Source organism: Zea mays, chromosome 4 (assembly GCF_902167145.1).
Source record: "Zea mays cultivar B73 chromosome 4, Zm-B73-REFERENCE-NAM-5.0, whole genome shotgun sequence".
In the NCBI taxonomy this organism is placed as follows: Eukaryota; Viridiplantae; Streptophyta; class Magnoliopsida; order Poales; family Poaceae; genus Zea; species Zea mays.
The window spans coordinates 41830256-41901150 of NC_050099.1; the positions used below are offsets into that span (position 1 = coordinate 41830256).

At 45.2% G+C, this 70895-nt stretch overlaps 4 protein-coding genes and 1 long non-coding RNA gene across 11 annotated transcripts; 2 read left to right on the top strand and 3 right to left on the bottom strand.

The window, feature by feature from the left end:
• The first annotated feature begins 21889 nt into the window (after positions 1–21889).
• LOC103650834 (pectinesterase inhibitor 28) lies at positions 21890–22960 on the top strand. Its single transcript, XM_008676420.4, has one exon. The coding sequence runs from the start codon at positions 22109–22111 to the stop codon at positions 22775–22777; it is 669 nt and encodes a 222-aa protein (XP_008674642.1). The 5' UTR covers positions 21890–22108; the 3' UTR covers positions 22778–22960.
• Positions 22961–24294: 1334 nt separating this feature from the next.
• Positions 24295–26471, bottom strand: LOC100280575 (uncharacterized). The gene is given in 3 exon segments (NM_001153494.1): positions 24295–24565; positions 25758–25934; positions 26074–26471. Coding segments are annotated over 3 exon segments (486 nt in total). The 5' UTR covers positions 26317–26471; the 3' UTR covers positions 24295–24499.
• Positions 26472–29576: 3105 nt separating this feature from the next.
• Positions 29577–34841, bottom strand: LOC100192932 (GDP-mannose transporter GONST1). The gene is made up of 10 exons (NM_001138114.1): positions 34634–34841; positions 33110–33274; positions 32595–32820; positions 32359–32498; positions 31572–31701; positions 31261–31359; positions 30908–31062; positions 30600–30716; positions 30315–30412; positions 29577–30214 (listed from the first exon to the last, which is right to left on the bottom strand). The coding sequence occupies exons 1-10, from the start codon at positions 34642–34644 to the stop codon at positions 30153–30155; spliced, it is 1203 nt and encodes a 400-aa protein (NP_001131586.1). The 5' UTR covers positions 34645–34841; the 3' UTR covers positions 29577–30152.
• A 1105-nt stretch (positions 34842–35946) lies between these two features.
• On the top strand, positions 35947–41928 carry LOC103653162 (uncharacterized). 7 transcript variants are annotated; one of them, XR_004857722.1, is made up of 8 exons: positions 35947–36541; positions 37211–37331; positions 37543–37842; positions 37934–38681; positions 39409–40293; positions 40362–40533; positions 40929–41134; positions 41211–41928. It is a non-coding gene; the product is annotated as an uncharacterized lncRNA (long non-coding RNA). The 7 variants fall into 7 exon arrangements; XR_002269066.3 differs by having other exon boundaries at positions 39409–40533; positions 41211–41500; XR_002269067.3 differs by having other exon boundaries at positions 39409–40533; positions 40941–41134; positions 41211–41500.
• On the bottom strand, positions 40998–43820 carry LOC103653161 (protein SUPPRESSOR OF NPR1-1 CONSTITUTIVE 4). Its single transcript, XM_008680126.4, has 3 exons — positions 42618–43820; positions 42400–42525; positions 40998–42306 (listed from the first exon to the last, which is right to left on the bottom strand). The coding sequence occupies exons 1-3, from the start codon at positions 43678–43680 to the stop codon at positions 41192–41194; spliced, it is 2304 nt and encodes a 767-aa protein (XP_008678348.1). The 5' UTR covers positions 43681–43820; the 3' UTR covers positions 40998–41191.
• Between the last annotated feature and the right edge of the window lie 27075 nt (positions 43821–70895).

Here is a 70895-nt window from a genome sequence, read left to right on the forward strand (position 1 = left end):
TGACATTAGTATCGGTTGCAACCGCTACTAAAGCTCCAGTCATTTAAATTATGTTAAGGTCTAGTTTGGTTACTAGAGTATTGACTCCAATCCACATGTATTAAAGTGAATTGGAATGTAATTTAGTTTAAATTACACTCTAATCCATTTTGGATTGGAGCAATACTAGAGTACCCAAACAAAGTCTAGAAGGGTTCCTTTCCTTAAATTCAGTACTGAATTTTTAAGAGATGGAAGCCTTACTGCCGGCCATACTTAGTGTTGGGACCATGCTTCATCGCCGAAGGTCCTGCAGGAAGAAACAGCTTCGGCTGAAGCTGTCTGTACGTGATGCCGAAGGGTGCCGTTCATGAGGCTTCGGAATTACAAACCGACTTAAAGATAGAATGACCTTTTAGACCATAAGAGTTTGAGTCGTTGTTGTAAACTTTTATGAGGGGTATGATTGTAATTGCTCACAGGCTGTGTCAAACAGTATTCCTTTACTGTTCACGCATTCCTGTAATTGCAATCACATCACTCGGAAATTATTCTTTGTCAAGGCAGAGGTATAAATGTATCTAAACATTATATTTGAATACATCAAACTTATATAATGTATAAATGATGTTGTTTACTTCTAATTTACTTGTCTTTAATGCTTTATGTCTTCGTGTTATTTTATATTACCTCTGAGAGTTCAATTACGAAAATACAACCTTCGTAATTGTGTCATTATAATCTTCGTTCGAAGTTCATTAAATCCTTGGGGAAATAATGCTTCAGCGGACGAAGAACATTAATATTTAACATTTTATGTTGCCTTGTTCTTAATTCATAGCATTTGAGAACAAGTCCCCAACATTGGCGCCCACCTCCGGTGAACTCACTTCCACTTTTCTGAGCTGATGGCTTCGTTCAACATTCAAGATGGAGCTGCTTCGGCTCCAAAGCTGGTACTCCCGATAACAGGCGGTTCATGCTCAGAGCCAGCCAACAAGAAGCAGAAGAAGGAGGCACAGAGAAGGGTACAACATGTCGGGGTGCAAGGACCCTTCATCAAGTCAAGATGGTCTCATATTCCTATTACCTTCTCCCAAGAGGATCTTCAACTCAAGGATTACCCACACAACGATGCTATGGTTATCTCTTGTGTTATCAAAGGATTTCTGGTCCACAATGTTTTGGTTGATACAGGCAGTGCAGCTGATATCATATTTGCTAAGGCCTTCAGACAGATGCAAGAGCCCGAAGATAAAATTCTTGATGCCACACATCCCCTTTGCGGCTTCGGAGGAAGGCAGATTGTAGCACTCGGCAAAATCTCAATGTCAGTGACCTTCGGATTTATCAACAACACAAGGACTGAACAAGTTGTGTTTGATATTGTTGACATGGAATACCCTTACAATGCAATCATTGGTCGTGGTACTCTTAATGCCTTCGAAGCAATTCTGCATCCAGCTTACCTTTGCATGAAGATTCATTCGGACCAAGGGCCCATTGCTATTCATGGAAGTCAAGAAGCTGCCAGAAGGGCCGAAGGAAATTGGACAGACTCAAAAGCAATCCATAATATAGATGGAACTAAAGCTTGTGAGTAATACAAGTTCAGAAGGGAAAAAGCTGCTTCGGCTGATCAGCCGAAGCCCATGCTCTTATGTGAGGATATAGCAGATCAGAAGGTGCTATTGGGATCTCAATTGTCTGAAGAGCAGGAGAAAACCTTGATAAGGTTTCTGTTCAACAATAAAGATGTTTTTGCTTGGTCAGCTAATGATCTTTGTGGAGTTAACAGGGATGTTATTGAGCACTCGCTCAATGTTGATCCATCCTTCAGACCCAGAAAGCAGAGGCTTCGGAAGATGTCTGATGACAAGGCCGAAGGTGCTCGGAATGAAGTGAAAAGACTCCTCAGTGCCGGAGTTATTAGAGAGGTAAAATACCCAGAATGGTTGGCTAACATTGTTATGGTGAAGAAGGTCAATGGTAAATGGAGAATGTGTATCGATTTTACTGATCTCAATAAGGCCTGTCCGAAGGACGAGTTTCCATTGCCAAGGATAGATTCCTTAGTCGATGCCGCAGCTTCATCAGAGCTTATGAGTCTGCTGGATTGCTATTCAGGCAATCATCAAATCTGGATGAAGAAGGAGGATGAACCAAAAACCAGCTTCATAACCCCTAGTGGGACATATTGTTACCTTCGGATGCCTGAGGGGCTCAAGAATGCCGGAGGAAGTTTCAGTAGAATGACAGCGAAGGTCCTCCACTCTTAGATAGGCAGGAATGTGCTAACTTATGTTGATGATATCATTGTAAAAAGCACGAAGCAAGATAACCACATTGCTGATTTACAGGAGACCTTCGCTAATTTTAGACAGGCTGGTCTAAAGCTGAATCCAGAAAAATGTGTCTTCGGAGTAAAGAAGGGGAAATTTCTTGGTTGCCTAGTTTCAACAAAGGGAATTGAGGCTAACCCAAGCAAAATCGAAACTATACTTCGAATGGAACCACCAAGTACAAAAAAGGGGGCTCAAAGATTGACAGGAAGGCTGGCATCTCTCAACAGATTCATATCCAGATCAGCAGAGAGAAACTTACCATTCTTCGAAGTGCTGAAGTCAGCCGAAGTCTTTCAATGGGGACCAATCCAGCAGAAAGCCTTCGAAGAGCTGAAGTAATATTTGATAGATCTAACAACATTAACTCCACCTACGCCAGGGGCTCCTTTGTTATTATATGTGGCAGCTTCGCACTCAGCGGTAAGTGCAGCACTTGTCCAGGAGAAGCTTGAAGGCCAAGTTAAGAGGCAGGCCCCAATATATTTTGTATCCGAGGTTCTTAGTTTATCAAAGAAAAATTATACAGAATTGGAGAAGGTACTGTATGTTGTTTTGATGGCCTCCAGGAAGCTTCGGCATTATTTTCAAGCTTACAACATAATTGTTCCTTCTTCACAACCTCTGAAGGATATTATGAGAAACCGAGAAGCTACTGGAAGGATTGGAAAATGGGCTGCAGAGCTCAATGAATTTTGTATTGATTATGTTCATAGATCTTCGATTCAGTCCCAGGCGTTAGCAGACTTCATTGCTGACTAGACGCCAGGGGCTCAGGAGGAAGAAACAAATAAAGATGTCGAAGCATGGACAGTGTTTTGCGATGGATCTTGGGGAACCTTCGGAGCAGGAGCGGCTGCTGTGTTGGTTTCACCTTCCAAAGTTAAAACTTGTTATGCAGCAAGACTTGATTTTAGTTGCACAAATAACATCGCTGAGTATGAAGCTCTGCTCTTGGGTCTTCGGAAGTTAAAGGCAATGGGAATCAGAAGGGCCATTCTTAAAACTGATTTTCAAGTTATTTCTGGTCATGTTGACAAGAGCTATAAAGCAAGAGACCCGAAGCTTGAAAAGTATCTAGATACAGTCCGAATGATTGAGGCTTCCTTCGAAGGTTTCTCTGTCAAAAAATATTCCTCGTGGAGAAAATGAATACGCTGATCTATTGGCCAAATCGGCAGCCCAGAGGCTGCCTATACCTTCGGAAGTATTTTTCGAAACAATAAAAGCACCTTCGGTCGAGCTTCTTGAAAGAGCAATCCTTAACATATCCCCTGTTTATAGCGAAGATTGGAGAACTGAGATCGTCTCTTTCCTCCAGGGTAATTTTCTTTCAGACGACGAAGCTTATAACAGGAGAATAGAAGCAAGAGCTCGACCATATGTCATGATAGAAGGGGAGTTATACAAGCGGTGGGGTCTGTTCCCCATTGCTCAAGTGTTTATCCAGATCCGAAGGTATAGAATTAATGAAGAAAATACATGCAGGCCTGTGTGGATCTCACATTGGATCTAGGCCCTTGCTTGGGAAAGTTTTTCGCCAAGGATTTTATTGGCCAAAGGCAGCTTCGGATGCAGCGGATTTAGTCCAAAAGTGCGAAGGTTGTCAGAAATGTGCAAGAGATCAAAAACAACCTTCGTCTTTAACTCAATTAATACAACCCACTTGGCCGTTGCAAAGGTGGGGCCTCGATTTGCTAGGCCCATTACCACCAGCACAGGGGAACTTAAGATATGTGGTAGTGGCAGTGGAATATTTTTCCAAATGGATTGAGGCAAAGCCCTTAGCCACAATAACTTCATTTACTATTCAGAAGTTTTTCTGGCAAAACATTGTTTGTCGCTTCGGAGTGCCGAAGGCTATTACTGTGGATAATGGGACACAGTTTGATTCTGAAGCCTTCAGAGAATTTTGTAATCAAATTGGCACGAAGATCCATTTTGCATCAGTCCGACACCCAGAGTCAAATGGACTTGTCGAAAGAGCTAATGGGATCATAATGACAGGCATAATGAAGTCAATCTTCAATCAGCCCAGGGGAAAGTGGCCAGACGAGTTAATCAAAGTGGTGTGGAGCCATAACACAACCATGTCAAGGTCAACAGGCTTTACGCCCTTTAAATTATTGTTCGGTGACGAAGCAATAACCCCAGAAGAGGCCAAAGCAGGATCAATAAGGACAGTAGCTTCGGCAGAAGGCGAAGACGAAGTTGATTGCTCTGTAGAAAAAGATGCTATTGAAGGGATCAGACTTCAAGCTGTGGAAAACATCAATAAATATCAAGCTGAAACAATAAAATGGCGTGACAGAAAGGTCAAGCTGAAGAACATTGAACCAGGACACTTGGTACTTCGAAGAGTAGCCAACCCTGAGACAGTAGGCAAATTACAGCTGAAGTGGGAAGGTCCCTTTTTGGTAGTATCTTCGTCAAGACCCGGTTCCTACAGATTGAAGGATATGGACGGCAACGACATTCCTAGATCATGGAATGCGGATGAGCTTCGACGATATTATGTTTAGCTTGATGTAATTTTTTATATTCCTTTTTGTGGCAACCTTTTCCTTTCCAAAGGGGGAAAAAGGTTTTTAATGGGGCCACAACATCTAATTTTTGAAAGGGAAATGTGCCCTTGGGCCATTTCTAAGTATTTTGGTGATTGAGTGCCAACACAAGTGCTTAAATGTGGATCTATGCCCATGGATGAACAAAGTGCAAATCAAGAGCAAAGGTATGTTTCTAAGTCTCAGTACATTGGTTTTGTGTACTAATATACTTGTCTAAGTATGAGAAACAGAAAGTAGAAGAGAAGAAAAGAGTTGGCTGTGTACAACCAAGAGGCTGTTTCGGTCTGGGGCACCGGACTGTCCGGTGGTGCACCGGACAGTGTCCGGTGCGCCAGGTTGCCTCGGGCGAAGTGGCCGCTCTCGGGAATTTGCCGACGGCGTACGGCTAAAATTCACCGGACTGTCCGGTGTGCACCGGACTGTCCGGTGAGCCAACGGTCGGCCGGGCCAACGGTCGGCCGCGCGATCTGCGCAGGACACGTGGCCGAGCCAACGGTCGGAAGGGGGCACCGGACTGTCCGGTGTGCACCGGACATGTCCGGTGCGCCAACGGCTCCCAGATCTGCAACGGTCGACTGCGCTGTTTAAGGAAGGAAATCGGGCACCGGACAGTGTCCGGTGTGCACCGGACTGTCCGGTGCGCCCGACGACAGAAGGCAAGGACAGCCTTCCTGGTTTGTTCTCAACGACTCCTAGCTGCCTTGGGGCTATAAAAGGGACCCCTAGGCGCATGGAGGAGTACACCAAGCATTCCTACAACATTCCTAAGCACCAAGACATCGATCTCGCGCATTCGTTTCATTGTGATAGCATATAGAGCTCTTGTGGAGTTGTGAACTCTTTGAGTTGTGTTGCGAGCTCTTGTTGCGACTTGTGTGCGTGTTGTTGCTCTGATCTTTTGAAGTCTTGTGTGCGTTGCTCATTCCCCCTTACTCCGTATTTCTTTGTGAATCTCAAGTGTAAGGGCGAGAGGCTCCAAGTTGTGGAGATTCCTCGCAAACGGGATATTGAAAGGCAAAGCAAAACACCGTGGTATTCAAGCTGGTCTTTGGACCGCTTGAGAGGGGTTGATTGCAACCCTCGTCCGTTGGGACGCCACAACGTGGAGTAGGCAAGCGTTTGTCTTGGCCGAACCACGGGATAAACCACTGTGTCATCTCTGTGTTTGATCTCTTGTGGTATTGTGTTTTGTTGAGACTCCTCTCTAGCCACTTGGCAATTATTGTGCTAACACTTAACAAGGTTTTTGTGGCTATAAGTTTAAGTTTTCACAGGATCACCTATTCACCCCCCCCCCCCTCTAGGTGCTCTCAATTGGTATCAGAGCAGTTCTCTTCAAGAAGGGACTAATCGCCCGAAGAGATGGATCCTAAGGGGAAAGGAATCGTGATCAACGACAAGGAGAAGGAGTCCTTCGTCAACGAGCCAAGGGATGACAAGTCCAACGACTCGGGCTCGGGCCACAGACGCAAAGATGGGAAGAAGAAGAAGACAAGACGCATCAAGGAAATTGTCTACTACGACAGCGATGAGTCTACTTCCTCCCAAAAGGACGACGACAACGACTACAGGAAGACGGTCAATTCGAACTTTTCATTTGATTATTCTCGTATTCCACATAGTTCGAATTCGCATTTGCTCTCCATTCCTCTTGGCAAACCTCCACACTTCGATGGGGAAGACTACGGATTTTGGAGTCACAAAATGCGTAGTCACTTATTCTCTCTCCATCCAAGCATATGGAAGATTGTAGAGAATGGAATGAAATTTGATAGCTCGGATAGCCCTATTCTTATAAATGAACAAATCCATAGAAATGCACAAGCTACTACTGTTCTATTAGCATCTTTGTGCAGGGAAGAATACAATAAGGTGAGCGGCTTGGACAACGCAAAGCAGATATGGGACACCCTCAAGATCTCTCACGAGGGGAACGACATCACCATGCTCACTAAAATGGAGTTGGTGGAGGGCGAGCTTGGACGGTTCGCGATGATAAGGGGAGAGGAGCCGACGCAAACATACAATTGGCTCAAGACCCTTATCAACAAAATAAGGAGCTACGGGAGCACGCGATGGACGGACCACGACGTCGTCCACCTAATGCTAAGGTCATTTACCGTTCTTGATCCTCATTTGGTGAACAATATACGTGAAAATCCCAGGTACACCAAGATGTCGCCCGAAGAAGTTCTTGGGAAATTCGTTAGTGGGCGAATGATGATCAAGGAGGCAAAGTACGTGGACGACGCCTTGAATGGTCCGATCAACGAGCCTCAACCCATTGCTCTCAAGGCAACAAGGAGCAAGGAGGCGCTACCCAGCAAGGTGGCACAAATTGAGGCTGCCGGTCTTAATGATGAAGAGATGGCCCTCATCATCAAAAGATTCAAGACGGCGCTAAAAGGTCGAAAGGGACAGCCAAGCAAGACTAAGACCAAGGGAAAGCGATCATGCTTCAAATGCGGTAAGCTTGGTCATTTTATTGCTAACTGTCCCGACAATGATAGTGACCAGGAACACGGGAGCAAGAGGGAAAAGAAGAAGCATTACAGGAAGGCCAAGGGCGAGGCACATATCGGAAAGGAGTGGGATTCGGATTGCTCCTCCTCCGACTCTGACAATGAAGGACTCGCCGCCACTGCCTTCAACAAGTCATCCCTCTTCCCCAATGAACGTCACACATGCCTTATGGCAAGGGAGAAGAAGGTAAGTAATCAAAACAATGTCACTTATGATTCTTCTAGTGATGATGAGTCTAGTGATGAAGAAATAGATTACTCTAGTTTGTTCAAGGGAATGGATAGAACTAAAGTAGATAAGATTAATGAATTGATTGATGCCTTGAATGAAAAGGATAGACTCTTAGAAAAACAAGAGGATCTTTTATATGAAGAGCATGACAAATTTGTAGAGGCTCAAAAATCTTATGCTTTAGAAGTTAAAAGAAATGAAGTGCTTTCTAGTGAATTATCTTCTTGTCATGAAACCATTGCTAAGTTAAAGAGTTTTAATGATGATTTAAATGCTAGACTAGAAGTGGCTAGTAAATCTAATTCTTGTGTAGAACATGTTGTAATTTGTACTAGGTGTAAAGATATTGACATTGATGCTTGTAGTGAACACCTAGTTTCAATTTCCAAGCTTAATGATGAATTGGCTAGTCTTAATGCTCAACTTAAGACTAGCAAGAATGAGTTCGATAAGCTAAAATTTGCAAGGGATGCCTACATGATTGGTAGACACCCCTCAATTAAGGATGGACTTGGCTTCAAGAGGGAAGTCAAGAACTTAACAAGCCATAAGGCTCTCATCTCCGCCAAGGAGAAAGGGAAGGTCCCTATGGCTACAAGTGCTAAAAAGAACCATGCCTTTTTGTATCATGATAGGAGACAAACTAGAAATACTTATAGGAATTATAATGCTTACGATGATTTTTCTCATGCTATGTTTGCTTCTAGTTCTTCATATGTGCATGATAGAAATGTTGGTAGAAGGAATGTTGTTCATAATATGCCTAGAAGAGATGTTGTTAATATTCCTAGGAAAGTTAATGAGCCTTCTACAATATATCATGCTTTGAATGCTTCCTTTGCAATTTGTAGAAAGGATAGAAAGGTAATTGCTAGAAAGTTAGGGGCAAAATGCAAGGGTGATAAAACTTGCATTTAGGTCCCTAAGGAAATTGTGACTAACCTTGTAGGACCCAACAAGAGTTGGGTACCTAAGTCCCAAGCCTAAATTTGCCTTGCAGGTTTATGCATCCGGGGGTTCAAGCTGGATTATTGATAGCGGATGCACAAACCACATGACGGGGGAGAAGAAGATGTTCACCTCCTACGTCAAGAATAAGGATTCCCAAGATTCAATTATATTCGGTGATGGGAATCAAGGCAAGGTAAAAGGGTTAGGTAAAATTGCAATTTCTAATGAGCACTCCATATCTAATGTGTTTTTAGTAGAGTCTCTTGGATATAATTTGCTATCTGTTAGTCAATTATGCAATATGGGATATAACTGTCTATTTACAAATGTAGATGTGTCTGTCTTTAGAAGAAGTGATGGTTCACTAGCTTTTAAGGGTGTATTAGACGGCAAACTTTATTTAGTTGATTTTGCAAAAGAAGAGGCCGGTCTAGATGCATGCTTAATAGCTAAGACTAGCATGGGCTGGCTGTGGCATCGCCGCTTAGCACATGTGGGGATGAAGAACCTTCACAAGCTTCTAAAGGGAGAACACGTGATAGGTTTGACTAACGTGCATTTCGAAAAAGATAGACCTTGTGCAGCTTGTCAAGCAGGTAAACAAGTGGGAGGAGCGCATCACAGCAAGAATGTGATGACCACTTCAAGACCCCTGGAGCTGCTGCATATGGACCTCTTCGGACCCGTCGCCTATCTAAGCATAGGAGGGAGTAAGTATGGTCTAGTTATTGTTGATGACTTTTCCCGCTTCACTTGGGTGTTCTTTTTGCAGGATAAGTCTGAAACCCAAGGGACCCTCAAGCGCTTCCTCAGGAGAGCTCAAAATGAGTTTGAGCTCAAGGTGAAGAAGATAAGGAGCGACAACGGGTCCGAGTTCAAGAACCTTCAAGTGGAGGAGTTCCTTGAGGAGGAAGGGATCAAGCACGAGTTCTCCGCTCCCTACACACCACAGCAAAATGGTGTGGTAGAGAGGAAGAACAGGACGCTAATCGATATGGCAAGGACTATGCTTGGAGAGTTCAAGACCCCCGAGCGATTTTGGTCGGAAGCCGTGAACACGGCCTGCCACGCCATCAACAGGGTCTACCTTCACCGCCTCCTCAAGAAGACGTCATATGAGCTACTAACCGATAACAAACCCAATGTATCTTACTTTCGTGTATTTGGGAGCAAGTGCTACATTCTAGTGAAGAAGGGTAGAAATTCTAAATTTGCTCCCAAAGCTGTAGAAGGGTTTTTGTTAGGTTATGACTCAAATACAAAAGCGTATAGAGTCTTCAACAAATCATCGGGTTTGGTTGAAGTCTCCAGCGACGTTGTATTTGATGAGACTAATGGCTCTCCAAGAGAGCAAGTTGTTGATTGTGATGATGTAGATGAAGAAGATGTTCCGACGGCCGCTATACGTACCATGGCGATTGGAGAAGTGCGGCCACAGGAACAAGATGAACGAGATCAACCTTCTTCCTCAACAACGGTGCATCCTCCACCTCAAGATGATGAACAGGTTCATCCAAAGGAGGCGTGTGATCAAGGGGGAGCACAAGATGTTCACGTGATGGAGGAAGAAGCGCAACCAGCACCTCCAACCCAAGTTCGAGCGATGATTCAAAGGGATCATCCCGTCGACCAAATTCTGGGTGACATTAGCAAGGGAGTAACTACTCGATCTCGATTAGTTAATTTTTGTGAGCATTACTCCTTTGTCTCTTCTATTGAGCCTTTCAGGGTAGAGGAGGCCTTGCTAGATCCGGACTGGGTGTTGGCCATGCAGGAGGAGCTCAACAACTTCAAGCGCAATGAAGTTTGGACATTGGTGCCTCGTCCGAAGCAAAATGTTGTGGGAACCAAGTGGGTGTTCCGCAACAAACAGGACGAGCACGGGGTGGTGACGAGGAACAAGGCTCGACTTGTGGCAAAAGGTTATGCCCAAGTCGCAGGTTTGGACTTTGAGGAGACTTTTGCTCCTGTGGCTAGGCTAGAATCAATTCGTATCTTGCTAGCATATGCCGCTCACCATTCTTTCAGGTTGTTCCAAATGGATGTGAAGAGCGCTTTCCTCAACGGGCCAATCAAGGAGGAGGTGTACATGGAGCAACCCCCTGGCTTCGAGGATGAACGGTACCCCGACCACGTGTGTAAGCTCTCTAAGGCGCTCTATGGACTTAAGCAAGCCCCAAGAGCATGGTATGAATGCCTTAGAGACTTTTTACTTGCTAATGCTTTCAAGGTTGGGAAAGCTGATCCAACTCTGTTCACTAAGACATGTGATGGTGATTTGTTTGTGTGCCAAATTTATGTCGATGACATAATATTTGGTTCTACTAACCAAAAGTCTTGTGAAGAGTTTAGCAGGGTGATGACGCAGAAATTTGAGATGTCGATGATGGGCGAGTTGAACTACTTCCTTGGGTTCCAAGTGAAGCAACTCAAGGACGGCACCTTCATCACCCAAACAAAGTACACGCAAGACTTGCTGAAGCGGTTTGGGATGAAGGACGCCAAGCCCGCAAAGACTCCGATGGGGACCGACGGACACACCGACCTCAACAAAGGAGGTAAGTCCGTTGATCAAAAAGCATACCGGTCAATGATAGGTTCTTTGCTTTACTTATGTGCTAGTAGACCGGATATTATGCTTAGCGTGTGCATGTGTGCTAGATTTCAATCCGATCCTAAGGAGTGTCACTTAGTGGCGGTGAAGCGAATTCTGAGATATTTAGTCGCTACGCCTTGCTTCGGGCTCTGGTATCCAAAGGGGTCTACCTTTGACTTGGTTGGATACTCAGATTCCGACTATGCTGGATGTAAGGTCGATAGGAAGAGTACATCGGGGACGTGCCAATTCTTAGGAAGGTCCCTGGTGTCGTGGAACTCTAAGAAACAAACCTCTATTGCCCTATCCACCGCTGAGGCCGAGTACGTTGCCGCAGGACAGTGTTGCGTGCAACTACTTTGGATGAGGCAAACCCTCAGGGACTTTGGCTACAATCTGAGCAAAGTCCCACTCCTGTGTGATAATGAGAGTGCTATCCGCATGGCGGAGAATCCTGTTGAGCACAGCCGCACAAAGCACATAGACATCCGGCATCACTTTTTGAGAGACCACCAGCAAAAGGGAGATATCGAAGTGTTTCATGTTAGCACCGAGAACCAGCTAGCCGATATCTTCACTAAGCCTCTAGATGAGAAGACCTTTTCCAGGTTGCGTAGTGAGCTAAATGTCTTAGATTCGCGGAACCTAGATTGATTTATAGCATACACGTATTTATGCTTTTGATCATGTTCATTCTGCATTTTGTTGCTTATTGTGGTGCTCAAGTTGTACAAACACTCCCTGGACCTCACAAGTCCTGTTTGCAAGTGATGCACATATTTAGGGGGAGCTGTGCTACAACTTGACTCTTTGAGACTAACCCTGTACTTGAGTTTGGTTGTTTTAGTCTCCAAGGAGAATTGAAAGGGAAAAAGGTGGACTTGGACCGTGAAAGACTTCCACTGCACTCCGATGAGAGGGTAACTTATTCCAAGTTCATCTTTAAACTCTTATTGCCTATGTGCTCTTAATTGAAGATTTTGGTGAGGCAATGGGGTTAAAGGGCCAAGATTGATCCCGTTTTGGTGCTTGATGCCAAAGGGGGAGAAAATAAAGGCCAAAGCAATAAATGGATCAGCTACCACTTGAGAAACTTTGAAAACAGTAGGATAGAGCTTTTGGTTTGTCAAAACTCTTGCATTGTCTCTTTTGTCAAAAGTTGGCCTCTTGTGGGGAGAAGTGTTGATTATGGGAAAAAGGGGGAGTTTTTGGATTCTTGAATCAAATTTCTTTGGAAAACCTCTCTTTATGTCTCTACAAGTGGATTTGACTTAGAGATAGGATTTTGAGTTTGATTTGCAAAAACAAACCAAGTGGTGGCAAAGGATGATCCATATATGCCAAATTGAATCAAAATAAATTTGAGTTTTTATTTGAAGTGATATTGCACTTGTTCTAGTTGCTTTATGTTGTGTTGGCATAAATCACCAAAAAGGGGGAGATTGAAAGGGAAATGTGCCCTTGGGCCATTTCTAAGTATTTTGGTGATTGAGTGCCAACACAAGTGCTTAAATGTGAATCTATGCCCATGGATGAACAAAGTGCAAATCAAGAGCAAAGGTATGTTTCTAAGTCTCAGTACATTGGTTTTGTGTACTAATATACTTGTCTAAGTATGAGAAACAGAAAGTAGAAGAGAAGAAAAGAGTTGGCTGTGTACAGCCAAGAGGCTGTTTCGGTCTGGGGCACCGGACTGTCCGGTGGTGCACCGGACAGTGTCCGGTGCGCCATGTTGCCTCGGGCGAAGTGGCCGCTTTCGGGAATTTGCCGACGGCGTACGGCTAAAATTCACCGGACTGTCCGGTGTGCACCGGACTGTCCGGTGAGCCAACGGTCGGCCGGGCCAACGGTCGGCCGCGTGATCTGCGCAGGACACGTGGCCGAGCCAACGGTCGGAAGGGGGCACCGGACTGTCCGGTGTGCACCGGACATGTCCGGTGCGCCAACGGCTCCCAGATCTGCAACGGTCGACTGCGCTGTTTAAGGAAGGAAATCGGGCACCGGACAGTGTCCGGTGTGCACCGGACTGTCCGGTGCGCCCGACGACAGAAGGCAAGGACAGCCTTCCTGGTTTGTTCTCAACGGCTCCTAGCTGCCTTGGGGCTATAAAAGGGACCCCTAGGCGCATGGAGGAGTACACCAAGCATTCCTACAACATTCCTAAGCACCAAGACATCGATCTCGCGCATTCGTTTCATTGTGATAGCATATAGAGCTCTTGTGGAGTTGTGAACTCTTTGAGTTGTGTTGCGAGCTCTTGTTGCGACTTGTGTGCGTGTTGTTGCTCTGATCTTTTGAAGTCTTGTGTGCGTTGCTCATTCCCCCTTACTCCGTATTTCTTTGTGAATCTCAAGTGTAAGGGCGAGAGGCTCCAAGTTGTGGAGATTCCTCGCAAACGGGATATTGAAAGGCAAAGCAAAACACCGTGGTATTCAAGCTGGTCTTTGGACCGCTTGAGAGGGGTTGATTGCAACCCTCGTCCGTTGGGACGCCACAACGTGGAGTAGGCAAGCGTTTGTCTTGGCCGAACCACGGGATAAACCACTGTGTCATCTCTGTGTTTGATCTCTTGTGGTATTGTGTTTTGTTGAGACTCCTCTCTAGCCACTTGGCAATTATTGTGCTAACACTTAACAAGGTTTTTGTGGCTATAAGTTTAAGTTTTCACAGGATCACCTATTCACCCCCCCTCTAGGTGCTCTCAATTTTCCTTATTTCAATTTTATGAGAGTGATATCCCCCAAAAAATATAAATGTAAATGCAAAAGAAAAAAGAAAAGGAAAAAGGGAGAAGCTCAAAAGTCGTTCCTAAGGGAATGCAGAGCTTACAGCGAAAAATAAACGCTGATTCCGCTGAAAGTAAAAGGCGAAGAAGCTCCTAAGGGAGGCTTACAGCGAAAAATAAATGCTGATTCCGCTGAAAGTAAAAGGCGAAGAAGCTCCTAAGGGAGGCTTACAGCGAAAAATAAGCGCTGATTCCGCTGAAAGTAAAAGGCAAAGAAGCTCCTAAGGGAGGCTTACAGCGAAAAGTCAACGCTGAAGGACTATGATTATGGTTTTTTGAATATGTGTTTTGATATTCATTTGCGCAATACATCTCATCATGTCATTTGCATTCATAAACATGCATTTAGACATATAGAATCATCATTATACCGCACAAAAAACACAGATGCTTCGACAATGAGGAAAAACTCGAAGGAAAATTTTTATGCTTCGTTGTGTACGAAAAGAAGGGACGGTGTTTTTCGCCTTCGGCTCAAAAGAGAAGTTTCGTCCACAGCAAAGCAGATTGTACACAGATAGCAGAAACAAAATATATTACAAGGTATGTACAAATTTACATAAGTTGTTCCGTAACTATATTACAAAAGTTTTTCCAGAATTTTTGCAGGAAAGTATATTGTAAACAACTATCTAGCTTCAGGTTAGACTTCGTCAAACTTTAGCTTCGTCATTCTTCAGCTTCGTCATCCTGTGTATATCAAACAGCAGAATAAGAAAGGTGCAAATTTCAAGGAGAAGGTAAAAGTAACAAACATAAGTTTCTTACCGGCTTAAGATGACTTCGAGCTTCGTCACCTGCCATTTTCCGCCCGCCACTTACCCAGATCTGGGTCATGAATCTATTTCCAATGCTTCGGGCTAGGCTTGGGATATCTATCAGATCTGATGCAGACAAGCTGAAGTTTGGTCTGTTCACAATATTTCCATGTGTGCAGCCAACCTTCAGAAAAGCGGTGGTTGTGCCCCCGAGAAGCTACCAGGGCGCAGAAGTCGGCATGCCCACCAATGACTTCGTCAAGGGCATCAACCTCGCCTTCAATATATTCTAATGTGCTGGGCAGATTTTCAGCTGAAGGTGTAAATTTTGCAGAGCTGGCTCCGATAGAATGAAACACATCCTTCAGACGCTGCACGCATCGGCTACCGAAGCTTAAGCATTTCTCTTGAAGATCTTTAAAGGATTTATGCAAATTTGAATTTTTATCCACCTCAGTTTTCAGCCTTGCTTCAAGATATTTCTTTTCTTGCTCAAATTTTTCTGACTGTTGGAGCAATTCATTCTTTAAGTTGCTATTCTCAGTTTGGACTTCAGCCAAAGAACCCTCCATGGTCTGAATAACAAAATCTTTCTTCTCTAATGCACCTTCGTGCTCTTTAACCATGATTTCAAGGTCTTGGATGGTGAAGTCTTTCTTTTTCAGATTAGCTTCGTAATTTTCAACTTTTTCAGCTAAATCTTGGATGACGGCCTTGTTCTTCTCTTCTTCGAGATCTTGTTGCATTTTTAGAACCTTACTTAATAATATGCTCTGTCGAAACGATCTTCGTTAGAAAATGACCTAAAAGATAATAATAATAGTAATAAAATAACAAAAATATTTGTTACCTTGAAGTTAGCATAAAGCAAGCTTCCGGTAATATGGTGTCGTTGGTAGCGGCAAAGGTCCGCTTCTAGCTTCGGCAAGCCAATGTTTTTGCAGAGAGTTCTAACAATTTTAGCTTCGCTGTGGTTTCGAAGGCACCTCAGCTTTCCTTCGTTAACCCCACCGAACAGTGTGGCCCCTCGCTTATATCCGCAGACTATGGCACATTTTTTAAGCTCTGCTTTTTCAGCGTCTGTCAGTCCTTGCCCAAGTAAATCTTGAAATTCAAAATCTTCTTCCTCCAAAATGTCTTCAGCTTGCTCTTTCCCCTTTTCAGTAGCTGTGCTCGTCGCGGCCACAACATATTCTTCTTCAGTCATTTTTAAGAGTATGTTATCAATAACTTCAAGCGTTTCTTCCAGGTTCGGATCTTCTGTGACCCCGGTTTCAGCCCCGGCAGCTTCGGCTGCGCCAGTTTCAGCTTCGAAGGTTTCCGCTCTGGTGGTTTCGGCTGAGGCGCCTTTAGCTTCGGCAGTCTGGTCAATAGCAATTCTTAATGCCGGTGTCGGTAACGGTGTCCCATGAATTACATCTGCTATTTGAATAATCCTTCGTTTTTTCGGCAGTGCAGGACCTTCTTCTGCCGAAGCTGCCTTGTCCTTCTGAAAAAACTTCGTCAGTTTCAGCGCCAGCGGACTTAGCTTGACAGGCAAGGGTTCAGTCATTACCTTCATAATCTCTTCTACTTCAATAGCAGAAGGCGTTGCAGGGGTACATTCTTCTCGAACCAACGTTTTTGGTTCTAGAGATGCAGTTTTCCTCTTCCTTGCAGTGGCCACCTTCGGCTCAGGGTTCAACTCTTCAGGGCTAAGTTTTTCAGAATCTTCCCTTTTCTTTTTCGCTACCTTGGCGACCTCTTCGTCAGCAGCGCTGGCAATTCTTTTTCGCTTCGGGCCTCCAGCATCTCCGCCCAGTCGACCATAATCAGCATATTCAAATCCTATAGCATCAAGCACCCTGTTCAGCCTTCGCTTCGGCCGAGTGCCGAAGGCTGCTGTCATCAGCTGGTCCTCTTTTTTGGAGTAATTTCCAAGAATTTCATTACTCATTATTTCAATTGTATCGAGCCATTCTTGGCAGGGTGCTTTAAAATATTTCTTAAACTTATAATAATAGGGTAGTCGGACAAACTCCCCCTCTTTCTTTTCTCCTTTAAGCTTCGGCATAGTCCACTCCTTCATAGTTGGAAATACCCTGAAGGCCAGAAATTCCTGCACTAAATCTCTAGTGCCAATATGTTCTGCAATAATTTTGAATTCAGCCAGTACGGTCCAAGTTGGACCTTCTGCTGTCATTTTGCATTGTGGTCTTGTTTCTCCGAAGATCAGTTCAAGAGGGCTCTGTACCAGCTTCTCTTTGTCATCGTCAACTTTGACATAAAACCATTCTGACTTCCAGCCTGCCGGCCATTTGCTTCGGTAGCTGATCACAGGAAACTTTGTGGTTTTCCGATAGGCAAAATTATAGCAACCAAAATTTTCATGCAATCCATCTTTTTTGGCCTTAGTCTGGTAATGCAGCTCATGAACTCGACAGAAGCTGTCGGCAAACGGCTCCACCGCCTGGCTTCGGAGAGCCCAGATGTAAACGCTAAGCCTGACAATGGCGTTAGGAGTCAGTTGGTGAAAATAGATACCAAACTTTTGCAGCACATCAGAAATTATTCTATTTAAAGGAAATCTCAACCCAGCTTTTAGAAAACTCTTGAAAATAACTATTTCATCCTTTTCTGGCTTCGGGGTAGTTTCCTCGCCCCCGAAGCGAAGCAGCTTCTTCTCATTTTCACTGAAATAGCCCGACTTCACCATTTTGGAAAAATCAGCCTTGGAGATAGTCGACTTTCCGAAGTCCAAATGGCTGGGCTTGCTCAGTACTGCGATATGGTAATCATCATCAGAATCAGCTTCCTCAATATCTTCTTGTTCCGCTTCGGCAGCAGCTTGTTCTGTTTCGGCAGCAGCTTGTTCTGTTTTGGCAGTGGGGATTCTTTCCGAGGTCACCAATCCAGATCGCTGCATTGCTTCGGAGATAGGAACGGTCTCCACACCTTCGGCTTCGTCACCCTCACGCTCAACTCTAGCAGTAGAGCGCACCCTAGCCATTTAATTTTGAATTTCTTGAAAGATTTCTTGGGAATTAAATAACCTTTTCTCCCGAAGCTTTTCTTCTGATGAAGTAGGCACTAAACTGGAGCTTCGTCTGAATGCGAGAGTCAAGCTTCAGCTATGGTTAAAATTTTTGGCAGCAAAACAGTGCAATAGCAATGAATGTTGTGGTAACTTCACACCTACCTGTCTGTTTATATAGTGCTGCAGGTAAGAAGGTGAATCGTCAGGATTTTTACACCAGGCAAACAGCTGCTCGCACCCGCTGCGCGGTGGGCCGCAAAGACCAAAATAGTGAACCTGCATGGTGGGACCGCTACGCGCTCGGAAACTGTATCGTTTCTCGACAACGAGCTCAGGGAAGGTGTTTTTAGGACCTTCGGCTTCCTGAAGCCTAAGAGACTTTTTCACGGATCAAGCTCGTTACGAAAAACGATCTAGCACCGCGAAGAGGCTACTGTTGGGACCATGCTTCGTCGCCGAAGGTCCTGCAGGAAGAAACAGCTTCGGCTGAAGCTGTCTGTACGTGATGTCGAAGGGTGCCGTTCATGAGGCTTCGGAATTACAAACCAACTTAAAGATAGAATGACCTTATAGTCCATAAGAGTTTGAGTCGTTGTTGTAAACTTTTATGAGGGGTATGATTGTAATTGCTCACAGGCTGTGTCCTGTGCCTATAAATAGTGAACAGTATTCCTTTACTGTTCACGCATTCCTGTAATTGCAATCACATCACTCGGAAATTATTCTTTGTCAAGGCAGAGGTATAAATGTATCTAAACATTATATTTGAATACATCAAACTTATATAATGTATAAATGATGTTGTTTACTTCTAATTTACTTGTCTTTAATGCTTTATGTCTTCGTGTTATTTTATATTACCTCTGAGAGTTCAATTACGAAAATACAACCTTCGTAATTGTGTCATTATAATCTTCGTTCGAAGTTCATTAAATCCTTGGGGAAATAATGCTTCAGCAGACGAAGAACATTAATATTTAACATTTTATGTTGCCTTGTTCTTAATTCATAGCATTTGAGAACAAGTCCCCAATACTTAGTTAGCATCAGAAGACCTAAACCGCTACTAAAGTTTAATTGCGGTTCGAATTAGTTGTCAGAAAGATAGAGATGTCACTCTGTTGCCGTGCCTAGAGATGGCAACGGGTACAAACCCGCTGGGTTTTGCCGTCCCAAACTCGTACCCGTGAAAAATATTTATGCCCATTAAAACACCCGTACCCATGACGGGTTTGAGATTTTGCCCAAACCCGTACCCATCGGGTTAGCGGGTACCAATGGGTTACCCACGGGTTTCGTCTCCAATATACTTGTTCTTCTCGTAATCAATAAGTATCGTAATGATTAATGATATCATGATCCAAAATTTATGTAATGAACAACGAGTTCATGATTTGGTATAAAAATTATTAGTAGAGAGAATGAAATACAAATAATAAGTCGTATAATTAAGTGACCTTGCACTAGTTATCCCTCCACCACATATATAACGCTAGTAAAAACTATAATAGCAAGCAAGCAACACTCTCATTGACTACTGATACATTCACCAATTAATAAAAATTATGAAGTAAATAAGGAATAATAAGTTTGTTGTTCGTTTATAAAATAAAATGGCAATATGCACTAGGTTTGGTCGGGTTTAAAAAACCCACGGGTTCACGGGTTGGGAACTATAGGAACAAACCCATACCCATAAACCCGTCGGGTACAGATTTATGCCCATTAACAAACTCATGGGTCTGAAAATTGACCTAAACCCGTACCCTAATGGGGTAAAAACCCATCAGGTTTTGGGTACCCATTGCCATCTCTAACCGCGCCCCCGCTCTTCTAGTTCTAGGCTCTTGTAGCGAGATGTGGGCCGAATTTCGAAACGGACCAACCAGTTACTGCGTGTGCGTGTGCGTGGACTGGATTTCCTTAAGATCGGACGCGGTCCGTGGGCTGGCCCATTACTGTCCAATAACTTAAAAGTCATTTTCACACCGGCGTTCTAGCTAAGGGGTGTTTGGTTTCTAGGGACTAATATTTAGTCCTTTCATTTTGTTCCATTTTAGTATATAAATTGACAAATATAGAAACAAAAATAGAGTTTTAGTTTCTACATTTGATAATTTTGTAACTAAAGTGGAATAAAATGTAGGGACTAAAAATTAGTCCCTAGAAACCAAACACCCCCTAAGGTTTAGACTTACCAAGAAATACATCAACTATAATTAAATTTCTTGTTGCCGTGGAGGGAGAAAATTTCGTCGTGGTTCCTTCTTTTTAATTCGAGGCGATGAAACAGATTAAAGTGGCGCTAGATATTGTCTACATGATCACAGTTTTTGCTAGATATGTGTATAGATACTACTAATCTAGTACTATAGTGCTGCACTTCCCAGGCCAGTACACAAGTGGACTGGTAGGCATCTATCGATCACGACCTAGCGCGCGCGCACACACACAAAAAAGAGCTTCTTCACTGGCGTCAGTTCATCACTATAATTATTAATAGTATACTCTATCCTGTTTATTTGAAAACGAAAAAAAAGAGAGGAATTGTCGACAGATAAAACTCATGTATGCACACTAATTAACCACTCAACCCAGATAATGGAAAAAGAGCAAGAGAAAAGGGCAAAGAAAAAGGCGGTGAGTGGCCAACACGCAAATATATGTCCACTCACTACACACGTACTCCCTAGCTATGCATATTCATATATAGGCCACCTGAAAATGATAGCGCTATGGGTTTAATTAATTAAATTTACAGGCGCTGTCCTCAGGTGCCCAAATAAAGTGCAGGAAGAAAATGACGTCACGTGTATCGTGTCGATTTACCAAACGAATGGAGGAAAATAAATCAAGCGGTTGCGTGGTTCTTCACTTAATTTTCAGCAGCTTCCGATCAATTCCGAACATGTCCGGCGCCGGGGTTTTCACGAAATTAAAGTCTCGCTTCAATCTGCTCAACTTTGGGGTTACGAACTAATGCAGGCGCACCTGAGGACTGTTTGATTCGTGGCTAATTGTATCATACTTTATCTCGTTCGAATTAAAAAAGTAATCTTAGACATAAAAATTAGATAAAATATGATAAGTTAGTCAGCGAACCAAACATGCTCTAAATCTGAAAATTTTAATTGGGCGTGACTCTTGCCAGATCTAATAAGTTAGCAAAAAATAGCTGCTAACGCTGATTATATAGTTGCTAATGCGGATAGTCAAACTGTTCTTTCACCATAATAGTAAATAGAGAAATTTCCTACCACCTAATTAAGACATATGGCATTACTTATTTCCGACGGCTTATGATCTATATCGAAAATAAGGTTATGTCCGACAGCTGTCGGTGGTGACGATGTCCAGTAAACCCCACATAAGTTAACTCCTCTGAGAGGTCTCCGAGTGATCATTATGCAATATGTGTATAGAGCCTGTGATCTTGTGCATGTCTACTGTTGTTAATTAGCTAGCCAGGGGACACGCAACTAGATAGGCTCTCATGGACTAAGCACTAGCAGTAATTCTACTTGAGTGGAGAGGTAATTATACTGAACGTGCTACCTAGCTAGCTTAGCTTATACTAGTTTAATTTATTGATTAGGAGACACATCCACACGAGAAACATGATGTATGAGTATGACCCATATATACTAATACCTCTGTTCTTAATATATGACGCCATTGATTTTAAAAAAAACTTTGACTACTCGTTTTATTCAAAAAAAAATGTGAATTATCATTTATTTTGTTATGATTTGTTTTATCACTTAAAGTTTTTTGAGCATGACTTGAAACCTTACATTTATAATAAATATTTTGAATAATACGAGAAGCCAAAGTTTAAAAAAATCAAAGACGTCATATACTTAAAAACGGAGGGAGTACTATACTAGCAATGACACAGATGAAAGAAAGAAATAAACTATATTGGGTACCATACATGATACATATAGCGTGTGTGAGAGAGAACAAAGTGCCCTCGCATCAACTATCAAAGTAACAGTGGATCATGCCTAATGATGCCTTTTTCATTTTGTAGTGGTTTGCACATTGCAAAAAAAATGTTAACTTCTCTGCAATATATATCTCCCAAGTAAGATTTTGTCTAACATAAAGAAGCTAGTATAGTAGCTGGTTAGGCACCAACCAAGCAAATGTGAAGAAAGTGTAGACACGGCATGCACATGGTGGTCATGGTGGACTGCTCCGCTCCACTTGCGTTGCTGGAGTCAACATGGACAGCCAACAATGGTCACCACCCTATAAAAACCCTATCCCCCTGCACTCCAAACACACAACTCATCACCTTCCTTCCTTTCTATCATCATCGTCCACACAAACACATCCTACTCTTTAGCAAAAAGACATGGCAACCACCAAGAAGGAGAAGGTCATCCTCGTCCTGCTGTTCTCCCTGACGATGCTCCCTCTCAGCACCCTCGGCACCCGCTCCGGCCCGGCGGCCGTGCAGCACCACGGCCACGGCGGCACCACCAAGCACCCCTCGCCTCCTTCACCAGCCACGGCGGCGCTGGTACGCAGCACGTGTAACTCCACGGCGTACTACGACGTGTGCGTGTCCGCGCTGGGCGCCGACCCGTCCAGCGCCACCGCCGACGTCCGCGGGCTCTCGACCATCGCCGTGTCCGCGGCGGCCGCCAACGCCTCGGGCGGCGCCGCCACGGCCGCGGCGCTCGCCAACGGCACCGGCACCGCCGCGTCGTCGTCCAACGCGCAGGCGGCCCCTGCCACGGCCTCCGCCGCCGCGGCGCTGCTCCGCACGTGCGCAGCCAAGTACGGCCAGGCCCGGGACGCGCTGGCCGCCGCCGGGGACTCCATCGCGCAGCAGGACTACGACGTGGCGTCCGTGCACGTGAGCGCCGCCGCCGAGTACCCGCAGGTGTGTAGGGTGCTGTTCCGGCGGCAGAAGCCCGGGCAGTACCCCGCGGAGCTGGCGGCGAGGGAGGAGACGCTCAGGCAGCTCTGCTCCGTCGCGCTCGACATCATCGGGCTCGCCTCCACCAACACCAACTAATAAGCTAGCAGCAGTGGCGTGGCGGCGAGAAAAGAGAGGAAGATTTTATAAAAAAAAAGTAGCACCTTTTTCTTTTTGGTTTAATTACTGTACGTATTATATTAATTAGCAGGGCACATGCACGCAGATGCATATTTAAATTATAAAAAGGTTGGTGTGCCTGCCCAATCACCATTTGAAGAATTATTTGAGCAGCTCATGAGCATGTTGTCGTGGTGCCAGTGCCACAGCAGAGAGCTAGTTCACCATGCACGCACGTCCTTGGTCGATCGTACGCCTCTGCATGCATGGAGATCGACAAACTAGACAAGGATGTGTGCTGTGGCGAGATTGTGCAGGAAAGCAAGGGACAACACAGGATCGAGTAGTCGGCGTTGGTTTCCCAAGTCTAGACCAATCAAATAACATATCGAGTATCAAAATTCATACATTAGACAGACCACTGTTATCAAAATTCATACATTTTGTGGATTAACCTAAAAGTCCAAAAACAATATAGATCATCTTCAATCTCTTGAATAGAGAGAGAGAGAGAGACATCATCCATGCTTGCAGTTCGATCGAGATCATCAGCAGGCATGGCTGACCAGCAGCGTGTACGACGATGCTGGTGGATTTCATCAGATCTTGAGACGTAGAGGAACCCTACCGGATTTCGCCAGACTTTACAACTGGGGATCGGATGCCTATGACAAACGACTATATCAATATGCATTGCATGACCTGTCAAGGAAAGCAACCTTCTGCACGGACAGTCGTCGGCAAAAAGATGATGCATCTGCTGCAATAGTCAAACACGCTTTGAGAGAGACTAGTGAGTGGAGTGGAGTGAAGCTGGTAGGAAACCAGCAGCAGATGGAACCTGCAGCTGATCGATCACCGAGAGGGGGAGAGTCAGCGGCAGCAGCTAGCATCTTCAGTTCAGCATCGGCACACCAAGGAAAAAAAATCCAATGTGTGTAGTCTTATCTATCATCGGCGACCCTAAGCACAAACAAAAGTTTGCGTGTTGAAGTCTGCGTCCCCTTTTAAACTAGAGGTGCAAACTGAACGTGTTTGTGCAGGTACAGGACAAAAGTGGAGGTCAACGGCATATGGTGGTCCCAAATTGTACTCATGAAACCTCATACAGGACGAGAAACCCTGATCCCCAAAGCCATTGGAGGATAGCATCATCCACATCTATGGATGGTCACCACTGGCAGGCAGAACCCTAATCACAAACACACAGATTCTTCACTTCTTGCTGCTGGAAACAAGACCAAAGGTTCCTTGGACTACCTTTGGTGAGTCCGGAAATTGCAGCAGCCAGGCCCACTAGAGAAACTCACAGTAGTTACCACCCTGTGAACTTTATGATGGCAATTTGGATGGGGGATCTGGATCACCACAAGTCCCGGGCAAACCATATCCATATTTACTATGATGTGCCTCCTTCAGCAGAGCACTGATGACAAACAGAGAAGAATAGTGTGCCAAACGAATCCCCACCCAACAAAAAAAAACTGGAAGGAATAAAAAGGCACAAATATCACGTTCACTACTACTCAGCAGTTTGCACAAAACAAATGCAAAGGGGGGTTCCACTTCCACTAAGTGCACCACACAGGGCCGATCGCACGCATCGTCCACAATATCAACATCATCTTACATGGTTAAAAGGTTCTCTCTCAAAACACTCGCAGTCTCACAAACCAGCTACATGAAGGCTTGGGATGGAGCTCAAGACTGGATTGGCTTGATCTTGAAGTGAAGGTTGATGAGCGAGAACACGAAACACTTCAGATCCTGCATTAAGTGTGGACGTCAGGAGTGCATCTCATTTACAGTGCCATGTCCTGTGCACGACAGAAGTACGAGTTTTTTTCCACCTTACGATGTAGGGGAAGCCAAACATCAACATGATTCACTAAGCTAGCCCAACATAGGGTTAAGAACATGTTCGCATAATCACATTTATATGATTGTGGGATATTATTCAGATTATGTTGATGAAGAGCATGTATATGACACATATAGTATTGTTCCTAAAAAAACATGACAGTATAGATACAACAGTTTCTGAACCATTGAGTATGACATGTACAAAAAACCTAGAAAAGCAAGATCCTTTTAGAAAGAAAAAATGACACATTTTACTGCTAAACCCCAGAAGGAAGCTTTAAAAGGGAAATGCTAATGTGTCTTCACAAGTTCACATAACAAAGATCTTTTTTGTCAGATTTAATGAGCACAAAACAATGGGTTGTATGGAATTAAATGTTGACAAGAAACAGTTTGCCTAAGAGAGGTGACTCTTTTCTTGTTGAGCATTTATATTGTACAGTAATTTTCAGTTTCATATAAAATCAATTATCCTAGAACAGCTAAGGAACATCTTTCTCCTCCAAAGAAACTTGTTCATCTAAAATTATTAAACTTGATATTCCTCTGGTGCCCACAGGTATAAAATAATGATGCCTACTATCATCAACTAGCCTCAGCAGCTAATCAATTCAATTTAACCATTATTTCTCTGCTGCGCATAAGTTCAGCATAAGAACTGATCAGCACAAAAAAAAAAAAGATGATGGAACCATCAGAAGGATCCCAAGTCTGGTGAATATGAACCAATGTCTGGCTAAGGTACAATCTAACATCAAGGTCACAAACAATAGTTCTGAAAGCTACCGGTAGTATAAACTGCACAACGGAACGAACAAGCATATTCTCAGTTGCTTGTCCTCCTTTGTCACAAGTCAGAAGCCAATTTTTGTTCCTTGTTGTCCTGAATTTGAGAATCCAGGTGTCCCCACAAGTCACAAGCACACAAGCAAGGTATTTAGTGCTAGCGTCAAGTTATCAGACACGGAAAAAATATCTATCATACTGATCATGTGCTTGTTATTAATACATTGTCAGGTAGAGCTTAGAACCATGAAAATTCTGGAGGGCCACAGGAAACAAACAATATCTGTATTTGTCATGGTTGAGGGGGAACCTGGACAAGGTAGTAGAAGATCCGGAGGCCCTCCGGGTCCTTGCTGGACTGGACATCGACGAGGGAGCCGATCTTGGAAGTGGTGAATGAAATGTGCTCGTTGCCCATGACGATCTCGAGCTCCTGGCGGCCGATGCGGTCGGGCTCGGGCCAGTTGCTGTCGTCCTCCTTCATGATCTGCGACCGGGGTAGGGGGGTCAACCGACAAACCAATCAAACAGACAAAATGAAACCGGCTCTTCAGCGGCAAAACCTAGCTAGGTTTTCGGTAGAGACCGAGAACACAGTGAAGAAAAGAAAATGGGAGCGCGCATACGTCGGACTCCTGGATGATCCTCCTGGCCTCGCGGAGGACGGAGGGCGAGACGAAGACCTCCTTGCGGATCATGGTGTCGTTCTTGTAGTTGGAGTTGTTGGCGTAGCGGAGCTTGCCGTCGGGGCGGAACTCGAACTCGAGGAACTCGTGCCCGAACTTGCCCTTGTGTCCCACGTAGTAGCGCAGGTAGAACTCGCCCTCGCCCTCGCCAGCGCCGCTGTTCTCGCCGCCGGCCGCCGCCATAGATTTCCTTTTTTTTTCTCCCCTTTGCTGCCCTTCTCGGCGATTGGAACGGAACTGGATTTGGGGTTCTGGAGTGGACGGTGAGGGTGGGCACCGCAAACGTGCTCGCCTCCTCTTCCAGTCTTCCTCCTATCGTGACTCGTGTAGAGTAATCTGCAAATATCCATCAATCTGGGCCGTACGTCTCTTGACCTAACGGAGGAGACAGTTTGCGAATATACCCAAAGTTGGGATTGCGACTATTATCCCAGTCCAAGACTTTGCAATTTGCCCCCTGGTTCATCCTGGAGCTGAAGGAAATCCAGGCTCTCTCTCTCGTCTCTGAATGTCACTTGAGTTTCTTTTATCAGGTGCCACAAAGTTGATACTCAAAAAGATTTCAAATAGCCCTACTCTACTGCAAGCTTTTAGACTTGTCGATTGATGCTAAGGTTTTCCATCTGATTTTATTTTAATAGAGAAATGGCAAGCAGCATAGATTCAACATGAACAAAAAAGGAAAACGATGGAAAATAACACGTTCAAAACGATTGAGATCCCTGATCTGCCTCTTCACATAACAAATCAATACGAATCCGTTGCCAGGCCACAGTGCACAAACTCGCAACAATTTCATTTTGCAGCAGCAAAAGACTGAACCTACAGCTGCGCAGTTTGAGAGACTCTGGGCCGCTTGGAAGCCGCCATCAGCTGGACAAGCGATGGCAGGGGGCGCGGCACCGGCACGTTCATCGACCTGTACAGCCTCCTCAGGCTCGCGTTGAGGCCCTTCGATGATCCGACAACGGTTGAAGAATCGCTCGCCCTTTCAGAGTACTGATGATCAGTGCTCCTCCCAGTTCCTGGTGTAGCGGTGGTGCCATCCTCTAGAACATGCGCAGCTGAGACCATCCCTTCAGTCGCTTCCGTACCTTCGTCAGTAGTCATCTTATGCCTGCAAACTCCCGCCGTCAAACGAGCACGAGCATTCAGGTTTTGTTCTTGCGCCCCCAGTTCAGCCGCTGTGTTCCCTCTGTCATGTTCAGTCTCTACACCTTTCTTTCCACCTTCAGTTAGATCAACTACTTCTACTCCGTCATCAGATTTGATGTCGTTCAGCAGCTCAGATTCATCACAGATCGGATTGTGCTCCCTTGTTGCAGCTTCAGTTAACCCAACCACTTGAATAGGCTTACTATGTCTACAAAACTCAAGCTCAGTTGCAGAATCCTTGGCTTCAAGCTCATCGTCACCAATGATCTCGGCACTCTCATACTCATAGTTCCACAGTTCAGGTTCGTGTTGTGGTAATCCGAACCTTGCGCTTCCGAAAAGCGTGACAGGTGGCTCGACTCTGACCTCGAAATCAACCACTGCTGCTTCTGCACCCTCCTCCGGTGCTTGGCTGATATCATCAGAGGGAGCACAAGCGCTGAACACTTCCTCGCGCTTCTCGACGGCTTCTACTGTCAGCAGCACTGCCTGGGCCGAGCTGGTAACGGTAGACATTCCATCAGATATCCCGAGCAACTTCCAGATGGGATCGTCAGGTCCGAACCGGGACAGGGAGCAGTGCTTCCTCACATAGCTGAGGTCCACCGCCATGCACGGCGGCGTGGTGGAGACGACCCATTTGGGCTTGAGGATCCCCAGCGCCTGCTCCAACTCCTCCCGGGAGGAGTGCATCGACAAGCAGACGTGCCAGACCCCGAACTCGTCGCGCATCGCCTCCGTCAGCACCGGTTTCTGCTGCTGCTGCGTCGACGCCTCCTCCGGTGGCGGTGGGTCGTAGTACGCGTACCACTGCGAGGAGGGCCTGATGATGAGGGGCTCCGGCTGGCGCGCGGCGCGCGCCTGCGCGAGGATCTCCGTGGCCCGCTCCGACAGCCGCGGGAACGGCAGGACGTGGAAGCGGGTGGAGGGCGCGGCGTCGTCGGCGGCGAGGATCTCCGGCGCGACGTGCGCCAGCCTCTGGTGGCAATCGGAGTTCTTCTCCCTGTCGACGTAGATCTTGGACCCGAACGCCTTGGACACCTCGACGAGGACGTCCTCCTGCCCCAGCATGTCGCACACGAGGTACACCACCGGCGCGCTCGGGTGCTTCCAGACGCAGTCGATCACCTGGCGGATGGAGTCCTGCGTGGCGGGGAAGCGCAGGGAGCACCGCGCGAAGGTGCAGTCGAGGAAGAGGTAGTCGATGCGGCGGGCGAGGTGGGACGTCAGGGCGCTGAGGCAGTCGGGCGTCAGGCGGCAGTCGCCGGTGTGCAGGACGTCGCCGAAGGGGCCCTCGAACAGGAACATCACGGCGCCTGTATGTTGAAATTGAAAAGGGATCGAATGAGGTCCCCCGGTCGGTGATCCGAATCAACAAGGGGCGGCGCGCTGACCTGGGCAGTGGTTGGCGTCGACCGCGGTGACGGTGAAGTCGCCGTCGGGGTCCGGGACGCGCAGCGGCGGCTGGCCGACGTCCAGCTCGACGAAGGCGGCGCGGTCGAGCTGCGGGAAGATGCGGAGGGCGATGAGGATGGTGAGGCGGGAGGCGTAGACCGGGGAGGAGGAAGCGGAGACGGCGGACGTAGCGGTGATGCCGGCGAGGTGGTCGCGGTGGGCGTGGGTGAGGAAGCGGTGGCGCTTCAGCGCCGACGCCGGGGTCCACGTGTCCACCGCGAATGGCAGACCCCGAGGCATCTCGATCGGCATCTCGCTCGCTCGTCTCCTCCCGTGTCCGGGCCAGGCCTCCTCCGGCGAGCGAGCGATCCGATCTGCGGATTGGAGTGGCGCCGCCCTCGCCCAAATTTCGTGTTTTTGTGGAGGTTTGGTTTGAGCGGAGGGCGGGAGAAGAGTCGGAAAGGCGGGAACTGTTTTTCACGGCATTTGACTGGGTTTAATCAGCAGCATTATATATCCGGTCGCCAGATAAGCTTATCCTAAAAATACATTTTCAAACTTGTATAGAACACTTTGCTCAGTAGACAACACTCAAACAAACGTGGATTTTATCGTTGGACATCATTGAGATTTTTTACTCCCTCTATCTTAAAATAAAATCCGTTTTACTTTTTGACTAGCTTCATACAATAACTAATATATGTGTTTTATGTATATGTCTAGGTTCATAATCATTTATATAAATATAAATATGGACATAAAAAACTAAAACAACTATTTTAAAACAGCGAAAGTATTATTTATGACTCAAAAAGTGGATTCAACAAAATGACACAACTGGCTTCAAGCAAATAACACAGGCTTCGTCAAAACGACATAAATACCTTTGTCTTCTTTGAATTTTTTATACTTTACCCGTTTAAAACTTCGATTTCATTGTCTTTTTTATACAAATAGCTGTGTACCTACCGGCATTGCCCGTTGCCATTTGAATCTTAGCTTGCACTTCTCTGCTTCTTCAGGCCCATCTTGTTTGAAATAAACAAACCAATTCATTTTTTTACTTTTTCCGTCGCCTGAATCCTGATCTAGATACTTCGTATTAATATTTCCCATGCACGGAACCTATTACCATTACATCCCCTTCCATCCAGCAACCGTGTCTTTACAAACTACAATCAACCCGCCTTTCCATCACAAACTGCCTGAGAATCAGTTGCGTCCATCAATTTTCTTTTTGGGTACTATTTTACAGCAAGAACGAAGACGTATACCACCAGAAGACTAACCACTGTGGGTCAAGTCAGCTTGTGGGGAAGAGAAGGAGAACTGGAGAGTCCCAGCCCAATCCGGGTGCATGTGTTGTCTCTCTGCATAGTCAGGTGGGAAACAACCATTGCATCTGCACAAATCCAGAGAGTGTTTCTGAGCTGATTGATGATCTACAAACTATAAAGCCTGCACGGTGATCACAAGGTCGGTGAGTTATCTCGCAATTTGGCCCTGGCGAAGAATACTCCTGCTAATAGACCTGCATGCATGGTGAAGCGTTCGAGGTTGTTAGTGATATATATAGGGCACAAAAAGAAAACAGTAACAACACATCTACCCTTGCTGTAAATATAACCTACCAAACAGAATGCTCAAAGAGTTCTGCACGCTTGTACGAACGTTGAAGAGGACGATCCCAGCGATGGAAAGAGGGATCTTGTTCAAGGAGCCCACAAGGCTGTATCAGAAGCAATATTGGCATCAGAAAATTAGAGAAAGATGAAGATAGAGACGATAGACAGCAATGTTGTAGTGGAATCCAACGGTGCCCCCTTATGGATTCCTAATTCGAGCTGGAAAAGTCTTTCTATGGAAACATATCTGTGTTCACATGAAGTATTTCAAGCATCAAATACGTTAGGTACCTATATGTTGTTGCACTCGTCTGATGGAGAAACCACATCGATGTAAAGCTGATTCCAAGCCCCAAAACTCCACTGGCAGTGATGACCAGCCAAAACTCGGGCATCCTTAAGAGTGATCTGCAGATTCAGTCACAAATACATAACCACAAAATGGAGGATTCAACGTGTAAATATTCAGAAGAAGCCTAACTACTTGACAAGTCATTGAAAAATGACTATTGATGCATAAATGGATATCTCAGCAGTTTGCGTGTAGTCTATTAGGTTTATGGTATATAGAAATAGTGAAGATTGAATCAATAGCCTACGTCTGCAAAAGGTACTCCATTTCATTCAAACCAAGAACGAGGATAATTCCCAATGGCAGTGAAAGAACATTATTCAGCAACACCATCGAAAGCTCATTCAAATTCCCAGACTTGGTGACTTGCTTAGCACTGTCCATTACATGTCGCAATGTAAGCTGAAAGGAAAAGCTAATTAGTTGGAATAAATGTTTAATAACTTTGTAACTAACTAAATGTACTAGTTTTGTAAACTGAAGTCCTAGTCTAAGGGGCTGGAAAAAATAACTAAAACATTTGGTCGGACTGAAGATTCAATAGTTGACTGCATGTACTGAACTAAATCAGCTTGTCATTTGTGTTTAGGAAAGAAATACCGAATATGCCGCCGTCAGAACACAGTTTAAGGTCTGCCAGATATATCCAACAGCATGGAATGACAGATCCGTTATTCCTCCCGCAACTGCAGAGATTATCTGCACAAACATATCAACGGCTCAGGTGTTGAAGGGTCAACACATAATTATTGCAAGTCAAAATTTCACGGTGATTAGATATTTGGGAGTGAGCAGGTGAATCGGGCAATCAACTAGTAGCATGTGTACTAAAAATTATCTGGCAGCAAACACTTGTGATGGAAATCAACTCCTTGTTCCTCATGCTTTTCTAACATAGGAATATGACATACCATCAACATAAGAGCAACCCAAACTTGAGTACCATGCTGCTTCTTGAAAAAATAAGTTTCCCCAGAAGCAGTCAGGACATTGGCGACATTCTTCAATATAGTCAGCATGGCAACATTAATGTACTTCAAACTGAAAAGTAAAGAAAATATTTAGGAATAAAGTAAATAAGTTTATAAAAGGCTTCCAATTTCAGTCCGAACATCCTTGCTACAACTACAAGGTTGAGTGAGAAACTGAGAATCGTTCACAACTGATATGGAAAATTTTAATAGAAAGTGTTCAACAAAACGACCAAAAAAGTTCAGGTTCATCATTGTACAAGGCACTAAATGACCCTAAATAGAGCAGATTCATGAAACAAGCAACACATTTTTCAAAATTTAAAATCAAACAGCTGTCAGCCAAATTAAATTCATCAGTATTTTTTTAAAAGAGAAATAGCCTAACCATTTTAACCCAGAATATATCAAACTTCAATACTGATTCTCAAAACCATCATTAGTACTTATGTGATCTGTATTTGTAGACTGGAAGGTGAGAAAATACTAGATGCATTCATGTTCATTATCCCGAAGAGAGTAAACTTAAGCACATAGAAAAATAAAATGACTGCTTAAAGCCAAGTAACAATTTCATACTCCATTAGCAAATAACAAATAAGGTGTATGAGTCTAAAATGAAAAAGACAAAATGTCTCCTGAAGAAAATAATCATATTTAACCGCTAGAAAAGAAGCTAGGAAGAACTTCTCTACTTGATACACCAAACTGATGCTGAAGTACATACCTAAACATGCTTGTGATCAGCATTCCAACAAAGATGATATTTACAGGCAACCAAACTTTGATTAAATTCCATGTCAATGGTTCAGTTGGAACAGCACCGGACAGGGATAGTGTAGAAACTATGGTCACTGATACAATGTTCTGCAGTAACCGAACATGGAAACAATGCTTTAAAGAAGGAAGATAACTGCATTGCATGAGAATTTGGAAAGTAAATAGTCAGCACTAGTAGTATACCTGGTAAAGCATCAAAAATACTGGAGCACTGAAACCATAGCTAGATAGAACAAATTTGTTGACTAAGATCATGCTGCATGATGATATGCAGTAAGCCAGACCAGATAAGAGAGCCTGATTCTGAATCTTTGGGAGCCTGAGTGACTGTGCAGAACTCTCCCTTTCTTTTGAGGCCTTACCATCTTCCAAGTCATTGTCATCAACACAGAAGGACCTTGTCGACGATCTGGAGAACATGAAACTCCATTATTATCCAGAAACATAGCAGATGGTGTTAGCTTGAAGAGCAGTTGCTGCGGAGACATTTCATTACATAGACAGGATAATGTTTGTGAATGTCTTTTTTCAGTAATAACTATCTGCGGAGACATTTTCATTCAGACAGAGAAGATCAGTGTTTATGGAGTTATTGTAAGTTTCTAAGTTTTAACTAATTATCTATGGTGAGGTAAACAGTGAAATTCTATGGGAAAGAAAAAAGAACAAAGCACACCAATCAAGGGTCGCTTACATGCCTGTTTCCGATTTCTCTCCTCACAGGACTTGCAAGTGCAGTGAACCCCGCATTCTGATTTCGAAAGAGACCCTTTTCACCATTCATGGGAGGGCTACTTACACTCCCTGGTACATTTCTCATAAGATAGGCCTCAGAATTTGCAGGAACGTCTAAGTGAAGGACTCTACAAGACAAAAGAGAATGCTTGTAAGTTTAATCGGATTTGTTTGCAGGAAGCCAGCATCATCACACAGTGTTGTGTTAACATCAGCCATATTAGCTATGCTATCAAACCAAATTCGAACATAAGGATCAAGCAAAAGAATGAAACAGCAGGCTATGGTCCCAGAAATTATCTATATGCATCAACACTGAATCACCAAGCTACTTCTAAAATTGGGTTATTTACATATATATGTGGTATGAATATGTTTATTGATGAAAGTAAAAGGAGGCATGAACAAGACCCATTTCCATTTGCTAGTCACTGACTTTCAATCCACTAATTTACCAGATTCAAATGTTGACTCTGATGTGACTCTCATTGAGAAACATGGTTAAAACATTCTTAACTGCAGTCATAGCCTCAAGTTGTCAACAATCAATGGTAATCTGTTACAAAAACAATTAGGGTCTGTTTGGTAAATTTCCAATCCATGTGGATTGGAGGGGATTAGGTGGGTTTAAATCCATAGCAAGTCAAAATTAGTCCCAATCCACCCCAAACCCAGTGGGATGGGAATAACCGAGCCCTAAGTAGTAATCTCAAGTGAAATAGTTGGTACATCAACTTTACTATGTATCTAGATATATGTATAATCTATGTATCACAAAAAAGTCAAAGCGACTTATAATTTGAAAAAGGATGGAGTAGTAATGTAAAGGTGCAGGCAATTTCTGTAGTAGTATTCCATGTGTTGGCTGCATACAATTATTCTAAGTGTGCTAAAAATCGAAGCCATTAACTAAGTTCATTTGTTCTCAGTTACTACTATCAGAGATTCAGAGTAGGCTGTAGTATACCAAAACCGAAACGTGCAAGAGCAAGCAACAGAAAGTGCGACCAGTTGTCGTTTTGTGTGCGGCGAGGTAGAACCTAACTTTGTGCCACTTCGGCTGAGGTGAACCCGAGATCACACACATGGAACTAGATTTGACCCGCTGCCTATTCCTTGCAGCCAAACAGTGGCAAGCCCGGAGTGAATCAATCAACAACAGGTGATTAACACACGAGACGAGCGGTCCGAGTCCCAAGCGAAGAAAGCGGAGGCGATCGAGAAGCGAAACGCATACAACCTGCCGCCCTGCAGCAGGCTCCCCCAGCTGGAACGGAAGCATCAGCCGCCCGAGGCAAACCAAGTTTCCTGATCAGAAGCAAGGCGCCGAAAGGGGCGCACGGGGGAGGGGGCTACGGATACGAGACGAGACGAGGCACGGGCGCCGCGAGAGGTTGAGCTGGAGGTCTAGCAGGCTGGCGGGGAAGGAAGGGCCGGGCCGCGTAGTGATGGATGAGGGGAGGGAGGGAGGTCGATCGGATGCTGACCTGGAGCCCATGGCGGCGGGGCGGGGCGGAGCCGGCGTAGGGAGCGCGCGCGGGAGGCGCCCCCGTGGCGCGTGCGACGGCTCAGGACGGCGGCGCCGGAGAGGTGGTCGACGAAACGGGGCGGAGGCGCCCGGAACGGGCAGCGGGCAGGCGACGGACGACTCGGAACGGCGAACCTGTTGCCTTCGCCTCCCCCCGCTTCTCTTCGGAATGCCAGTACTATCCCAGAGGATGGCTCTGAGACTGCGACGCGGGCCCCGTCTGCCGGTGCTTCGTCTCTCCAGCTCAGCTCAGCTCGCTGGCACCTGGCACTGGCAGACTGGTCCAGGCTTCGGACGTTCGGCTCGGCGTGGCTTGCCGCCCCTGTTCTGCTGGGGTCAAGTCAACTCGGGGTACCGCTGAGCCGTGATGCCAGCAAGTACCTCAGGCCCACATGGCATTGATGCGGTGAGAGGAGCCGGATCGGCATAAACCTGCTTCATTCATTCGTAGGTTTGGGTTTGACCAAAATGAACACTCCAAGCCTTTGCGTGACCGATGTTGGACCGTTCCAATTTAATTTTAAACTGGGCCACTCTAGTGTGCTTTTGGTTTTTGGGACAGCAGGTACGTACATATGAGTTCTACTTGGGCCACATTGCGTACATGGGCCGATCCGTCTGTGCCGTTTGCTTCTTGCCGCTGTATCAGCAACGGAGGGCATCGGCTACAGGAGACGCTTCCAATCTATCCGTCTAGACGCCGGCACTCCGCAGCTGGTTCATTCCGTCGCGGCCGGGTCGGCGGTCCCCAGTTCTCCTCCGCTTCTTCCTCCACGCTCCCGTCCCCGCCGCGCGAGGAACTTCCCACTTCCAGGCCCAGCTTGTCTGGTTAGGATTAGGGTCGTCGCTTCGCACGTGTCCGGTGTGCCGCCGTCGGAGATGTCGCGGACGCTGGTGCAGCCGGTGGGGCAGAAACACCTCACCAGCGTGGCCGCGCACCTATCGGCCGCGAGCTAAACGAGGATCCTAACCTTAACCCTGGGCAGGCAAGCATATATACACACACTAGAATTGGTAACTCTGTGATATTGTTAATAGGTCAGTCTAGTTCTGTACAACACTGAATTCATCATCATACATATGTATATGTACCGCAAGCTTTTACTCTTATCTATCAATTTTTCACTAACTAGCTCGGTTTCTGTTTTTTATACTAACTAACTAAGATTAAAACAAGGAAATGGTGCTGTGAATTCGTTTCACATTTTTCCCATTGGAGTTGCAACTTATAACCTTTATCTATACTACTCCTATAAGACTCTAACGAGGGCGTCCACCAGGCACCATGCCCCCGCCTGCCCCCGCTCGGCGCGATGCTCGCCCCTGCGCTTGCCTCGCCCCCGCGACGCACGCCACGATGCCCCCGGCCGCTCGTGATGCCCGCCCCTGCGTCCGCCCTATCCCCGCGACGCACGCCGCGGTTCCCCCGCCCTCTCATGATGTCCCGCCATCGCCGGACGCGGGCGTCCGCATCCTCCGCTTACCCAGCGTGCTTGCCTAGATCTATGTCAACAAAACCCACCTGCCTTGCTTGCGACGACCGAACCTCCCGCCTCACCCGGACGCGGGCGTCCGCATCCTTCGCTCTCGCCCCGTGCGATGGCTTCGCACCAGCCGCCGCCCAACCTTCGCTCTCGCCCCGTGCGATGGCTTCACACCAGCCGCCGCCCAACCTTCGCTCTCGCCCCACCTCCCTCGGACACGGTGGTGAGGCGGGATTGGCGTACGCGGGAGCAGTAGGCGAGAGAGAGGGAAAGGTGTGTCGTGGAGGAGGACATGGAGGTCACCGAATAGGAAGAAAGGGGAGTCGTGGACTCTGATGTGGAGGGTTTCAACATTGCTTTAGCAGACCTAGATCCAGTTCGAGGTGACCTTTTCTGTTCTTTTATGCATTTCCAGAAATGGTGAAATTTCTCCACATTCCACTACAAAGTTGAATTGTATTATTGCATAGTTTTTTTGGTCGATCCGTGCTCACACCGTTCCTAGCTCCAGACTTATAGCTCTCTCACTTTTCTGGCCGCTTGTACTCCACTCCACTCCACTTTTTTTGTTTCGCCAAAATCTAAACCTGATCGCCATACCAAACTAGAAATTAGCATAGCACTGAATTGCATCTAGCTACATTAAATAGCAATTTAGCCAACTGGTCAATGGTCACAAGGCTCACGGGGAAGGAGCCACGGAGATCATCCATTCCAGTAACAACTAAAAATAAAGCAGTAATCAATCTTGGTCAGTTGTTTTCTCAGGCAAACAGTTAACCGAGACATTATGGAATTATAAAATTTCTTCTTTCTTAAGTAAACTTACATACTATAAACTTCTACTAATATGTTTTTACCCTTGGCATAAGCTGGTTTGCCGCTCGTACAACAATACCTGTCTTAGTTTGAGAAATTAGTTATGGACCTCATGCCAAAATACTGGGAATAGTGCATATGTTTCTTCAGTTGATGATTTGCTTGGTGATGAACCTATTGTTGATACAAGTGTCACTACTCAGCAAACTTATCCTATCATCAACGCCATACAGGTACCAAGCCTATGAGCTGATCCATGCCATATAGGCCATGCTTGGTGCCGCTGGCGCTGTCATCCCAGAGGCCTGCAACAAGTTTGGCGCTAACTGCGACCCTTAGGCCGTTTCGTTCAAGGTCCTAACCACCACCTCTCAGAATTATCATACCACTTCAGTAGCCTTTTTCCCTTTCTCAGATATATATGTCATTGCGTTTATTTAAAAGCAAAATAGAAGACACCAAAGGTTTCATATTTTTTAATTGGTAGAGATAGTGTAGCAGTACTGTAATCTGAAAGTATGAACTAAAAGCTCATGGATGGTGTCTGTCACCTGAACGCATGCAGACTGATACTCTACTCCTGGATGACAATACTAAACTACTTCGGCAACAACATTCCCATCAACGGATCTATGTCTGGCTGTCATCGCGAAGATCATCCTCGTCATCGGTGCCCCAGTGGGCCCTTTAACATCCTAGGCCTGGCCAACGACCCCTACCAAACTGCCATCCTCAAGGTGAAGGAGATCAAGAACGGCCGACTGACCATGTTCTCCATGTTCGCCTTCTTCATCTAAGCCTATGTCACCGACGAAGGCCCCCGTGTAGAACCTCGCCAAGCAGAAGGTTCTTCTTGAGGGTGTTGGTCAGTTCAGCTTTGCACTGACGGTCTGTCGACATTATCAATGAATCCACGCTATAATTGTCTTTAACTATAATGGTTCTTGGTATTGCAGAGACGTACAACAAGTTGCAAAACGACCATATTACAGCAAAAGAACGACTTTAGTAAGTTTGATCCATTTATATATTATGAGTTAGCTTCGATCGACAAAATTGTGTGCTTATATTTGCAGGTAAGAGCATGGTACTAATATGGCATGTTGTGTTTAGTGGAAACCTCCCTATCTTGAGGTTTCTTCTTGATCATGGTGATGATCTCCATGAAGAAGGCAGCCTGGAAGGTCATGACAGGTTCACCGTTCTACATATAGCTACAGAGAAAGATATAATGTAGACTCATATTTTCTATTATTTATGTTGCTTATTCTGTTAATCAATAAACTGCATGCAATTTTTTGTTTATAACTATTTTTAGAAAAAAACATACTTCATGTGCAAAACATTGCCTGGCGAATTTTCATGCTTTACTTGTATATTTGTGGATCATACTATGTTCTTGTAACTACAGTTTAATGTCAGTGGAACACAAACACATGAAGTTGTTCTGATAACGATAATCCTTCTTGAATAATTCCTATATGTAAGTTAGCATAGCATGTGTGTGGGTGTTTGTTTTCTTAGTAGTGGCAATGGTTTATTCTTTTTTTTGCCATCCTGTTAGTATTTTGTAGTTCATTATCAAGTATCAACCTATCTCTTTGCTTTGTCTAATCCGAGATCAAGGACTTCCTTCTGACCGTGAGGAGGAAGGATGCCCGATCAGTGAAGGTCAAGAGGATCAAGGATGTTGTTAAATTCAAGGTATGTTGATCCAAGTACTTGTACACCCTCTACGTCTTTGATGCTGAGAAAGCAAACAAGTTGAAGCAATCTCTTCCCTTAGATAGCGCAGCTTTAATTGACATGATATTGTTTCTATTCTGGTATATGAAAACTTCATTTTGGTAGTATTGTCTTTTTGGTTGGATTGGTGTCATTTTCTTTGTTTTAAGTTTCTGTCAATTAGCGGTTCCAGTGAAATATGTGATTGGCTTAAGGAAGACTGGTTTTAGCTTCAAGTCAACTAACATGTCATTCTCGATTAATGGGTGGCTTGTGGCTAAAACTAATTTTGAGAACCATCCATGATGGCCAATAATAGCTATGAGATCCGAGGGACTTGTATGATCACTTTTTTCAGTTTCTTTTCTGAATCAATTTTGAGAACCATCCATGATGGCCAATAATAGCTGTGAGATCCGAGGTGTTAGTCATAGACGTCGCTTGTGCCAGCGGCTCTTGTCGAAGTAAGAGGAGCGTGTAGCAGTTTGTTGTACTACGCTGACGGCTCCAACGAAGAACCTCGACAGCTAGCGTCGCGCCGACGATAGCGGCAGCCACCACGGGCGGTGGCACTAGCAAATCTGAATCAAGCTAACCAACACAAATATCTGACATTACTATGATAAGAGTATCTAAGTGCACTATTAAATTGATCTATGTTTGAATAAATATCTTATTTAAACAATATTTATTTGTGCCTCTGCAGTTACCCAAATGGTGCATTGCCTGATATCATAATTGGACATAAGTTTCAGAGATATCGTCTAAGTCTTCTGGTTGGTTTAAACTGTCACTGGCATAAGGCCATAACACCTCTGTTGTCTGAATGTTTATATTTCATTCACCTATATACTATTTATTGACTCAATCATTGTAGCAAAAAAAATTAATTGCATTGGCAAATATGATTTTCTTATATTCTCTAGCAGATGTTTAAGGTATGTAAACCTAAACTTTTAAAAGATGCTAACGAGAGCATATAGCGATAAATAGTGCTTTTGTACCTCAATGTATCTTTATTACATTTTGGTTAGCTCCGTAGCAAAGCACGGGCATATACCTAGTTCTTGATATATGTCATGATTTCTGGCGATAGTGTCTTTCAGTAGTAGCAGCTTGTGTAGCACAATTCTGTAGAGAATTCTTTCTTCGGTGTTTAGACCTAATCACCTAACAACTGCCTGGATGCAAATTTTTTATGGAATTTGTAATGGTGCCATATTGCTAATAGGATGGGTGACCGTTCTAGGTTTACAACAGTACAGCACTGAATTCATCATCACACACAACATAAAGCTAGCATTGTTATGGTTTACATGGTCATTAATTTTGTACGTAATACACCTTGATTTTGAATTTGGATATTTCAACAAATGATTATTGGTTGTATGTTTATATAGCATAGTAGTTAAAAACTTGTCAGCATTACCTGCATATGGAACATTGTAATTGCTGTAAGGCTACTTTGGCCAGTTAAAGTTCCTCTAGCTAGCATCTCGCTCTATTTTTCTTCTGTTTCTAAAAGTTATCAGGAGCTATAGAGCATAAAGAGCCTGGACAGTTAGGGGCGTGATTGGTAGCCTGAATACAGGTTGGTCTTTGATCTGGGTAACTACTTTGTGGCATGCTCTGTAAGTTAAAACTACTTTAGTCTTGTAGGCTGTAAAAGTTATTAAGAAGCCCACAGAGCACTTACCCATAAAGCGGGCACCACTTAGGGCGCGGTTCACTGCACCAAAACCCAATTTTCCAGGTCTTATGGGTAAGATCGGCGAATGGAATGCTATTGTCATTTTCAAAGGATGAATTGAGCACTACTCAGCCTTCTATTGTAAGTCTACTGGTTCTTGTTCTCTGTGGTTATTCCTACATCACATGATGGTTGTGAATTGGTAATTTTCGTATGGAATTTGTACTCGGTGTTCCCTTTTTCACTTGAGCAATTCCAGGGGAAAAAATATAGGAAAACAATGTCATATAGTGGGTAAAAGGTTGTTGTGAGTGTGTGTTGAGGGTGAATGGTGGGGGTGGGGGGCAGCGCACACAATGTCAGAGGGAGTGTAAAAGGTTTTGGGTATCATCTTTGTTCTGTATCACGTAGCTTAGAGGCTTGGGTGCCTACTCAAATGTGTGGGGGAAAAAATCATGGTCTCCAGTTTGTGTGGGAGGTATCTCTGCCTGATCGTAGGAAGAATAGGTGGATAATGTTTTATTTACTCGTGTAAGGAGCGGTTGAAGGATGTGCAAGGGAGGGTCGAGGTGCTGTCTGTCTCAGCGCACACAGAACATCTCTACTGAAAGCCAGCGCAAGCAGCATAGAAGGTCACAAAAAGAGTGCAAAAGATAGACCCACGAGGTCATCTTTGAAAGAACAAAGGACGTGGTGGAGTGAAGAACAATGAGCTCGAATCAGTAGTATCTATCTATAGCAGGTAAGCAATGAATGCATTACGCCGCTGGACTAGAGTTTTTACAAGATCGGACTCGGTTTAATAAGCGGTGCACAAGGCCTTTGGCGGCAGCTGCAGGTCGGCGGCGTTGCTCTCCAGCATCTCAAGGACTTGGCCCATGGACGGCCGACTGTCCGGTTTGGACTGTATGCACCACAGTCCAACTACGACCATCTTCCTCACGAGCAGCACTTCCGTGGCGTCGTCGTCGTCACCGCGGATCTCGCCGTTGCTCGTGGTTGTGGGGCGACAGAACTGGTCCAAGTTTTCATACAGCCATTGCGGAAAATACCTGCTGCTGCTGCTGTTGCCGCCGTCGTCTGTAGCACTGACATGGACATTCTTCCTCGCTCCGACCATCTCAAGGACCACCATGCCGTAGCTGTACACATCAGCCTTGCTGCCCACTGCCTCGTAGCTCCTCGAGAAGACTTCGGGCGCTATGTACCCTACCGTGCCCCTCGCCCCGGCGATGGACACCCTGCTCGCCTTCTGCCCGCACAGCTTCGCCAGCCCGAAGTCCGAGATCTTGGGACACATGTCCTGGTCCAGCAGGATGTTGTGCGGCTTGATGTCGAAGTGCACGATGCGGGTGTTGCAGCCCGTGTGGAGGTACTCCAGCCCTCGCGCGACTCCAACGACGATACCGAACAGCCTGTCCCAGCTCAAGGCGTCTTCTCCACTGCTGCTGCCGAAGGTGTACCTCTCGAGGGAGCCATTGGGCATGTACTCGTACAGGAGAGCTCTCTTTGGACCCTGGAGGCAGTACCCTACCAGAGTAACGATGTTGACGTGAGACGTCCTGCTGATGCTCGCCACCTCGTTCATGAACTCCTCGCCGTCGCCCTCCAGCATGCCCGTCAGCATCTTGACGGCCACCTCACGGCCGTCAGGCATGCTGCCCCTGTAGACAGCGCCGTAGCCGCCTTGCCCGAGCTTGTGAGCGAAGGACCTGGTCATCCTCTTCACCTCCGAGTAAGTGTAGCCTTTCGGGTGTAGTAGAGCTCCTTGCTTTTGCAGAAAGGATTCGACCCCGGATACGCCTCTGCGCCATGGTATTACCATGCCATAACGTCTCTTGTACCACCACATCAAGGCTGCGAGAGCGATTATTGCACACAGCCCGGATACGCCTGCGGTGCCCGCTATGATATCTGAAAATGCCAGTGAAATCATTCATTTCATTCTCGAGATTCGAAAGGGTGATGCCCCCACATGGTTGGTTAAGCAATGGTCATTCTACTTACATGTTTTGATCCTTCTCTTTCGTGACCGGCCAGTGCTCGGCGGCGGAGCTGGTGAGTTGTCCGGCGGTGGCGATTCATCGCCGGAGCCCCCTGGAACTGGCGAGCTGTTTGGTCGATCCGCTGTGACTGTGATGCATGGTTGAGTTGTTAGATCGATATTCTTTCTCTAAAACATACTGGTTGTGAACCATTCAGTAATCAAATGTGCGCAAACTTACTGCTGCTCAGAATCCGGGCACTGTAACCGGTGCTGTTGTCGTAGTAGCGGTTCCACAGCATGAGGCCGCCGTAGTTAGCGGAGCCGCTCACCGCCGGCAGCACACGCGACACAAGGTCGTCCGGGGGTACGTACCCGCTACCCGCTGCAGCAGGCGACGCCGGCAGGCCAAGGAACACAGACGCCGACGACGGCAGCGACTGCGTCCACGCCTTCCACGATGCCGCCAGGTTGGCCACGCCGTCTCCGTCCTTCTGCTGGTACTCGCACCCGGGGTTGTTGTAGAACTGCACCCACACGTGGTCGAACAGCCCCGTGGCGAGCGCCGCGCCGAGCGAGGCGTCCGGGTACGGGCACTGCGGCGCCGCGGTGAGCAGGTACTTCCTCCCTCGCCTGTCGCCCCCGTACAGCGACGTTAGGTTCCTGGCGAGGCCGTCGAAGTGGCTGGACGGACTGATCTCGATGTCCATGTCGATGCCGTCGAGCACCGCGTCGCCGAGAGGCCGCGATGAGGAGGTGCCGCCGAGGAAGTTGTCCCAGAGGTAGGTGGCCACGCTCTCGGCGTCCGAGGCGGAGGAGAGGTTGTAGCTTCCAGCACCGCCGCCGATGCTGAGGAGCACCCTGACGCCTCTCGCCTGGCAGGCCGCGATGTCCGCGGCCAGAGCTGTGCAGCCGCCCGACGCGGGGTCGCAGTGCCCGGCCAAGTTGAGGACCGGTGTCTGGCCGCTGCCGAACGTGGAAAGGAAGGCCATGGCAACCAAGGCGTAGCGGCCGCTGCTGCATGTCTGGCCCAGGCTGCCCTCGTTGCTGTTCTGGCCCCAGTAGACGGAGATGTTGACGGCGGCGGCGGCGGCGGGGGCTGCGCAAGCCAGCAGCAAACAGGCGCAGAGAAGCTTGCGGCGGCGGTTGCAGGCCATTGGCTGGCGCTGTTTCATTTTTCTTCTTCTTGCTCTTGTGGTTGTGATTGAGGTTGTAGTAACAAGCGGGCATGGATGACTTTTGTGGGACGCGGTAACGCCAAGACCAAGACCCCTGCATTGGAAGAATTCGACCAGGTCATGCATATAGAACTACCACATGCATCTGAAAGTGACAGGTGTGATTGAGTGACCACAAAAGTCGCTGCCTGCAGTGGACCATACCATCTAGGCGCATGTTTTCCTTCCCAAATAATAGTGGCTGCTACCTTCTTTAGGATCTGTCTACAACCTCTATAAAGTTAATAGTTAGCCAACTAACAAATTATTAGCTAGTTTGATCCAACTAATAAATTAATTATTAGCTATAAGCTAGCTAACAGTTCGTTAGAGTGTTAGCCAGAGGTGTTTAGAATTTGATGGTCTCTTGTTCTCAAATACTGTGAATTAACAATAAGACAACACAATTATTAAAGATTAGAGACCTTCGTCCTCCGAAGCATCATCTCCTTTCGGATATAATGGTATTCGAACTAAGGTCATGAATGACACACCTTCATCATTTGCGGAAATAAGCATTCATATAGATGATAAGCATTATTCATACATGTATCAATTCATATCTTTATTTCATGATAAACATATGGAATATCACATTGATACCTTCGGCTTGTTCGAAGGTGTTGACGCGAGATGTAAGGCCCAAAAATTGTATAAATAATAATAATAAATAAATAAATAAAAGAGGACATAAAAGAGTAAAATTCAGATATCTCAAATTATACTTGAGTGTTGAAAATTTGAGGACTGAATTTTGAAAACCGAGAATTATTTTAGAAAATAGGTAATAGAAAAGTTTTCTGTTCAACTAAATGATTATGCATATCATTAAATGATACACCATAATCATTTATTTATATGAATAGTAGGTTTGAAGTAACTTTAAATTTATGTTCCCCAATCAAAATACTATTTTCCTAAAAATAAAGGAAAAATATGAATGGTTTCATATTTCAAACATTTATCAAATAAATAAATTAGTTAGAATAAATATATCGCATCATGAATAATTTTGAGTGCGTATTAAATTTGAAATTCTTAAACTTTATCTTGGGTTTGAATGGAAACCTAATTCGAAAACAGAAAATGAGGAAGGAAATCTTAATAAAGTCATTTATTACCTCCATAATTAAATAATAGAGGGTGGATTAAATAATAATAAAAAGAGGATTTATCTTTACATTAGAATTATATTTGAGATCATAAAAATTAAAACAGGGTTTTGAATTTGAATTGAATATTGTAAAATAGAAAAGGAAATTTTAGAATTTGAGAAAAGAGGAGAAAGAAAATATTATGTGAGTAAAAATAAGTATAATATATAATAAAATATATTATTTCTATACTAGGATTTGCATTTGGATACTTAGCTCAAATATGATACTCATGACAAAATTTAAATTCAAAATTTGAAATTCAAAAAAATGAGAAAAGGAAACTAGAAAAGAAAAAGAAGAAAATAACAAATGTGGCATTGGGCTGATTCTTTCCCGCTCGGCCAATCTTTGTAAAGGCTACGTAATGAGACTCTGCTAGGTCACCTTGGTAGTGATCAATGGGGAGGCTAGAACCCCGAGAAGAATGGGAATCACGGCTTGTGGGTAAAGTGTGCAACCTCTGCAGAGTGTTAGAAACTGGTATATCAGCCGTGCTCACGGTTAAGAGCAGCCTTGGGATCCTTTTTAATTAGAAGAACTTTGGTTATTTTTATGATGATGATTAGCAATGATGGTTATAAATCTGATCTCTGGTATTTCCTCCTGGAGGGAGTACCTCTGGGTAATAATTGGGTTTATTACTAAAAATTGGCTCTATTTATATAATAAAATTTGACCAACTAAAAGCAACTGCTTAACCTTAACTCCACATACAGCTAGTCCACTTTAGCCAAACGGGACATCTGCTAAGTACGTTGATGTGTACTCACCCTTGCTTTACAAACCACCCCACCCCAGGTTGTCCCCACTGTACTCAGTGCTCAGGAGGTGAAGTTGGCAACATGGAGGACTTTGAGGAGTTCCAGGACTACGACGAGTTTTAGTTTACTTTAGTGGCAAACCCCCAGTCAGCTGCCTGTGTAGGCTTATCTTCTAAGTTTCGTTATTCCGCACTTTTATAATATTGTTGAACCCTATGGATATGTATTAGACTCTATGGATGTCTCAGACATCTTGATGTAATTAAGTACCTTTCCGTTATTTAATTGAAGCATTGTGTGATGATGTCCAACTATGTAATCGATGTGTACGTGAGTTCTGATTCTGGCACGTACATGGTTCGCATTCGGTTTATCTTCCAAAACCGGGTGTGACATAAGTGGTATCAAAGCCTTGCTGACTGTAGGACCGCTAACCTAGACTAGAATGGTCGCCCTAAGGACTATAGACCTCTACCTTTACCTTGACCTTAGTGTCTTTTCAAAAGTTGGTCATCTTGACCAACTCTATGTTATTTACTTATCTCAAAAGTTTTGTCTCACTTTTCTTTCTGTTTACTTTCTGGTCTCATAGTTCTACTCTTACTCTTGTGCTTACGATGTCTTTTGTAGATGGCCCGTATCAGGTGCACTGCACGTAAGTCTGTGATCCCCTTTTTGCCTTCTCGCCTGGCGGAGCATCCACTGTGTCACACGGTGTCAGGTCAGTCTAGTCACCTGGAGAGACTGCATCGTCGCCTGCACGAGGAGCATGAGCGCCGACGCCAGGAGCAGGAGCAGGAGCAGCAGGACTCTTCCCCTTGCCTTCAGCGGGAGGTGGAGTCTGAGAGGCCGCCTTCCCCTGCACCTCAGCCAAAGATGCCCCCTGCACCACCTCAAGGCATCCCGGCTGCTAGAGGAGACCCCTACGGAGACGGGGACGACAACGACGTCGGTGGCAGTTCGAGCCACGGTACGGAGCGCTTGGAGGAGCCAGAGTAGGAGGGGTGGATCGCTAGACCCATCACTCATGACACCGCTCGCAGGTGTCACTTCCACGACGCTCTTGATACCCTGTTGCGTCGGGCCTTCGACCGACACACTTGGTCCATCGAGTACCGTTGTGTAGTCTACTAGCATCGTCGTGGGTTATACCCGGACCAGTGGGAGGCTACTTGCTTGGTGCGTCGTCCGGATGACGATCTCCGGGGTGCAGAGGCCTTCTCATAGCACTATACTATCATTGAGAGAGACACTGTCGAGGCAGCCATGCAAGATGCAGCACGACGGGCACTTTCTCAGTATTGCTCGTTGTTCAGTGGGGTAGCTGACGGCCTTGACCTGGAGTACTACCCTCGCCATTTGACCGGCAGTGTTGGAGGTGTGATTGTCTCGCCAGTAGGTGAGGGCAATCCCAGGCTGAGCAGCATGGTCAACCTGGCCGCCGTGCTCAACATAGAGTTAGACCACGCCCTTGACGAGTTGGGCAAGGTTCGGGCAGAGGTTGCAGAATTGCGTGCTGAATGCGCGGCACACCACTATCTTGATGGCGGTTCTCCCGCCCCTGTCGGGATTCAGCACCCTTACTGTTCATCGCCCCATGGTCGCTTCGACTATGGTACCCCAGACTGCAGGACCCGCATAGATTTAGATCCATAGATCGATGGAGTCAGAGTCTGTAATAATGCTTACTTCAGTGTCTTAGTCTAGCCAGTCTTAGTTAGAGTTAGTTTGGTTATCTTTTGTTGGATGCTTGTTATGATGGACATGTAATGAAGTTGGATCTTTGTAATGATTGTCATCAAGGTGCGGGTATCCCCTGCAACTTGGTGTAGTTATTAATAAAGTCAGTTATTTAGTTGGGTAATCCATTTATTTCCACTTTCCTCTTTATCTGAGAAGTTGTCAGTGAGGATGATCAATTGTTCAGTGCTGTGAAGATTTTCGTATATCTTTTCTTATGCTGAAAGACTCCAGAGTCAGATCTGATATGTGTGTGGTTTCTACAGATGTATGAGAACAGGCGTAGAGGAGCGAGGCGTGCTCAGCCAGAACAGCAGGCACCCCAAGAGGAGGCAGCCCCACAGCAGCATTTTCCACCGCCACCCCCGATGACCATTGAACAAATGTTCTTGATGCAGACCCAAGCAGTTCAGGCAATTGGTCATACCTTAGCAGCGATGCAGCAGGTGCAGCAGCAGCCACCACCACCTCAGCCTACAGTGCAAGTCCAGATGCCACAAGTGCCCAGAGGCAAGCGGGCAGAGTTCATGAGGGGCCATCTCCCTGTCTTTGACCACTCTGTCGATCCCATGGACGCGGAAGATTGGCTGCGTACTGTGGAGCGTGAGTTGCACACTGCCCAGTGCAACGACCATGAGAAGGTGTTGTATGGTCCCCGACAGCTGAGGAGAGCAGCACAGTCTTGGTGGGAGTCTTACCTCGACACCCATGCCAACCCTGAAGCCATTACTTGGGAGGAGTTCAGGGACAACTTCCGTCGCTACCATGTACCCGAGGGACTAATGATAGTGAGGAAGGATGAGTTTCTTGCCCTAAAGCAAGGTCCCCTGTCCGTCAGTGAGTACAGAGATAAGTTTTTGCAGTTGTCACGCTACGCCCCAGAAGATGTTAACACGGATGCTAAGAGACATTAATGCTTTCTAAGAGGATTGGTTGATCCCCTCCACTACCAGCTCATGAACCACACTTTCCCCACCTTCCAGCATTTGATAGACAGAGCAATCATGACTGAAAGGAAGCGTCGGGAGATGGAGGATATGAAGCGCAAGATTGGTGGGCCTTAGGCCGGGAGTAGCAGTCGTCCCCGCTACTCAGGCAACTCACCCCAACAATTCAAGCAAGGTCACCAACACCAGCATCAACGTCAGCACCAGCATCAGAGGTAGTTTCCTCAGCAGCAGCAGCAGTACCGTCAGAACACCTAGTTTGGAGGAAATCAGTACCAGCATCAGAACAACCAAGCAACTCGTCTTCCTGTCCCAGCAACCAACTAGAATGGCCAAGCAGCCCCAGCGCAAGTAGGAGGTCGTGCATGCTTCTACTGTGGAGAACAAAATCACTGGGTGAAGAACTGTCCCAAGAAAGCAGCCCAACAACCGCCAACAGTCAATGCCCCAGCAAGACAAGGAGAGCCACAACAAGCACTAGGAGTCCGTGGTCAGGCTTACAACCATGGAAAGGTGAACCATCTGGAGGCCGAAGCAATCCAGGATGCTCAGGATGTGGCAGTAGGTATGTTTCCAGTCGAATCCTACCCAGCAAAAGTACTATTTAATACTGGTGCCACACATTTTTTGTTTCTACATCTTGGGTAGAATCACATAATATCCCCATAGAACCAATGATTCCACCTTTAAGAGTTAATTCAGTTGGGGGAAAAGTTCAGTCCGATAGGATTTGTCCGAATCTAAGGATTGAAATAAGGGGGATAGATTTCCCCGCTAGCCTAGTAGTAATGGGAACTCAAGGGTTAGATGTCATCCTAGGGATGAATTGGCTACACAAAAATCAAGCCACTGTTAGTTGTGACAAGAGAACAATTAAGTTGGTGTCTCCATCCGGAAAGGAAGTAGTAACCAAGCTGTACTTACCTGAACTAGAAGAAGGAGCCTGTCACCATTTATCAGTAGATGACAAGGAGTCCAATCCGATTGAGGCAATTAGAATCGTGTCAGAATTCTCCGATGTATTCCCTGAGGAGTTACCAGGCATGCCACCTGAAAGGAAAGTTGAATTTGCCATAGAGCTTATCCCAGGCACCGCCCCTATTTCCAAGAGAGCTTATCGAGTGTCTGGACCAGAGTTGGTGGAACTCAAGAAGCAAATTGATGAGTTGTTGGAGAAAGGCTACATCAGACCAAGTACCTCACCTTGGGCAGCCCCAGTGCTATTTGTGGAGAAGAAGGATGGCACGAAGAGGATGTGCATTGATTACAGAGCTTTGAATGAAGTCACTGTCAAGAACAAGTACCCCCTGCCTAGGATTGAAGATTTATTTGATCAGTTGAGAGGAGCCAATGTGTTCTCAAAGATAGATCTGAGGTCAGGTTACCATCAGCTCAGAATCCGACCCGCAGACATACCGAAGACAACATTCATCACCAAGTATGGACTATATGAGTTCATGGTTATGTCATTCGGATTGACGAATGCGCTAGCTTACTTCATGTACCTGATGAACAGTGTGTTCATGGACTACCTCGACAAGTTCATAGTGGTGTTCATTGATGATATTCTCGTATATTCCCAGAATTAACAAGAGCATGAAGAGCATTTGAGGAAAGTACTTCAGAGGTTACGAGATTGCCAGTTGTATGCCAAACTTAGCAAGTGCGAGTTCTGGATCAGTGAAGTTCTATTCTTGGGTCATATTATAAACCGAGATGGACTAGTTGTAGATCCAAAGAAGGTAGCAGCGATTCTGTACTGGAAAGCACCAAAAGATGTCCGAGGAATCAAGAGTTTCATTGAAATGGCCGGTTATTATCGGTGTTTCAATGAAGGTTTCTCCAAGATTGCCAGGCCAATGACATCCTTGCTAGCAAAGAAGGTTGAGTTCAAGTGGACCCCAGCGTGCCAAGAATCATTTGAAATGTTGAAGCAGAAGTTGACAACAACATCGGTGTTGGTTCTGCCAGATGTTCACAAGCCATTTTTAGTATATTGCGATGCTTCATACACCGGACTGGGATGTGTGTTAATGCAGGAAGGGAAGGTAGTAGCATATTCGTCCTGACAATTGAAAGTTCACGAGAAGAATTACCCCACTCATGATTTGGAGTTAGCAGCAGTGGTTCATGCACTGAAGACCTAGAGACATTATCTGTATGGGCAGAAGTGTGATATCTACACGGACCACAAGAGCCTCAAGTACATATTCACTCAGTCAGAGTTGAACATGAGGCAGCGAAGATGGCTAGAATTGTTCAAAGATTATGAGCTGGAGATTCATTATCACCCAGGCAAAGCACATGTGGTTGTAGATGCTCTTAGCAGGAAGAGTCAAGTCAACATGTTGGCCGCTCATCCAATGCCGTTCGAGCTAGCAAAGGAATTCGACAGGTTGAGTCTCGGATTTCTGAACAATACTCAAGGGTGGCAATTGAGCTAGAGCCCACTCTAGAGCAAGACATCAGGAAAGGTCAGAAGGATGATGAAAAGATCAACGAGATCCGGAAGCTAATCATAGATGGGAAAGGTCCAGATTTCCGTGAAGATGCAGAAGGAGTGGTATGGTTCAAGAATAGGTTGTGTGTTCCCAACATCACCTCAATCCGGGAACTGATTCTCAAGGAAGCTCATGAGATAGCGTATTCTATACACCCTGGTAGCGAGAAAATGTACCAAGACTTGAAGAAGAGATTCTGGTGGTACGGTATGAAAAGAGAGATAGCAGAGTATGTGGCCAGATGCGACAGTTGTCAGAGGATCAAGGCAGAACATCAGAGACCCGCAGGTTTGTAGCAGTCATTGCAGATTCCTCAATGGAAATGGGATGAGATTGGGATGGACTTTATAGTTGGTCTGCCCCACACTCGAGCTGGTTATGACTCCATCCGGGTAGTAGTGGACCGTTTAACAAAGGCGACCCATTTCATACCAGTCAAGACCACCTATAACAGTGCAGCGTTGGCAGAGTTATACATGTCTCAGATTGTGTGCTTGCATGGTATTCCAAAGAAGATAATATCGGACAGAGGCACCCAATTTACTTCTCTTTTTTGGCAGCAGCTACATGAACTTTGGGTACTCACTTGAAATTCAGCTCAACTTATCACCCGCAGACAGATGGTCAGACTGAGAGAACCAACTAGATTCTTGAGGATATGTTGAGAGCTTGTGCTTTACAAGACAAGTTAGGTTGGGATAAGAGGCTACCATACGCAGAATTCTCCTACAACAATAGCTATCAAGCCAGCCTAAAGATGTCACCATTCGAAGCACTTTATGGGAGAAATTACAGAACTCCATTGCATTGGGATCAACCCGGCGAAAGGCAGATATTTGGTCCAGAGATTTTGCTTGAAGCCAAAGAGAATATTAGGATGGTCCGGGAAAATCTGAAGGCAGCACAGTCCAGACAGCGAAGCTATGCAGATACCAGAAGATGGGAACTCAGTTTCGAAGTGGGAGACTATGTCTATTTAAAAGTGTCACCCATCAGAGAAACCAAGAGGTTTGGAGTCAAGGGAAAGCTAGCCCCTCACTATATCGGACCATATCAAATTCAAGCAAGACGCGGAGAAGTGGCTTATCAACTCAGCTTACTAGAGAACCTGTCCGCAGTGCATGATGTGTTTCACGTGTCTCAGTTGAAGAAATGCTTGCGAATACCGGAAGAGCAGTTGCCAACGGAAGACCTTGAAGTTCAAGAGGATCTGACATACATTGAGAAGCCAACGCAGATTCTGGAGACAGCAGATCGGGTCACTAAGAGGAACACCATCAGAATGTGCAAAGTCAAATGGGGCCATCACTCAGAAGAAGAAGCAACCTGGGAAAGAGAAGATGGTCTGAGAGCCAAGTACCCTGAACTCTTTGCTAGCCAGCCCTGAATCTCGAGGGCAAGATTCTTTTAAGGGGGATAGGTCTGTAACACCCTGAATTTGGGGGTATAAAATTTCTTTCTTATGATCATCCAAATTCAGGTGTTACTCTTCTCTATCTCACTCTAGATTCTCTCTCTCTAGCTTTCCCCCTCTCTTTTTCTTTTAATTATAGTTAGTTGTATTTATTTTATTTTGCCCAAAACTTATGAGTCATGGAATGTTGCATCATATTGAGCCTAAATATTCTTTAAATTGTTGCATATATTTGATTTGGTTTGAATTTGAAACTTGATTTGAATTTGAATTGAAAATCCTAGAAAAATAAATAGAAAATCAATTAGAAAATCTCTAGAAAAAGGAAAACCAATTTCAGCCTAAGTCGGCCCACTTAGCCCAGCCCGCGCGCGCCCTGTGCCTAACAGGCGGGCCCCGCCTATCGGCGCCAACCAGCGCGCCCTCTCTCTCTCTCTCTCTCTCTCTCTCTCTCTCTCTCTCTCTCTCGCTGCCCCGTGGGCCAGGCTTGTCGGTGCCGTCCTCTCGCGCGCGCCCGCTCTCTCTCTCTCTCTGTCCCGCCGTCCCCACTTGTCAGCTCGTCCTCAACCCCCCGCCCACGATCTCCTCGCCGTGGACGTGCCCACGTCCGTGCGTTCTCCGGCCATGTCTGTGCTCCCGCGCCCCTTTTGAGCCCCGTGCCCTGCTCGCCCAACCCTCTCGCCCTCTCTCTCGCTCTACCCACGCGTGCAGGGAGCTCCGCCACCGCCCACCATCGACCGCTGCCTGTTCTGTGGCCGCCGTCGCGCCCATGCCCCGTCCAGTGCCACGGTGAGCTCTGCCTTACTGTCAGCTGCTCGGGACACCCTTCAGTGTGCCCTTTCCCTCTCTGCTGCGTCCGGTCCACGCTCACCGAAGCAATCTTCGCGCAGCCGGAGCCCCCCCGCCGTCGCCCCATCGAGTCTCTGCTCCTCCGCCGTTGCTTCGCGACACCAGCGCTTCCCCTCAAGGTGAGCAACCCGTCTGTGCCCTTAATTTGGTCATCCCCTTTCTGTAGCTCGCGCGATTGCTTGCCGGAGCAATCCAGCGCCGCCGTTAGCCCGCCCCGCCGTGGTCTGCGCTCTCTGGTGCCTCCGCGCCGGCGTGAAGGCCATAGCCGAGTCCGCCAGACCGCCCTGATTGCGCCTAGGCTAGTCCCCGAGCCTCTAGTGTCCCGCCGTGGCTGGCCTTCTCGTCTCCAGCGAGTTCTCGCCACGGGACCGAGCGGCGCCACCGCGCCCATGCCCACCCTTGGCCGTTAGATCCCGGTCGTTCGTCCGAGATTGGGCAGTTTAGACTTAATCTGAGTGGATCTAATCCCAGCCCTCCAATCTGGATCCAACCGCCTCTCTCTCTTCCCCCTCCCTCGCGTCTCTGCCTCTGGGCCCGGCTGGTCAGCCCACCCTGTCCCCGCCTGTCAGTCGCGTCCGCGCGCCCGCGCGCGCGTCTGTGCGATCTAATCTGGGCCGCTGATCTATTATCCGATAGCTGAGATTACCCCGTACCCCTTTGCGTGTGAGTTTTGCTTAAGAGCCCCCTGGTTTTAGGAAATCAACCCGCCGTCCTCTGTTTTAGCGCATAGGTCCCTGGTTTCTTTTGAATAGCCCCCTCGACTTTTATTTAATCACAGATTTAGCCCTAATTTCGTATATCAAACTTCAAAACTTGTTTATTTCATATCTTTTTCATATGAACTCCAAATTTAGTGGTTCAAATTGCAAAATGTTCATAAAATTATTCTCTGTTAAAATAAAATATGACCAACTGTAATCTGTATACTTTAATTTTACACTTAGAATATAGGATTAAAGTATATGTTGATTTATTTATTTAATGAAATAAATAAAAGGAGAATCCTAAGAGTTAAAGCATATTTAATCTTGTGAGATTAGTGATATGCATTACATGAATTCATGTTTGGTTTAACCTTTAGGTATTAATGAGATAAATAGAGTTAGGTATGTAATTATGGATAACACTTAAAGGATAATCAAATTCCTAAATGAGAGTAGTTATAATTTAATCTTTTCTTGGTGTAATTATTACTTAACCTTTTTGAGTTATGTTTCAACACTTAGAGAGTAATCAATCCCCAATTAAGATTAGTCCATTTTACAACTTGATCTTATTCTCCTTTATTTTAGTGGTACCTCTTTTGGAGTTGTGATCCAATGTTTGTACATGTTTGATGTGATGTTCATTTTACCTTCCAAATGTATTGAATATATACTCGCTTTACTTAGACAATGAGCAGCTCGTGGTTCCTGAGTGTGTTGCCGAAGATCCCTCTGAGCAACAACCTGGTGAAGGCAAGTGTCCTCAGACCTATCATGTCCTACTTTACTTTATAATTCACTGTCCCACATTACATTATTGAAACTTAAGGATTGACTAGTTTGTATTTAACTTACCCTTGTTTACCTTTTTGGGTTAATCATGGTTAGCTTATGCTATTACTTAAACTTAATCAATAAACATGATGTGATTATTTATGATACAATGATGTTATCCCGATGAGGTTCTTGTGATTACTTTAGGGGGCTCAGGCTGTTTCCTGAGTACCTCTCCGTAAGGACCTGTTTGGGGAGTGACAACCCGGGATAACAGTGCAACCATGAGGGTGGAATGGGACGCCCTTAGCTGATTAATTAGAGGAACCAGAGGAGTAGTTGGCTTCGCCGTAGGGCCATCATTGGGTCCGGTCACAGTACTTGCTCTACCGAGGCTGGTTGCAGAGGTTCTTTGATTTGGTTTTGTTAGGCACCCTTCCTCTGGGGAGATGTACTGTGTTTATCAAACTAGAGAAATGTAACAGGCGGCTATGACCTCTGGGAAATCTTTGTAAAGGCTACATAGTGAGACCCTGCTAGGTCACCTTGGTAGTGATCAATGGGGAGGCTAGAACCCCGGGCAGAATGGGAATCACAGCTTGTGGGTAAAGTGTGCGACCTCTGCAGAGTGTTAGAAACTGGTATATCAGTCGTGCTCACGGTTAAGAGCAGCCTTGGGATCCTCTTCGATTAGAAGAACTTTGGTTACTTTTATGATGATGATTAGCAATGATGGTTATAAATCTGATCTCTGGTATTTCCTCCTGGAGGGAGTACCTCTGGGTAATAACTGGGTTTATTACTAAAAATTAGCTCTATTCATATAATAAAACTTGACAAACTAAAAGCAACTACTTAACCTTAACTCCACATACAGCTAGTCCACTTTAGCCAAATAGGACATTTGCTGAGTACGTTGATGTGTAGTCACCCTTGCTTTACAAACCACCCCACCCCATGTTGTCCCCATTGTACTTAGTGCTCAGGAGGTGAAGTTGGCAACATGGAGGACTTTGAGGAGTTCCAGGACTACGGCGAGTTTTAGTTTACTTTAGTGGCAAACCCCAGTCAGCTGCCTGTGTAAGCTTATCTTCTACGTTTCGTTATTCCGCACTTTGATAATATTGTTGAACCCTATGGATATGTATTAGACTCTGTGGATGTCTCAGACATCTTGATGTAATTTAGTATCTTTCCGTTATTTAATTCAAGCATTGTGTGATGATGTCCAACTATGTAATCGTTGTGTACGTGAGTTCTGATCCTGGCACGTACATGGTTCGCATTCGGTTTACCTTCCAAAACCGGGTGTGACACCGACGCTCCCCGCACATATCCGGGGCGCCTTCGTGTGGAGGTCTGCATCGGCACGGGGGAGTTCGCCGTCGGGTCGAGGTTTATCGTGGCCAGGGTCTCCTACTCTGCGAGTGTAGGTAACGCTCCTCCCATTGACCCAAATTACTAATAGCACCGGGTAATAGTCATTGATGCCGGGATTGGGTCTCGACAAGGGTTGGATTGCCTCGTCGATGTGGGCTCTCACGGAATCACCGCCCCGTGCCCCCGTCAGCGCCTTGTTGGGATTGATTCATGAAATTGGTTCTGCAATCCTGATTGTCCAATCGCGCTCTTCGTGTTTGTTCCATGTGCGTCGAAGTTCGGGCATCGGGGGGGGGGGGGGGATTTTCGTGACCATCGGTCATGGCATCGCCGTCGACGCTCAGGCAGTGCGCAAGATGTTCAGGGGAGTGCGCGTGTGTCGGGGTTCCATGGGTCGTTGATCTGTCCACATGTGTCCAGGATTAAAAGATACACATACCCTTTCGCTTAATCGAATCAGAGTCGTTGATCCTAATCGAACGGGTGGAATAGAGTCTCGGGTAAATAACATCAACGCGGTCGATCTCAGATCCAACGTATGGTATTGCATACCGGTTCATCCGTGTTTCAGTCTAATCTGGCGCGTTGAACTCCAATCGGGCGGCCAAGAACTTCTCATACCGTTTCGGCCGGTTCATCTTGCAATCGGGCCCCTTTGTTTTGCTAAAACTAACCCGTAGTCATGTGCTACTATGCACTGAGTCTTGAGACTTTTGCGGGTTAGCCCCTGTGCTCTCTGGTTATCTTGTGCCCAGTCCAGAGAGTTAGAAAATCCAGTCAAAGTGATTAGAAAATGATTTTTAATGCAAAAATAAATGCTAGAATTTGTTTCATATAAAATTCATATGTAGTCCAAATTAATCCATTAGAGTTCCTATAATTTTGTAATAAAATTGTTTATCAAATAGTGCCACTATTTTGATATGAAAGCCACATTAAAATTTATATCCTAAGTAATATTGTATCAAATGTACAAAACCTTTGGAAATTCATAACTTAAAAATTATAACTCCCAAATTAATATTTTCTGTTCCTGTAATCTTATTTTAATATGTAGATTATTAATATGTATTTTGTATACATGTTTGGTGTGATGTTAATTTTGTCTATACCATGTTTGTTTGTATTGCTACGACTAGCGCGAGGTCACGAGTCATCTGAAAAGCAAGTTGGTACCTGGAATCTCAAGTCCCAGGCAAGTTGTGCCCTTGATCACCTTCATTTACCCAATAATGTTCTTTATTATCACTATTCAATGCATAGGTTTAATTTTGATGGGACCCAATAGGTCACCCTAGTCTGATTATCTTTTACCTTGTTTACCCCTGAACTTGGGTAGTTTTGCTATTACTTTATATGGTTTTGGGTTAATGTTTCATTATATCCATGTTCCAATTATTCTGTTATTTTATTTATGTTCATGTCAAGATTATTATATTATTTTAATTGGAACATGGAGTTTAACTTGAGAAACACGTGCCACCACAAGGGTGGAACGGGACGCCCTTGGCTGACTAATTAGGAAAGCTAGTGGAAGACTACCTTACCCGAAAGGGGCAAGGGCAGTAGGGGAGTTGCATGCAGGGAGGTTCTCGGGTTGATTTTGCTGCGATGGTGATCAGGCGAGGGATTTTTGCAAGTGCTCTTCCCATAAACTGTAGCGGATTTTTGGAAGCTAGTGGAACTTTGTAAAGGCCTCGTAGTGTTACCCTGCCTCGCTTCCTTGGTAGAGGTGTATGGGATTCATGACCCCTTGGCAGATGGGTAACATGACTTGCGGGTACAGGATACAACCTCTGCAGAGTGTAAAACTGGTATACTAGCCGAGCTCACGGTCAAGAGCAGCTCAGGACTCTCACATGATTAGATTATGGAACTAAATTCAATTTGTCATTTGCATTGCATGGGGTTATTTATTAACTTTGTTCTATTATTTTTATTATGGTTTGGTATTTACTTACATCTAGTAATTGCTAATAAAATTTGACCAACTTATTAAAAGCAATGCTCAGCTTTAACCCCTATTGTTGATCAGCCTTACGCATCACATGAACTCCCACCTTTGGTGAGTTCATGCACATTATTCCCCACAACTTGTTGAGTGATGAACATGTGTGAGCTCACCCTTGCTGTCTCACACCCCCCACAGGAGAAGTATAGGTGGTTCAAGAGGAGCCACACATCGAGGACTTTGACTTGATCTAGGTGGCGTCTCCCAATCGACTTTATGGCGCCAAGGATGGACTTTAATTCATTTTATATTTATCTTTTATTTTGTAAGACTTTCGCTATGTAATAAGTACTCTAATTATATTGTGATATTTATCTCTATACACTTTGTTATTATATGTGTTGTCTTCTTTGGCGCATATATGAGATGCACCCGGCTTTATCCCTTAAATCCGGGTGTGACACGAGAGCGATTACAATCCAGCGTGAACAGTACGGTGGTACTATTCACCTATTTATAGGCACGAGACACAGACCGAGTAAAAATACATTTATGACCTTAACATGTTCACTTAATCATAGGATAAATCATTAGGGTTTAACTGATCTTTTTCTCTTCGACTCCGCATCATGGTTGGCCTTCATCGCCGCATTAAGCCGAAGATATCGTTCTTCGGCTGTAGCTTCGACTTTCATCGTTATTGCTTTCAGACTATGCCTTCACGAAGACCTTCGTCTGAGAGACAACTCCCATCATGAACCTTTGTTTGTGACGAAGCTCCTGTAATAATCAACATTACGCTAGAAGCAAATGGTTAGTCGTGTTTTTGAGGACCTTCGGAAGAGGAAGGCCCCCAACTCCCTCGCAGTATTAGTTTGTTTCTTTGTAACAAATTCAAATTGTGATATGAACGAAGGTCCGAAAAACACCTTCCCTTCGCTAGAAAAGCGAATCGTTCTGAATCGTGGGACCCACCACTCAGTGGTGTTTTGTGTATATATACAGAGGCTTGCGCTATAAATATTTTTCGTGCTATCTGAGAGGGAAATGACCTCAACATTTTCTATAAACGATTTTGATGTTTGACGACCATCACAGACCTTATGGACTAACTAGTTTTCCCAGTTGATCATTTGTCAGGTGGATAAGTTCATCTAAAACTACTCTAAGTCGACTGTCCGGAATACCGTAGATTATTCTGGACAGGAGAAGCTTTTTGGAAGAACACCTATACGCGGACCGTCTAGGCCCTTGCGGCGGACCGTCCGCGACACCAGGGTGAGCCTTGGTCAGGAACACTTCAAAAACACAAGTTAACACTACGGACCGTCCGAAGGAGAAGCGAGCACCGTCCGAGACCAAGTGCGGACCATCCGGTCTCAGGCGCAGACCGTCTGGTCATTGAAAAACCAGAAAACCCTGAAGGTGACGAGTTCGGTAAAATGCATTTTTGGCGTCCTCACGGACCGTCCAAGATGCACGGCTGGACCGTCCATGACTACTTTATCTGACATCTGACGACACATTAAATGCACTATAGTCGTTACTGCTGACCGTTGCGATTTCAATCGTTGATGTGCAGGGGCAGACCGTTTGGACAGGGGGCGTGGACCGTCCGCGGTCGGCAAAAAAGGAGCAACGACTAGGAAGTGGTTGGAGGCTATAAATACAACCCCAACCACCTCCATTTATATGATCCAAGCACTTCACTCATACACATTTAATACAAGAGCTAGCAATCCATTCCAAGACACATTCAAAGCTTCCAATCTCTCCAAGTTCCACAATTGAGACAAGTGTTCATTAGTGATTAGTGACTTGAGAGAGTGTGATCCGTGTGTTATTTTTCGCTCTTGTTGCTTGGTTTTCGTAATTGTGCTTTCTTCATCTCTTTCTCAACCTTCTTAGTGAATTGTAAAGCAAGCAAGAGACACCTAACTGTGTAGTGATCCTTGTGGGGTCTTAGTGACTCGTGAGATTGAGAAAAAGCACTCGACCAGTCTAAGTGACCGATTGAGAGAGGGAAGGGTTGAAATAGACCCGACCTTTGTGGCCTCCTCAATGGGGTGTAGGTTCTTTGGAACCGAACCCCGGGAAACAAATCGACGTGTCCACTTGTATTAATCTTCACCATTCGATTTGTTTCTCCCCTCTCCTCTCTCTCTAAAGTTCTCTTGCTCACATCCTTTTGAGTTTGCTCCCAAAGTTATCCGCATTGATTGAGAAACTCATTGCAAGAGAAACTATCTTTCGCACTACGAATTATTTCTAACACTAATCCTAGGTATAGTTTGTGTTCAAAGTTTATAATTTTTAGGTTTCGCCTATTCACCCCCCTCTATGTGACTTTCACTATCTAGCTTTTTGTGCTATGGTTGCCATTTTAGCTTTCTTCTTCTATGAGTGCAACTGTTTTTGAGCTTCGACTTTTGGTGTGATCGACATCGAAATGGCCGAAGATAAGAAGACTTTAGACCCCACACTTGTTGGTTTTTACGAAGCTATGGAAAGGACCAACGTTGAAAAGATCACCGATGAAATGTTGGTTGGGCTATCTAGGGAATCCAGCGACATCGAGAGCTTTGATGTTGAAAGTGAAAACGAGGATGCTGAAGATCGGCCATTGTTGGGGACTTGTTCTCAAATGCTAAGAGTTAAGAACAAGGCAACATGAAGATTGTTAAATGTTAAAGTCCTTCGTCCTTCAAGACATTATTTCCCTTTGGATATAATGAATTCCGGACGAAGGTTGTGAAGGAAAAATCCTTCGTAAGCACAATAAATGATGAGGCAGGATTCATATACAAAATACAAAAAACAATATAAACATTATCATCAACTTATTTTTATTTGTATTACCATATCCACAATAACAAATTATAAATGTACCTTCGGTTTGACGGGAAGTAAGGGTACAAGCGTGATGCAAAAAGTGAATGCCAAGTCAGCGTGAACAGTACGAGAGTACTGTTCATCTATTTATAGGCAAGGGACGCAACCCATGTAGAATTACATTCATGCCCTTTACATTTGCTAATAACTCTATAGTAATTCTTCGAGGTCTAATGTGCCTTTTCATCTTTAGGTCGGTTCCCCTTCTCTGCTGTCATGCCGAAGCTTTTCTGCGCACAGCTTCGTGATCGCCTTGTCCTTCGTCATAATCACCTTTCGTCTTGCTCAGGCTTCGTCCTGATCATGCTCTTGTATATTCATGACCCGATTCCGAAGATACCTGTTCACATACTTCACTTGGAAAACATTGTCAAATCTTGTTTTTGAGGACCTTCGGAAGCCGAAGGCCCCCAACAGTAGCCCCTCGCAATATTAATTTGCTAGAATAATAAATTCATATTGCGATATGGACGAAGGCCTTAAGCCGAAGGTCCGAAAAAACACCTTTCCTTTGCTAGAATAGCAACAGTCAGTGACAAGTGGGACCCTGCCACTTGCAACGCGTTGGGCGTATAAATAAGAACGCATCGCGAGCACACTTAGCATGCTTTCTTGCCGTTTGCTCTTGCCTTCCTAATTTTTAGCTCTTTGCACACCAACGCTTGCCTAGCTTTTTTAAAGTTTTAAGCTTCGTCTTTGAGAGCACTTTCTTGGTATTTTCAAAGATGTCTGAAGACAAGAAAGCTGTCGCTGAGGCAAAGCTAAGCCTTTCCGAAGAGATGAATCTTGGCTTCCTTGAATCAATAGCGAAGACAAACAGAGAGAAAATTACTAAAGAGATTCTAGAGGGCCTCTCTGAAGACACTGGTGACAGTGACAGCTATGATGTGGAAAGTGGTGGTGAAGATTCCGAAGATCGACCTTGGCGACCAAGCCATGCAGTTTTTGGGAAATCAAGCATCAAACAAAGTCATCTTGTCAATATGAGGGGTAGATATTTTCGGGACTTGTCTATTGTGAGGGATGACGAAGGAGAAAAAACTTGTCCGACTCCCGAGGAGAATGAAGTCGTGATATTTCGAAGCTTCTTAAAGGCTGGACTTCGGTTTCCCTTGAGCAATTTTGTTGTGGAAGTTTTGAAGATATTTGAAATCTGCCTTCATCAAATTACTCCCAAGGCAATCATAAGGATGGGCATCTTCGTATGGGCTATGAAGAGTCAAGGTTTGGAGCCAAATGCCAAAAGTTTCTGTAGCATGCATGAGCTATTATATGAGACAAAACCCTAGGGTAAAGAGCAATACCATAACAATTTTGGCTGCTACAGCTTCGGTGCTCGATCTGGGTCAAGCTGCCCCATGCCAACCTTTCGAAAGAGGTGGCCCGGCGACTGGATGACGGAATGGTTTTATGTAAAAAATGATTTGAAAACATGAGAGGATATTTAAGATATCATTATGCGCCCTATCTGGCAGCGCTTCGGCCTCCGGAAGCCGAAGGTGGAAATTGACGAAGCAGCCGAAGAATGCCAGAGGGCCTTCGGCGTGGTTTGTTCTTTTATTGGAACAAGAGATTTGATCCAAGAACACATTGCCTTTAGAGTATGGCCACTTGCAGAAAAGTGGGAAATGCCGAAGGAAACCATCAGCGAACCTAACGAAGGTGGACTAGTTAGGTTAAAATTCACCTTCAAATATGAAGATAAATTCGTCGAGCCTAATGACGACTGGCTGAAAAGCATTGAGGCCATAAGCGATGAGCTGCTTGGGCCATACTGGAAGGCAGAAGATATTGCATTGTCCGCAGCCTTCGGAGGCCAGAAGAAGAAAAGACTCAACCGAGTATTTGATGCCATTGGGTTCGTGTACCCTGACTACCGTTACCCAACACGGGGTCAGAAAAGGAAAAATACTGCTTCGGCGAAGGAAGTTGCTTCAGCCGCTCCCAGTGAGCCAGCGCCGGAGAGGAAAAAGATAAAGGTTCTTACGCACCGGCCACGCTATATTGAACCGGCCACAGTGCCTGAATATGTCGGTGAAACCTCTTCGGCCGCCGAAGCCAAGAAGCCGACTCCCCTACCGAATGTTGAAGAGCCAGTCATAATGCCGGAAATGGAGAAAATAGAAAAACCGAAGGCTACAGAAACAAGGACATATGAAATTTGAAGTCCTTTAGCAAAAATTGAAGCACCAAAAAGCCAGAAGGGTCCAGCAATGACCCCCAAAAGAAAAAAGGATGGTTAATGTACTGGATGTTTTGGAGACAATAAAGTCTTCAAGCACTACTCCGAAGAAAATTGTTGAAACTTCCGAAGTGCAAATCGAAGACCTTGGTGCCGAAGCTTTAAAGTACCAATCTGAGACTGAAGCTGGGCCTTCAGAGCCCACCAATGTGAAATCCTTGGAAACCGAAGAAACAGAAACAACAGAACAAATTATGGCTGAAGAAACTGGCACTGCCGCCCCCGAAGCATCTTCCGAAGCTTTCGATTATATTTTACGACATGCTTCGGGGAAAAAGTTGACTGAAAAAGAAAAGCAAGAGGCCCAGTTTTATGCCCAAAAACTGAAATATCCAAAGGGGGCGTTGATTTTCAACGGCAGCGGAGAAGAAGACTTCTTGTATTGTCTCCCTGACAGCAAGGAAATTTCTGTCTGTCGGGAGATGAGCAAGAGCTTCAGATTCCCAACATTAGAAGACGGGCTCTCGGTGTTGTCAAAAAACGAGCTGGCCGACAGCTTGGCGTACAATAGCTTAAATGTGCAAAAATGAGGTCTTTGTATTATTTATTGAAACCAAAATTTTTCATTTGCTCAAACTTATTGAAACCAAACTTTTTGCAGGGCCTTATACTTAGCAATGCCCTCAGGGCTCAAAAAGATGCTGAAGACGAAGGGTGTGTTATGGCCCTGAGTAACCTTCGTTCCAAAGTAATTGAACTAAGGAACGAAGGTCTCGAAAAAGATAAAATATTACATTCATTGGTGAATAGAATAAAAGAAGACGAAGCTACTTTCAAAGCTCAAGCTGAGGCTCAGAAGCGTGAAATTGAAGATCTTCGGAAGCAACTAGCCAGAGCTAAAGAGGAACGCACACTTGAAGAAACAAAACGAGAAATTAGTGAACAATGGGCAAATCATTTGGAAAAAAACGTTGAAGAGCTTCGTGCATCCAAGAAAAGGTGCTATGAAAAATCTATGGAATGTGTGAAGACAATAAGAACCAACTTCGCCAGCGTTGGCGCATTCTCAAGTGAGGAGAACTTCATAAGGGGTGACCCCGAAGGCCCAATTGGATGGATCAGCCACGAAGCTGAAGCTTTTGAAGAAATTTTAAATAGTCGAGGAGACATATGCGCCTTTTCGGGTGCCAGGGGGGTTGCTACCATTTTGGAGAGGAAAGGCTGTGACCATGTGCAATTCTTAGCACAATCCGAAGCCGCCTTATCCTCTGAAGATATAAAAGACCCCTCGGCCGAAGCGAGCCTGGTCGGTGGAAAAATTTTCACCGACATCTGGGACAATGGTGGTCGGGAAATGGCCCAGGAAATTATACGAAAAAGTGAGAAAGGCATTCATGACGCTAGAAAAGTAGCAGAGGCCGCTGAAAAAAGTGCGGATCCCGAAGGGCAAATAGGTATTGATTAGTGGTTTTTGGCTCTTTGTTGTAATTTTTGATTTCGGACTTGTTTACGTTTTGTAACAAAGTCGTACTTTCTCCTCCCTCAGAGCCTATCGAGCCATCGACGGACCTCCACGCGAAGGGGGACGACGAAATTAGAAAAATGGCTGAAGCCATCATGGATAAAGTTGTTGATCAGCTACTAAACGAAGCTGCAGAAGTAGTTCTAAGGGAAGATTAGATATTATTGTAAAAACATTTAGAATGTAATGTTTGTTGAGAAACATGTGTAATATTTTGTAACTTTGAATGTAATATATAAGCTATTTATGGTTCTATTCTTTACGATGCATGAAACTTCACATACATACCGTTTTTGAGCCTTCGGCGAAAAAACACCTTCCCTTCTTTTCATGCTTCGTAAATAATGTCCGTGTTCTCATAAAATCAGTAACCAATCCTCGTAAAATCAATAACCAATAAATCTTTTCATTTCAGAGTTTGACGAAGGTATAATTCTTCAATAACTATTTTTGTGTCCTGGCACTATTTCTTCGAAACAATCTTCGAATATCAATACTGATACCCCCTTCTTGCGTCGTTGATGCAATATGATGTATGATGTTATGCTATGCAAATGATGTGATGATGTGATGTTATGCAAAATGATATTTGTCGAAAATCGACGTTTTTTCACTGTAAGCCTCCCTTAGGAGCTTCTTCGCCTTTTACTTCAGCGGAATCAGCGTTTATTTTTCGCTGTAAGCCTCCCTTAGGAGCTTCTTCGCCTTTTACTTTCAGCGGAATCAGCGTTTATTTTTCGCTGTAAGCCTCCCTTAGGAGCTTCTTCGCCTTTTACTTTCAGCGGAATCAACGTTTATTTTTCGTTGTAAGCCTCCCTTAGGAGCTTCTTCGCCTTTTACTTTCAGCGGAATCAGCGTTTATTTTTCGCTGTAAGCTCTGCATTCCCTTCGGAATGACTTTTGAGCAGAAAACTTACGCTGCGCTCCGTTAGGAACGACTTTTTGTTATTTCGAAGATTCACCGCGTAACCATAAGTTCTCATGCTTCGGCAACTTTTGGACTCCGTTATTCTGTGGAGAAGGTATACTTGTACTATAGCAAAGTCGAAGGTATTACAAGAAATTGAAGGCGACAAAAAACACTTAGAGTCTCAATAATTGTTCCTTATTAAAAAGAAAATGATACTGAATGCAAAAACTGCTGCCGAGGTAGGATATTGTCAATAAATGTGCTTCGATTCTGGCACAGTACTATTGACTGTGCGAGCTTCGGACTCTTCTCTGAAGTCTCATTGGTGTTGATTATGCTGACTCCCTTCTGGCTGCTGGCCTCGTTGCATTGGTGGTGGAGGTGGAAGCTGTTGCCAAGATGCCTGAGATTGGCTTGTCGAAGCAACAGAAGCTGCAGGGTGGTTACCCACATACTCTGGGATATAAGGCGAGTGGTATGAAGCAGTATGCATGACTTGCTTCGGCTGGTTCTGTTGGGCTGCAGCTTCTGCTATTTCTTTTTGTTTCTGGATGGTGACATGGCACATCCTGGTGGTGTGGCCCTTGTCCTCACCACAGAATAAGCAATAAATTTTCCTTGGTTGATCCCCAAATCTTCCTCCGAAGCCCCTGACACCTCTACCCCTTGCAGCTGGAGGCCGAGGATAACTCTGTTGCTGCCCCGAAGCCTAGGAAGCCTGGGAGGAATATTGCGGCCTCTGCTGCTGGCTTCCCCTGTCATCAGTCTGGGTGGAATGAATCGATCTAACATGTCTAGGATGAAGCCTCCCTCCGAAGCCCCTGGCTATTTCGGAGAATCTGTAAGCTTCCTCCCTTCTCTGTCGAAAGTCATTGTCGGCGCGGATGTATTCATCCATCTTCTGAAGCAACTTCTCCAGAGTCTGAGGGGGTTTCCTGGCAAAGTATTAAGTTGAAGGTCCCGGCCGAAGCCCCTTGATCATGGCCTCAATGACAATTTCATTGGGCACTGTCGGCGCTTGTGCCCTCAGGCATAAGAATCTTCGGACATACGCCTGAAGATATTCTTCGTGATCTTGGGTGCACTGGAATAAGGCTTGAGCAGTGACCGGCTTCGTTTGAAATCCTTGAAAACTGGTGATCAACATCTCCTTCAGCTTCTGCCATGATGTGATTGTTCCTGGCCGAAGGGAGGAGTACCAAGTTTGTGCAACATTCTTGACAGCCATGACAAAAGATTTTGCCATGACTGCAGTATTGCCACCATAGGAAGATATTGTTGCTTCGTAACTCATCAGAAACTGCTTCAGATCTGAGTGGTCGTCGTACATGGGGAGTTGGGGTGGCTTGTAGGACGGAGGCCAAGGTGTAGCCTGTAGTTCTGCTGACAGAGGAGAAGCATCATCAAAAGCAAAATTTCCATGATGGAAATTCTCATACCAGTCATCTTCGTTGAAGAAGCCCTCCTGATGAAGCTCTCTATGATGAGGTCTTCGGTTCTGCTCATCTTGAGTAAGATGGCGAACTTCTTCAGAGGCTTCGTCTATCTGCCTTTGCAGGTCAGCTAGCCTAGCCATCTTTTCCTTCTTCCTTTGGACCTGTTGATGAAGCATCTCCATATCTCTGATCTCTTGATCCAATTCATCCTCCTGAGGCGTTGGGCTGGTGGCCTTCCTCTTCTGGCTTCGGGCCTCCCGAAGAGAGAGGGTCTCTTGGTTGGGATCCAGTGGTTGCAGAGCTGCAGCCCCTGTTGCTGAAGCTTTCTTCGGCGGCATGACGAAGGTCTATGCTTGCCGAAGGTGTTCAAAACTCAAAAAGTGGAAGTGAGTTCACCGGAGGTGGGCGCCAATGTTGGGGACTTGTTCTCAAATGCTAAGAGTTAAGAATAAGGCAACATGAAGATTGTTAAATGTTAAAGTCCTTCGTCCTTCAAGACATTATTTCCCTTTGGATATAATGAATTCCGGACGAAGGTTGTGAAGAAAAAATCCTTCGTAAGCACAATAAATGACGAGGCAGGATTCATATACAAAATACAAAAAACAATATAAACATTATCATCAACTTATTTTTATTTGTATTACCATATCCACAATAACAAATTATAAATGTACCTTCGGTTTGACGGGAAGTAAGGGTACAGGCGTGATGCAAAAAGCGAATGCCAAGTCAGCGTGAACAGTACGGGAGTACTGTTCATCTATTTATAGGCAAGGGGCGCAGCCCATGTAGAATTACATTCATGCCCTTTACATTTGCTAATAACTCTATAGTAATTCTTCGAGGTCTAATGTGCCTTTTCATCTTTAGGTCGGTTCCCCTTCTCTGCTGTCATGCCGAAGCTTTTCTGCGCACAGCTTCGTGATCGCCTTGTCCTTCGTCATAATCACCTTTCGTCTTGCTCAGGCTTCGTCCTGATCATGCTCTTGTATACTCATGACCCGATTCCAAAGATACCTGTTCACATACTTCACTTGGAAAACATTGTCAAATCATGTTTTTGAGGACCTTCGGAAGCCGAAGGCCCCCAACAGCCATGGAGGCCAAGCCATGTTGTTTTCGGGAAATCAACTGTTAAGCAAGGGCAAATTGAAGCGATGAAGGGAAAATATTCCCACGACATATCCATAGTGAGGGCTAGAGGAGAAAACACTCTTCCACTTCCTGAAGTAGATGAAGTGGTAGTATTTAAAAGTTTTATGAAGGCTGGACTTCGTTTTCCATTGTGCAAGATGATGGTTGAAGTATTGAAGACATTTGAGATATACCTTCATCAGCTTACTCCTGAAGCTTTAATTAAAGTGGGGGTTTTATTTGGGCCATGAGAAGCCAAGGGCTAGAGCCAGATGCTAAGTGTTTTTGCAATATTCATGAATTATCCTGCCAGACAAAAGCAACTGGGAAGGAACAGTATCACAACAACTTCGGGTGCTACTGCTTTGTGCACCGCTCTGATGCGAGGTACCCCGTGCCGACATTTTCAAAGAAGTGGTCGAGCTCTTGGATGAAACAATGGTTCTATGTCAAGAATGATCTGAGCGGAAGGGAAGATGTGGAGGGTATTATCCAGTGTCCCATACGGTCACGCTTCGGCATCAGAAGGTAATTAATTGCAAGTGGAAACGAAGTGCAAGCGTGTTTAATGGCCTTCAATTCTGTGTGCACTTACATTGGTACCAGGAATTTGGTATAGGAGCATATTGCTTACAAGGTATGGCCACTCGTGAATGACTAGGAAATGCCAAAGGAGACTGTTGCCGGCTCCAGTGAAGGTGATCTGGTTTACTTAAGGTACACCTATCGTTTCAGAAATCAGTTTGATGAGCCAAATGATGACTGACTTGAGGCTGTCGAAGCTACCAGTGACGAGTCGTTGGGAGCTTACACGAAGGTAGAATATGAAGCTATGACATTGCCTTCGGTGCTCGCGGAAAAAGGAGGTTGAATAGAGTTTTTGATGTTATTGGATTTTTATCCTGATTATTGCTTTCCTGCCCGAAAACAAGGGTTGAAAAGGAAAATGGCAGCCTCCTCCTCTTCCACCGTGCCTAAGCCGAAGAAAGTTAAAGTTTTGACTCACAGGCCGAGGCCACATTCTATAAAAAGAACAGCTACAATATCCGATACAAAGAGGATAGAGATTTCTGAACAGATCTAAGCTAGTGCCAGTCTAGTAGAAGAGCCGAAAACAAAGAGCTCAACGACATAAGAGCATCCAAAACTGTTGCAACCACAACAATGACTCCTAAGAAAAGGAGGATGGCCAGTGTTTTGGATGATGTTTTGAAATCCACGAAGATGCCAAATCCTGCTACTACTGAAGCTTCTGATGAAAAAATTGAAGATGTAAGGGAAGTGGCCGCTACAAGCGCTTCTTCTATTCATGTTGAAGCGGGACCTTTGGGAGCTATGCTAGTAGAGCTGGTGAAGGAAAGTCTTCTAGAAAAGCCCACATCATCTGTTCTCGAGGCACCTTCCCAGGGTGATTTGGACTATATTGTTCGACATGATTCGGGAAAGCAACTATCAGAAGAGCAGATTGCCAAAGTGCAACATTATGCTAAGGACCTAAAATACCCTCGAGGGTCCTTGGTATACGGAGGAAACGACGAAGATGACTTCCTTTACTGTCTACCAGACAGCAAGGAGATAAATGTCTGTCGAGAAATGATGGACAACATAGGATATCCAAAGCTTGAGCTTGGCTTATCTGTAATGACGAAGGATCAACTTGCAGACAACCTTGCTTATAATAGATTGAAGGTTTGTATATTTTTATTTCTGCCTTTATTGATTTTTGTTATGTGAGCTTTTCAGCAAACGATTTATGGTGATACTTATTAATATTTGTATATTTTTTATTGGTCGAGGTCTTATCCTCAGCAAAGCTTTGAAAGCCCAAAAGGATGCAGAGGACGAAAGCACTCAGATAGCTTTTGGGAACCTTCGCTCAGAAGTTATAACGCTTAGGAATGAAGCTCTTAAGAAGGATAAAATCTTGCTATCCTTGGTTGAAAGGTTAAAATCCAGCGAAGCTAGGCTGTCTAGCCTTTCCGAAGCAGATCAAAAAATCAAGGAGTTTGAAAAGAATCCATAGATAGATATGAAGCGTATTGCTGATTTAGAATATGCACTGTCTATTCAAGTTGATTTGCACAGATCTGAAGTGCAAGGATTGGAGAAGAAGCTTGATGAAGTAACTGAAAATTTCAATGTAGAACAAACAAAACGTGAGATATCTGATATGGAGCGATTGAGGGTGCAGAATAATGTTGAGGAGCTTCGTTAGGCTAAAGAGAAATGCTACAAGGTTGCTATGGAATGTTGTAATAATTTGAAAAATAATTTTGCTAAGGTTGGCGCATTCTCTTCGAAGCAGAACTTTATCCGTGGTGATCCTGACGGGGTTATCCAGTGGATTAGCGGCGAAGCCGAAGCTTTTGAAGAGATCCTCAGTGATAGAGGAGACTTCTACGCCTTTGTCGACGCCCACGGAGCTATATCGGTCCTTGAGAAGGTTGGCTGCGAACATGCCAAGGTTGTGGTTCAGCCAGGATTCTCGATCTCAGCCAACGACATTAAGAACCCTTCGGCCGAAGCCGCTGCACTAAGTGGAAAGTTTTATTCCAAAGTCTGGCTGAGGGGTGACCGACAGATAGCTGACGAAGCTATCCGAAAAAACGAGAAAGAGTCTCATGATGCCTTAGAAGAGGCCAAAAAACTGAAGAAGTTGCAGAACGTGTAAGACTTATAGGTATATCTATCGTGACTTAGCTTTGTAAATTATTTTAGCTTTGGAACTAACAGACACTTGTACTATGGTGCAGCTGAGCTCTCTCCCCCTCTGGAGCCATACGACCCTGAAGTCGATCCATCTCTGAAGGGGGCGCTTGACATAATTAGAATAGCTAGCGAAGCCATTGACGAAGCTGTTAACAGGCTACTAAATGAAGCTGCTGACAAAGTTTTGAAAGAAGGTGACTAGAGCTTGTCTATTGAGACTTTAGAATTTTTGTATGCAGCTTCTTTTTTATAAGAAACAATTACCAACTATTTGTATATTTAATGATGTAATATATTTCTTTGTGAGGCGTGAAATCTTCGTACGTACCGTTTTTG

What these genes read in the sequence shown, in the direction of transcription:
- LOC103650834 (XM_008676420.4), top strand. Translation starts at nt 22,109, where the DNA reads ATGGCAACCACCAAGAAGGAGAAGGTCATCCTCGTCCTGCTGTTCTCC.
- LOC100192932 (NM_001138114.1), bottom strand. An exon ending in TTCTGACGGCGGCATATTCG is followed by an intron (nt 31,063 to 31,260) that starts GTATTTCTTTCC and finishes TTTTCCTTTCAG; the next exon opens with CTTACATTGCGACATGTAAT. An exon ending in ATGGAGTACCTTTTGCAGAC is followed by an intron (nt 30,717 to 30,907) that starts GTAGGCTATTGA and finishes CTGAATCTGCAG; the next exon opens with ATCACTCTTAAGGATGCCCG.
- LOC103653161 (XM_008680126.4), bottom strand. Translation starts at nt 43,680, where the DNA reads ATGCATGACCTGGTCGAATTCTTCCAATGCAGGGGTCTTGGTCTTGGC. An exon ending in TGCCCGGATTCTGAGCAGCA is followed by an intron (nt 42,526 to 42,617) that starts GTAAGTTTGCGC and finishes CATGCATCACAG; the next exon opens with TCACAGCGGATCGACCAAAC. An exon ending in AAAGAGAAGGATCAAAACAT is followed by an intron (nt 42,307 to 42,399) that starts GTAAGTAGAATG and finishes TGGCATTTTCAG; the next exon opens with ATATCATAGCGGGCACCGCA.